The following is a 72,089-nucleotide window of genomic DNA, read 5'->3' as shown; positions in this document are numbered from 1 at the left end:
AGGGCATATCAAGTGGGGTCCCACAGGTATCAGTCCTGGGTCTGGTTCTTTTCAATATCTTCATCATGATTTAGATAATGGCATAGAGAGTACACTTATAATGTGTGTATAATGTGTGGACAATTCCAAGCTGGGAGTGGTTGCAAGTGCTTGGGAGGATAGGATTAAAATTCAAAATGATCTAGACAAACTGGAGAAATGGTCTGAAGTAAATAGGATGAAATTCGTTCAGGACAAATGCAGAGTACTCCACTTAGGAAGGAACAATCAGTTGCACACATACAAAATGGGAAATGACTACCTAGGAAGGAGTACTGTAGAAAGGGATCTGGGGGTCATATTTGATCACAAGTCAACAGCATAACACTATTGCAAAAAAAAAAAAACCCCACAAAACAATCCCATCATTCTGGGATGTATTAGCAGGAGTATTGTAAGCAAGGTACAAGAAATATTTCTTCCGCTCTACTCTGAGCTCAGCTGGAGTATTGTGTTCAGTTCTGGGCACCACATTTCAGGAAAGATGTGGACACATTGGAGAAAGTCCAGAGAAGAGCAACAAAAATGATTAAAGGTCTAGAAAACGTGACCGATGAAGAAAGACTGAAAAAAATGGGTTTGTTTAGTCTGGAGAAGAGAAGACTGACGGGGGGACATGATAACAGTTTTCAAGTACATAAAAGGTTCATAGATATTCATAGAATATCAGGGTTGAAAGGGACCTCAGGAGGTCATCTAGTCCAACCCCCTGCTCAAAGCAGGACCAATCCCCATTTTTTGCTATGGATCCCTAAATGGCACCCTCTAGGATTGAACTCATACCCCTGTGTTTAGCAGGCCAATGCTCAAGCCACTGAGCTATCCCTTCCCCAAGGAGGAAGGAGAAAAATTGTTCTCATTAACTTTTAATCCCAGATCCCATCTCAGAACCAAGATGAGTGGAGGGGGGAAATATGAAGGATGAAGGGATACAACTAATGACCACAGTTTAATATTTAAAGTGGCCAGTGAACTGCATCATCCCTTCACAGAATCTCTCTCACTCCCCAAGGCTTAGGCTTCCCCAAGACTCAGGCATGATGTTTCATAGAGTTGCATGTGATTTTAGTCACACAACTTACAGTAAAGCCACTGGAAAGACTGAAGCTAATTTCTTGAATTCAGCTTTGAAAACTTAAAGGCTACTGTTTATCCCCATATCTAAGAACAAGAGCACTTTTAACAGTCCCAGGAACAAACATTGTCTCATGTGATCAATATGTACATTATATGAATTAAATTATATTAATTAATGTGCTGCATTACTATAAGCCTAAAAGATTTATATTCCTTGGGTCAAGAATCCCTTTATAGACATGTGAAGAGGGATATATAGGAATATTATTCAGATCACTTATTACAGAAGCCAAAAAATCCAATCATTATGCAGCTGGCAGATAAAAGGGGTGCAGTAGCAGCTAAAGCTATAAGACATTAGATAAAAGAGGTTTTGAGACAGCCATGACCTTTATATTTTATTATTCACTGAACCTGCTAATATTCATGGCAAGTAGACAGAAGCTATACTTTTAGATCACATAAAGGTGTTATACCAATAAAATAAAAACCAGCAGGATCTTATTAAAGGGGAAAAGGCAAAATACAACATTTATTATGAATACAGAAAGAATCATAGTAAGCAGTTAGTTACAGCTATAACATTCCATTCAATCTCATATTTATTCACACACACACACACACACACACACACACACACACACACATAGGTTCTGCAAGGTTGTTGTCATAGTTACCAGCCTTAGAGTTGCTCATGCCAAGCCACTGGCCAGGTGGCCTGGACATGAGGCGGGAGCAGGGCCTTGTCAGATGCACATCTGATGCTCCTGGAAGTTGGTTTGCAGAATCAGACCCCAAAGTTCTCACTTTCTAGAGTCCATTTTTATAGGAATTTCTTCCTATGCCAGTCTATGGGAATTGCTTCATCATACTGTTGCTGAATCAATCAGCAGATGGTACATTCCTGACAGCTCCGTGCTGCCAGATGTTATCTTGTTCTTTGGTTCTCCCATTCTTGAGGCTGTTGGGTGGTTTCTAGTCTGCCGTCCGGGGGTCCTCTGGTAATTTCCACTTGACGCCTTCTTCAGCCGATGGACACTGGATTCTTAGGCTGGCACCTCCCTGATCGTTCAGTTATTACCCACACCAAGCATTCATCCACATAATCCTCTATCTCTATTTTAATCACAATTGTTAACAAAGTGAGATGAATACAACAAAAGGGTGGAGAGTCTCTGAGTGCTGTTTCTGTTGTTACAGAGTATAGCTTTGAGTCTCTCTCTCTCTGTGAGTAGTTGTTGTTACAAAGAATTGCTTTGAAAACAGACTCTGTCTTAGAATGTACTAACACAATTAGCAGCTTGCAAGTTTCACACATAGAGGGAGAGAAACAGTACCAAAGACCACGAGACCTCTTAACCAGTAATACCCTGGAATACAAACCATGGGGAATCAAACTCTTTTGTGACTTTAATACAGAACTTCTTTAATATGATCCAACATAATTCCCCTTTTGATAATATGATATTATCAACTTCTTTAATATGATCCAACATAATTCCCATAAGATTTATAATCGTTAGTGTCACTTTCTATGTAGCCTATTCAAGAGAAGGTACTGTGAGGCAATTTGAGTTTGTGATTCTAATTCATCCCACATACATGATCCTAGTGATGTATCTTTATTACAAGGTTCTGGGGCAACAGGCAAGGTGAGGCACTCCCACTTTTGAGAAGTCCATTCAGTACAACCTCTAGTGTCCTATAGCTTCCCTCCCTCCCCAGCCCACTGGCTCGAGGTCCAGGGTAGCCAGAAGGATCCCATGTGTAATATGGGGAGTGGGCTAACCTTCAATACCTTTGCCTCTAGGGACTGTTGGTGTGCAATTTTGACAACAATTTCTCCCATTAAGAAGTCTGGTTTTACAATATGGAAATGTATTGCATCCATTCATATTGATAAGTGTCAAACGATGATCTCTTCCTTTGTTTTAACAAATGCATCAAACCCTTAATATTTCCCAATATGACCCAGAACATTTCGTGTTCCAAAATAGCTAGGGCAAGTATCTGCATTTCAGTGCATCCCATAGCTATGGCTGTGTATTTTCCTATTTCTAAATTTTTTCTTATGCATAAGCCATGTGGTAATATTAAGCCATTGCCAAAGATTCCATTGGGCTTTTAGGTTACCCAGACCAATTTGGACAAAGTCTACATTGACATGTACTTGTTTTTATATCAGGCTGTCCTGTAGCTGGGACAGAGTAGCAGCTGTGTTAGTCTGTATTCGCAAAAAGAAAAGGAGTACTTGTGGCACCTTAGAGACTAACAAATTTATTAGAGCATAAGCTTTCGTGAGCTACAGCTCACTTCATCGGATGCATCCGATGAAGTGAGCTGTAGCTCACGAAAGCTTATGCTCTAATAAATTTGTTAGTCTCTAAGGTGCCACAAGTACTCCTTTTCTTGTAGCTGGGACAGAGAGCTTAATTTATTTTTAATTACCTGCAGGTCTTCAGTATTTTTTTTAAACACACAACAGTGCTAGCAACAAGACAAAACACAAGACAAAACATAGAACACAAAACACAATTTCTATTGTGACAGTAGATTCATGATATTGGATTGCTCTTCAGCGGGCATCAGCTTTTCCTGATTTTCTGAAAGACAAAAACAACATGGTTCTACCCCCTTTGGGGTGGCAGATTATTGCTTAAAATATTTCTTTTACAAATACCCTTGCTGATTGCAGGCAAAACAGAGGAATTACCCCCACATTTTCCTGTTTTTGTTCTATAGGCAGGCCAGGTTCCAATGGCTTGTCTTTTAAGGGTTATGGGGAAATGATCCCTCTGTTTAGTCATTAAATCCATGTGGTGGGGTACCTCAGTTTTCCTTCTTATACAGCAGACCAAGTTTATAACATTTTTCCTGCTGTGTCAAGCTTTAAGTTTATTTACAGGTAATAGCTGAGAAGCATCATTACCATATGACCTTAAAGGATTTTTCCAAAAATCATACACACTATACATTGTTATAGGGGTACTTATTATCATTAAATTTATTAAAATTATCTTGTTATACCATGCTTTTTATTTAGACAATTTGTTTGCTGACCGGGTATGTCCTTTATCTGTAGCTCCTTTGTGCTGCTAGTTCTTTTCTTCCTTTATCATTTAGGTAATTTGCATTTTCACAGACGCTTCCTGCTTTTGGATTTAAAGCTATCAGCAGCTCAGAGACTCTATCTTAAAAGGGACACAATCAACTTTCACCAGAGTTTTGATCACTTTTTTTTAACTTCTGCTTCCAAAACACACAGCAATCTAAAAAGGAAAACCCAGCCTATTGTGGCTCCCTTTGGAGCCCTAATAGCATTTTATTAAGTAGCATGGTATGTTTGCATTTCTTTTGCCCCTTCTACAATATACCCTGCACATGTTCTGGGGCAAATGCACATTCCTTCCATAGTTTAACTTCTATTATCCATATAAATTTTTACATAAGGTGTAACTATTTCTTTTTTTTTTTTTGCTTACAGAGTTTTCATGTACCTTTATCAAAGTAAGTCTGATTACTCAGAGCCATTTTAAGACTCAGTGTTTCTAACATTGCTTCTTTTTGTTTTGTGCACCTCACCCCTGCTGTAGCTTCAGAGGGGCGCTATCTTTTTAAATTTCTTCTTATTTATTTATTTACTACAGCTCTCATCTATTTTGTTACAAAACCAAACAAACAAACAAACAAAAAAATCCAGAATTTTTTTCCTTCTATTCTCCTGATTTTGACTGCCCTGCTGCAACCACAACTTAAAAATATTTTAAATTTTGTAAAGCATTGAGTTACCTTTTAAGGATTAAATGCCAAATCCCAAAGCCAAACAACACTAATTACCTGTGTCTAGCAAAAAGGTCTGTCATTTTTTCAACTTTGAATTAAAGAGTCAAATGGATTTTTAGTGGCATTATTTAAAACAAAAACAAAACCAATTGGTCCTTAGAACTTTACATATTTACACACACACAGATAGATACATATGCATTTTCTTTATCTTAACATCCCTTCCACACTGCTCTGTTTTTTACATCTTACATTCCCTCTATACATTTGAGGCAGTTAAGTTCCAATAGACCCTCTTATGTTCTTTTAGCAAATTTGACTAAATTGTCCATAGTCAAATGATTTTAATCAGATACTTTATTTTTGCCTGGCTAATTTACAGACATTCCTTTGGAAAAGGGCCCATTTTTCTTCAGAATGACTGCAAAGAAACCAAGAATGCTCTTTCTCTAACACTTTTTCTTTTTAACATTTTCACAAAGTTTAGCTGCTTAATTCCCTCCAGCCTCTGCAGAGTTAACTTTTTCACTCTCTTTTCTCTTTGTAATTATGCCTGGGGGTGCCCTACACAGGACCTTCTCCCCCTTCACCTGCTGTAACGGCTGCTACCTGTTTAGAGGCAAAGCCCAATTTTTGTCTCAGACTCTTAATTAGTGATTCACAGCTACTATGATTTGCAGGTGCTCTGCCCTGCTTCAAGGTTGATTTCTTTACCATACCTTGGAGCACATGATTCTCTCTTTCAATTTTCTCAGAGGCTTTAGCTTGGTCTGCCAGGAATCTTTCTCTCTTTTTGCATTCCTGGAGTGCCTCTTCCACGATTTTCAGCTGACTTTGGGTATTAATAGCCAGCACCTTCCAATTGTCTGCTCCCTTTTCCGTTTGTGCCTTTTCCTCTTTACGTGAAGACAAGCGGAGGTAAGAACCCTTACATGCATCCCACAACAACCAAATTGCTGCTGCATCTCTTTTGGCAGCACTAGAAGGTTTGTATATGAGGATATACTGAGCCTATCCTCTAGGTCCAAAATAGTGCAGACATCAGCTAGGGCTTGTTTAGTGCAAGGACTGTGCCCAAATTTTTGAAGGATTTGTTTAAAAGTTGTAATTTCTTTAACAAAAGGTGAGGTTGGAGTTCCTTCTGACTCCATTCCTCCCTCTGGTACTGGCTTACCCTGTTTTCTTTTAAACATCTTAACATTGATATTTCAATTTCTTTGTCACTATTGGTATTACTTAGCAAGTGACACAGCCTACATTCTGAAATCATAGCTTATCAAATTTCCTCGTCACACCTAACACAGGTCAGTGAGTGACACAGCTTAGATTTTCTGAACCTGCTACTCCTTATTCCAGCAAGTAGCTTAGCCTGGCCCTTAGGCCTTCTTGCTGCCCCGATATCTCAGTGAACAATAGGACTTAGATTTAGTAATCGTAGCTTAATCTATACACTTTCCCCTGCTACCTTCCCGGAGGCCAGCAGGTCCCCTGCTACCTTCTCAGAGGCCAGCAGGTCTGGTTAACTTGTTCTTCCCTGCTACCTTCTCAGAGGCCAGGAGGTCTGGTTAACCTGTTCTTCCCTGCTACCTTCTCGGAGGCCAGCAGGTCTGGTTAACCTGATCGTTTTTAATAATCTTAGCTTAATTTATACATTTTCCCCTGCTACCTTCCCGGAGGCCAGCAGGTCCCCTGCTACCTTCCCAGAGGCCAGCAGGTCTGGTTAACCAGTTTTTCCCTGCTACCTTCCTGGAGGCCAGCAGGTCTGGTTAACCCAATAGAAATGCCTAGCTCAATATAGCTGGTGGTGTATACACCAATATTTACAATAACTAAGGTTTTTTACCAATATTCCCCCTTTCGCAATTTTCCACCAAAATGTTATACCAATAAAATAAAAACCAGCAGGATCTTATTAAAGGGGAAAAGGCAAAATACCACATTTATTGTGAATACAGAAAGAATCATAGTAAGCAGTTAGTTACAGCTATAACATTCCATTCAATCTCATATTTATTCACACACACACACACACACACACACACATAGGTTCTGCAAGGTTGTTGTCATAGTTACCAGCCTTAGAGTTGCTCATGCCAAGCCACTGGCCAGGTGGCCTGGACATGAGGAGGGAGCAGGGCCTTGTCAGATGCACATCTGATGCTCCTGGAAGTTGGTTTGCAGAATCAGACCCCAAAGTTCTCACTTTCTAGAGTCCATTTTTATAGGAATTTCTTCCTATGCCAGTCTATGGGAATTGCTTCATCATGCTGTTGCTGAATCAATTAGCAGATAGTACATTCCTGATGGCTCCGTGCTGCCAGATGTAATCTTGTTCTTTGGTTCTCCCATTCTTGAGGCTGTTGGGTGGATTCCAGTCTGCCCTCCGGGGGTCCTCTGGTAATTTCCACTTGACGCCTTCTTCAGCCGATGGACACTGGATTCTTAGGCTGGCACCTCCCTGATCATTCAGTTATTATCCACACCAAGCATCCATCCACATACATCCTCTATCTCTATTTTAATCACAATTGTTAACAAAGTGAGATGAATACAACAAAAGCGTGGGGAGTCTCTGGGTGCTGTTTCTGTTGTTACAGAGTAATGCTTTGAGTCTCTACTCTGTGTGAGTAGTTATTACAAAGAATTGCTTTGAGAACAGACTCTGTCTTAGAATGTAATAACATAATTAGCAGCTTGCAAGTTTCACACATAGAGGGAGAGAAACAGTACCAAAGACCAAGAGGCCTCTTAACCAGTAATACCCTGGAATTCAAACCATGGGAAAACAAACTCATTTGTGACTTTAATACAGAACTTCTTTAATATGATCCAAGAAAGGTATAAGCATTTTTATTGAAAGAAAAACAGCCAGCTTGACTAGAGGTTTATATATTGTTTAAAATACACAAATCACTCCCTAATTCAGCAGTCTTTGGTGAAAAAGAGACAGTTAAAGGATCAGCCTATAGAATTGTGGAGAAGAATTTTACCACACACTTTGTTATGAGATATGCCCTATTACTGTTGATCTTCTAACCGATTCCTCAATTAGGGGGAGGTTGGGACAGAACACTGTACTGGCTGAGACCTTTCTGTTCATAAAGCCTAACACCCAAGAGGTCCCTAATCCAGCAAGGTGCTAAGTGCCCTCATCTCTGTCTTTTTAAAGCCAACAATTTGATGTCATAGAGAGTGAAGGTGCTGAAAATACTCTTAAGAATGGCTACTCCACCTTCCATTTTAACCCACCACAAAGCCAATCCTGCTCTTTCATAGATTCATAGATACTAAGGTCAGAAGGGACCATTCTGATCATCTAGTCCGACCTCCTGCACAACGCAGGTCACAGAATCTCACCCACCCACTCCTACGAAAAACGTTACCTATGTCTGAGTTATTGAAGTCCTCAAATCGTGGTTTAAAGACTTCAAGGAGCAGAGAATCCTCCCTCAAGTGACCCATGCCCCATGCTACAGAGGAAGGTGAAAAACCTCCAGGGCCTCTTCCAATCTGCCCTGGAGGAAAATTCCTTCCCGACCCCAAACATGGAGATCAGCTAAACCCTCAGCATATGGGCAAGATTCACCAGCCAGATACTACAGAAAATTCTTTCCCGGGTAACTCAGATCCCATCCATCTAATATCCCATCTCAGGGGATTAGTCCTATTTACTCTGAATATTTAAAGATCAATTACTTACCAAAATCACATTATCCCATCATACTATCTCCTCCATAAACTTATCGAGTAGAATCTTAAAGCCAGATAGATCTTTTGCCCCCACTGCTTCCCTTGGAAGGCTATTCCAAAACTTCACTCCTCTGATGGTTAAAAACCTTCGTCTGATTTCAAGTCTAAACTTCCTGGTGGCCAGTTTATACCCATTTGTTCTTGTGTCCACATTGGTGCTGAGCTTAAATAATTCCTCTCCCTTTCCTGCATTTATCCCTCTGATATATTTATAGAGAGCAATCATATCTCCCCTAAACCTTCTTTTAGTTAGGCTAAACAAGCCAAGCTCCTTAAGTCTCCTTTCATAAGGCAAGTTTTCCATTCCTCGGCTCATCCTAGTAGCCCTTCTCTGTACCTGCTCCAGATTGAATTCATCCTTTTTAAACATGGGAGACCAGAACTGCACACAGTATTCCAGGTGAGGTCTCACTAGTGCCTTGTATAATGGTACTAAAACCTCCTTATCCCTACTGGAAATACCTTTCCTGATGCATCCCAAAACTGCATGAGCTTTTTTCACAGCCATATCACACTGGCAGCTCATAGTCATCCTATGATCAACCAATACTCCAAGGTCCTTCTCCTCTTCCATTACTTCTAATTGATGCGTCCCCAGCTTATAACTAAAATTCTTGTTATTAATCCCTAAATGCATAACCTTACACTTCTCACTATTAAATTTCATCCTATTACTATTACTCCAGTTTACAAGGTCATCCAGATCCTCCTGTATAATATCCCAATCCTTCTCTGAATTGGCAATACCTCCCAGCTTTGTATCATCTGCAAACTTTATTAGCACACTCCCACTTTTTGTGCCGAGGTCAGTAATAAAAAGATTAAATAAGATTGGTCCCAAAACTGATCCACTGGTAACCTCCCTCCAGCCTGACAGTTCGCCTTTCAGTAGGACCTGTTGTAGTCTCCCCTTTAACTAATTCCTTATCCACCTTTTGATGTTCATATTGATCCCCATCTTTTCCAATTTAACTAATAATTCCCCATGTGGCACGGTATCAAATGCCTTATTGAAATCTAGGTAAATTAGATCCACTGTGTTTCCTTTGTCTAAAAAATCTGTTACTTTCTCAAAGAAGGAGATCAGGTTGGTTTGGCATGATCTACCTTCTGAAAAACCATGTTGTATTTTGTCCCATTTACCACTTACTTCAATGTCCTAAACTAATTTCTCCTTCAAAATTTTTTCCAGGACCTTGCATACTACAGATGTCAAACTAACTGGCCTGTAATTACTTGGATCACTTTTTTTTCCTTTCTTAAAAATAGGAATTATATTAGCAATTCTCCAATCATTCGGTCAACTCCTGAGTTTACAGATGCATTAAAAATTCTTGCTAATGGGCTTGCAATTTCAGGTTCCAATTCCTTTAATATTCTTGGATGAAGATTATCTGGGCCCCCAGATTTAGTCCCATTAAGCTGTTTCAGTTTCGCTTCTACCTCAGATATGGTAATATCTACCTCCATATCCTCATTCCCATTTGTCATGCTACCATTATCCCTAAGCTCCTCTTTAGCCTTATTAAAGACTGAGGCAAAGTATTTGTTTAGATATTAGGCCATGCCTAGATTATCTTTAACCTCCACTCCATCCTCAGTGTTTAGTGGCCCCACTTCTTCTTTCTTAGTTTTCTTCTTATTTATATGGCTATAGAACCTTTTACTATTGGTTTTAATTCCCTTTGCAAGGTCCAACTCTACTCGACTTTTAGCCTGTCTCACTTTATCCCTATGAGTTCTGATCTCAATAAGGTAGCTTTCCTGGCTGATCCCTCTGATCTTCCACTCCCTGTATGCTTTCTGCTTCTTCTTAATCACCTCTCTAAAATGCTTGCTCATCCAGCTTGGTCTACAACTCCTGCGTATGAATTTTTTCCCCTTTCTTGGGACACAGGCTTCCGATAGCTTCTGCAGCTTTGATTTAAAGTAATCCCAGGCCTCCTCTACCTTTAGATCCATAAATTCTTCAGTCCAATCCACTGCCCTAATTTCCTTAATTTTTGAAAGTCAGCCCTTTTGAAATCAAAAACCCTAGTTGCAGATTTATTTTTGTTAATCCTTCTGTTCAGTTTGAACTGAATTAGCTCATGATCACTTAAACCAAGATTATCCCCTACAACCATTTCTTCTATGAGGTCCTCACTACTCACCAAAACCAAATCTGAAATGGCATCCCCTCTAGTCGGTTCAGCAACTACTTGATGAAGGAATCTATCAGCTATCGCATCTAGGAAAATCTGAGCCCTATTATTATTATTAGCACTGGTCCTCCAGTCTATATCTGGGAAGTTAAAGTCTCCCTTGATCATGCAGTTTCCATTAGTATTTACTTTATTAAAAACATTAAAAAGGGTTCTATCCATATCCAAATTAGATCCCGGTGGTCTATAGCACACCCCAAGCACTATTTTAGGAGAGGCTCTACTAGTTATCTTTCCCAATGTAATTTTTGCCCAGACGGACTCTGTCTTATCCATTGCATCGCTTCTTATTTCTTTACATTCTACCTCATCATTGATATACAATGCTACTCCACCACCTTTACCTTTATTTCTGTCTTTCCTAAACAGCACATACTCTTCAATACCTGTAGTCCAGTCATGACTACTATTCCCCCAGGTTTCTGTTATCCCTATAATATCTGGTTTCACTTCCTGTACCAGTAGCTCTAGTTCCTCCATTTTGTTATCTAGGCCTCTCGCATTGGTGTACAAACATCTTAATTTTTGCTGTTTGGCCTCGCTCACATTTTGTACCATATTAGGCACAGTCATTCTACAGCCAGTATAACCTATTAGACTGGTATCTACACTGCCCTCGCTCCTTATATACATTCTCCTACCCACGACTGTATCCTTTCTTACTTCATCTTCTTCCCTCTCAATGCTAAAATCTGGCGTGGAGATCACCTGGACATCTCCCAACCATCTCCCCCAAATTCCTAGTTTATAGCTCTCTTTATCAGTTGTGCCAGCCACCATCCTAGAAGTCTATTTCCTTCCCTACTCAGATGAAATCCATCCCGAGAGAACTGTCCTCTCTCCATGAATGCCTCCCAGTGGCCATACATCCCAAAGCCCTCCTTATAGCACCACTGCCTAAGCCATTTGTTGACAGTCATAATCTTGTCACACCTTTGTTGCCTTTCTCTAGGAATAGGCAGAATCCCACTAAAGATCACCTGAGCCTCGATTTCCTTAAGCATCTTCCCCAGCCTAGCATAGTCTCCCTTAATACTTTCCAGCGAGAATCTAGCCATATCATTTGTTCCCACATGAAGGATAAATACGGGCTTCTTTCCCGCTCCCTTTAGGATCCTTTTCAACCTCAGGTCTACATCCTGTATCTTAGCACCCAGAAGACAGCACACCCTTCTATTCTCTGGATCAGCTCTAGTTACAGGCCCATCTATTCTTCTCAGTAAAGAGTCCCCGATCACATAGACCTGCCTTTTCCTGGTGACGGTGCTATTCTTCAGTCTCTCCCCTGTTCCCTCTGGCTGCAAGTTCTTCCCATTCCTGTTTTCCCTTATAATCCTCTTCAACCCATCCTGTATCCTCCTGGGGCTCATATTTGGTGTAGTCTCCCTTGACTCTTCCCCTTTCCCTATAGGACTAACCTCTCTTCTCTTCTTCCTTGCCCTTCCACCTTCAGCAACTACCTGCTGAGCCCCTTCTTCATTTTCCAACTCTGCAAACCTGTTCCTGAGCTCTATTTCTCCTTCAGTAGCCCGTCTTTTCCTCTGCCTGGTTCTTTTAGTCACATGCTTCCACTGACCACTTTCCTCACTCAGTCTCCCCTCAAAATTCCCCAGCCCTGCTTCCATCTGTAAGTCTCAGCCTTTCCCTTCAGATACCTCATGTCTTTGCTCCATCATCTGCTCAAACCCCTTCCTAAACTCAACCAGACTTTCCACCTGCATCTCCAAACCTCGGATCTTTTCCTCCATCAGCTCTATCAGATGGCATTTCATGCAGAAAAAACTCTTACCAGGTCCCCCCTTCAGGATCATGTACATACTACAGCTTCCACATCCAGTCATCCTCATTGAGTCTTCCACTACACGAGTCACTCCCACAGCTGCCTCCCTATCTGTCATAGCCTTCCCATCTAAGTCCTGTTAATCTGGGAAACACAAGCCACACCAAAAGACCACCCCACACAGCAAAAACAAACCCCAAACAAGCACCACAATACAAACTCCCACTCAAACTCCCCGGTTTACAGCTCTGTTCACTAGCTCCTGTGTCGCTGCAGCTCTCTGTATCAGAGTCAGGAACACAGCATCATTAATAACAATAGTGGCAAAGCTCACTCTGAACAGTCAAAATAAATGGGAAAATAATTTCACATACAGTTTATCTTTGTTGTAGTTGTACACAATTTTTACTCTCTAATGAACAGTGTGGAATACTGGCGTCTCTCATGACAGCTTTAAGAAACTACTTTAGATAGAAGAATCTGCAGTGTAAGCAGATTCTTTTTTGCACACTTAAGTAGTGCCAAACACATGCATTTAAAAATCACATGTCAGATCCCAAAACACTATGAGGCTGAATTAAAAATCACATTTAAAAAAAATAATCAATTTTGGGTCCTTTATATTGAACTTTTGGGTTATGAAGCCTTTAGGGTATACTTGCTTCATGTTTTCAAACTTTTCTCACAACTATGTGGGCTAAAAACACAGTTTATTATTATTTTTACAATGGAAGTGGAGATTCTCGCTAGGGCTGTCAGGTGATTAAAAATATTAATTGTGATTAATCGCAAGATTAAAAAAATCTCTGTTAAAACAAAGCACTGCTAAACAATATTATAATATTTATTTAAATATTTTTGGAGGTTTTCTATATTTTCAAATATAAGGTCAGGGCTGCGGGCTCTAGGCGCCGCTGCTCTTGGGGCTTCAGCCATCTTGGGGATCAGGGAATAGGACTCCAGCACCCCCCACCACCCGGGAAGCTGTGGGCTGAGGCTTCTCTAGCCGCCCCCCCCATGAGAAGCTGTGGGCTGGGGCTGCTTCAGCCCCTCCACCACCTCTGGAGCTGTGGCCTGGGGCTTCAGCCTTCCACCCCCCCCAGTGATGTCTCAAGTCCCAGCCACAGGTATGCGATTAATGCATTAAAAAAATTAATGTGTTAATTTTGCTTTCAGTTAAGCATAGGCGTTAACTGTGATTAATTGACAGCCCCAATTCTCACATAATCACTTGCCTGGAAGAGGCAGGCTTTTAAGAAAAAAATAGCTACCTAGATACTCATAAGAATTTTGTGAGAATTGTCTACAATGGGTTACATTATATTGTTCCCCACAGGCAACTATGGCAAACTGCTCATTTACTTATTACTGATTTTTTTGTAATATTCAAGATTTGGAGCATTTTACATTTCCAAATATGGAAAATACATTTCCACCATGTTAAGTGCCATATTCTGGTCTCAGTTACCTCAGTGAAAAACTGAGAACAGACTTTGGCCCTAAGTCTTTAAGGTCAAGTCACCTCTCTGGCCTCAAATTAGGAAAGCATTCGCAGTTCAAATGGCCAAGTTAAACAAAACACAGTTAGGATGACATTCTTCCTCCCCTTACTCTTTTCAGATGTAGGTTTATAGACCCTAGAAGAGATGTCAGCTAGACCCTATTTTTGTCATTTTACTTGACTATTAAAATGTCCATCCTGTCGGATCTGGGATATGGTTATGTACATGCTCCCAGTTACACAGGTGCAAGTTTGGTTTCATTGAGTTCCATGAGCATGACTGAGATCAGCATATGTCCCATAGGCACTTAAATAATAGTGTTAGTTATTAAATAGTTAAATAATAGTTAGCTCTTCACTCATTTATGCTAGTGGAAATCAAAACCTACTTGTGACTATTTGCAAAGTAGTTCAATTCAATAAGAAGTTGAAATATCAACTTCTCCTCCCTTCCAAACCACATTAAAATTATGCATGAATGATAGATAGTGTTAGACTATAGATATATAGGCCTGCCTGTAAAGGCCTATATTTTAAGAATTTAGGTGTATTTTTTATCACTTAGCTAGTTATAGAGGTATAAAACAAAGAATCAAAATCACAGTTCTCCTGTGTACGGGCCTTTTCTCACTAGGATAGTCTGAGGCCTTGTTCTTAGGCTAAGGCCTTTGGTTAAGCAGCAGAGGCAGCCATAAGCTGGGAAGTGAATGGTTACATCCTCACATTCCAAACCAGCCACATTGAAAGAAGGTGCTATTGGGCTGTTAGGAAGACAATCCTGTCCTGATAGTGCCTATCACCACCAGATAAAGATGGTTAAAGAAAACTTAGTTTGATATCATCCTGTCTGGCAAGAAATCACTTATCAATGGTTGTGGCTGTGAAACCCTCATTTCTGAGTGTTTTATCTTTATGGCCCCCACTTTTCTATTGTTAATCTGTCTGGTTCTCTAATTGTTTCTATCTGCTGTATAATTAATTTTGCTAGGTGTAAGTTAATTAGGGTAGTGGGACATGTTACAATATGTTAGGATTGGTTAGTTAAATTTCAGTAAAATGATTGGTTAAGGTATAGCTGAGAATATTACCATATAAACTGGGGTCAAACAGGAAGTTTAGGGAACGGGAAACTGGAATCATGCTTGCTAAGCGGGGACGGGAGGGGGAATGGGAACAGGGAATAGGGAACAGGGACAACAGCAAGGCTCTGCGACGTCAGAGCTGGGAAGGGGGACACGGGGTAAATGCTCTGCAGCGTCAGAGCTGGGAATAGAACACTGGGGAACAGGCTCTATTGGAATATAGAGATAAGCCCGACTGATGTTAAGGGCTTCCGAATATGCTTGCTTGGAAACTAACCCCAATAAACATTGCATTGTCTGCAATTTGGACTTCTGGTCTTCTACTGCTTGCTGTCTGCGTGACAAGAACCAAGGAAGTGGGAGGGTTGAGGGAAAGCCCTCTAATAGATAGCTCATACACACATATAAACCAGCCCCTTGGAGAAAAAAATTGGACCCAACAATAATATCCTGCAACAGTTCTAGAATCATTTCAGTTGGAACTTGGGACTTCTGCTGCTCTAATCATTTGGTCATTACAAACACCATCTTAATCTAGCATCCTAGGTTTCATATACATAGATATCACCTGATGGTGTTGTGACATTCCCCTCTGGTGTTATCCGGGCCAGTGATCTGCTAGGTCACCCCAATCCTTGACTCTGGGAGCCAGCCTTACCCTCCTTTGCTGTGAGAACCCCAACACCTGGGCTGTTCACGCATAGCCTCTGGCAGTAAGCTGCTCCCAGATACTTGCAACTGAATGACACTAGCCAATATCTCTGGTTCCAGACACAACCCTAGGAACCTCCATCTTGCAGTGTCCAGTTATACCCGCTGGATGCTGCAAGCTTATATGAGTTCGTAAATTTAACAAAGAAATTAATATGTACCAGGCTTGTTATCCCAAGGGGAGCCTCTGACACACTGCCCGGGCATTGGTTACTTTCCTTACTGTTGCCTCTGAGGAGCTAATATCTGGCTCATTCCCCAACTTACAGCATGCTTTAGTGATCACCATACAACACAATTCTCATAACTTCATATGCATTAATGATACACATATATGGATAGAGAAATGACTTTCAGCAGATCATAACCATTCCACTGATAACTTATAAGGCATGCTTTATATGTGAGATCACAATTATATGAAAATGAAGAATATGGGGATTACAATATGTTCCCCCAAGGTATAGAATGTCACAGGTATGACAAAGAACCAAATCAATGATATGCTGGAGATTCTTTGTCCACTGGATGTTCACTTTCCAAAGCACAGGCTTTGGATCAGACCTGCTAGCTTCTAACATAAAATTAAAACTTAAATAGATAAGACATTTGACAGGTCCACTGCATCTGGACTTGTTCATAATCAATGAGAATTACATGACTTCTGTCTAGAATAGGTTTGTGGCACAGTCAGAGGTGAAAGAAGAGAACAACCTGAACTAACTTTGGAATAAGATGAAAACTATCATACTTGAAGTCACCAAAGCACACACTGTGAAAAGTGAGTAACAGACCACACCATGGTTAATGGAAAAGGTGCTTGAGCTGGCCTGAAATAAAATAAAAAGGCAGAGTGAAAGAATGTGGCTTGGAGACTGAAGAACATAGGAGAAAATACAGGGAATTGAGCAGATATTTTCTAAGAAAGAATATATAAGACAAGAATGAATAAATCAGGGCAAAATGCAAGGAATCTGAGAATTGTAAAGAGTAATATTACAAAAGGTATGTTCACAATGGTCAGACTTCTTACTAAAAAGTTTTCCCTGTGACCACACATCATAAAAAATCATGATGGCAGAATTCTCACTAAAGGCGATATCAAACTCAGGTGGTAAACCTATTGTGCCAGTCTGCAATCTTCATCTGAGCCACTTACAATACAGGAAGCCTGAAAGAAAAGTACAGAGTCAGAGTCATCAATTCTGTAAGAAGATGTGGTGTGTGCTATTATGAAAATGAAGCCTGGGAAAGCATCAGGAGTAGATAACGTACCAGCAGATTTGCTAAAAGCAAGTGGTGGCCATGGTATTGATCTCATGTGGAAAATTTGCAATGATATATGGATGATTAGAAATTAACTGGAGTCTTTCACCCTTAGCAAAGAAAGGGGATATCACAGAGTGCAGTAATTATTGTACCATCTCCATGGTATCACATGAAAGTAAAGTGCTGCATTATATAATTCAGAATTACATGAAGTGAATGCTGGAAGCAGAACTACTGCCACAACAAGCTGGCTTCAGAGAGGAATGAGGCACACATGATCAAATAGGGAATATCTGTCCTATCATTGAAAAATGCAGGGACTGTAATCACCCATTGATTATGTGTTTCATCGACTGCTCATTTGATACCATCCAACATACCATCTTTTGAGGATACTGGCAGACATGAGGATTCCAGAGTCTTTCATTGAACTCACCACAAGTCTTTACTGTCAACAACTGACCACAGTGTAAAGAGCAGTGGGTGAGGGAAAGGTAGGGTGTGAGACAAGAATGTATTCTGTCCCCAAGTCTTGTCAACATGTTTGCAGAATTTCAAGTCCTAGAAGGTTTTGAAAAAAGTGAAAAGAGCTGGGATTTTCATTTTCACCTTATAACTGACCTCAGAAATGCTGATGATTTGATGCTCTTTGCTGCAACCATCATATGCAATGCAATGAATGTTGGAATCCATAAAAGTGGTTAAGAATATGGACTATTTTTGAATGTGGCAAAACCAAAATACATGTACACAGACATGATCAATAACAACAGGATGCAAGTGGACATCCCAATCAATGGTTAAATTGTAGAGGCAGTAGATGAATTTAATTATCTGGGATCATACATATCCAACCAAGGAGGCTGCTCAAAAGAAACTGGAAGACTAGGGATGGCTTGTCCAGACATGGACTTCCTTATGAAAGTGTGGAAGAAACATGGTTTGACTGGTGAAAAACTTAATTTTTTCCATAGCGACTTCTGTATGTGAATCCTGAAAAACTAATGCTGTTGACAAGAGAAAAATTGAAGCCTTTGAGATGTGGTGCTGGTAAAGACTCTTCTGTATCTCTGGGATAGAAAAGAAAACAAGTGTTTATGTTAGAAATATTATTGGAAAGAAACAGACTCTGTTGTCAGAAATCAACAGGAGCAAATTTATGTACTTGAGTCACTTTAGTAGTAGAGATGGAAATAACCTCAAGAAAGTTATAATGGAAGGAACGGTGGTGGGTCATTGAAGTAGGAGATGATTAGCAAGGAGATGGAGAGATGGTATGCAGCAGATCACTTGGAGGTCAGCTACTGAGTGTGCAAAGTTAGTGATGGATTTAGAAGGTTTCTGAAAATTTTGCTATATGTTACCATTATTGAGACATGAATAATTGGACTTTACATTACATCGTGAATCTTTTGACTCAATCTAGATCCAACTGTAGGGGGAGAAAACTTTGTACTCTTTACCAATAATTTTTAACTAGATGTGAATGAATAATTCTCAGCAATTAATTTATCTGATGAATCTAGCCTCTTTCTCCATCTATCAGTAGTTGGGGAGGAATGGAGGCTGGGGATGGCACAACCATACGATAGATTTTTCAGTCTTCATTTTTTCTGCTTACAGATCCAAATATGCTCAAATTTACTGGACAACTATGAGAGTTTTTTAATTGTATTTATTTATTTATTTATTCACTGTAAAGTAGGGTATGTTTTACAGGCTGCAGCTAGCACATCTACATAATATTAAAGCATCGGCAGCTACTGGTGCCTGATCTACTCAAGGACTGCTCTCAGCAGAGCTGCTGCACTGGTGTTAGTGGAACACCAACAGCCCCGGTTGTTGGAACTTCTGGAGCTAAATGTATGAGCCTCTACTGCATGAGCTAAAAGCCACATGCCCATTAGCTAAGGCTATAGAGCAAACTCATTAATATCACTCTCTCTCTAAGCAGTCTCGGTGCCACTAGATGGGACAGAACACCAAACCCAGGAGGTGTCTGGGTTACATTAGCAATATAGCCCTGAATCTCAAATGTTAATGTAATATGAATGAAGTGGTATAAAGTGGCCTCCTTATTTAATTTAGGAAATCTTGGTTTTCATGTTGAGTGAACTGGATCAGATGGGAAGCTGGCTCTACCAGGACTCTCAGATGGATAGGAGCTCTGCAAATAGGGTTCAGAGAAGAGTCATGAGTATGATTAAAGGATTAGAAAACATGCTTAAAGAGCTCAATCTATTTAATTTTAAAAAAGAAGTTAAGGGTGGTCTTGATTATAGTGTGTAAGTACCTACACAGGGAACGAATATGTAATAATGAGCTCTTCAGTCTAGCAGAGAAAGGTATAACAAGATCTAGTGGCTGAAAATTGAAGCTAGATTAATTTAGACTAGGAATAAGGTGTAAATTTTTAACTGTGAGAATAATTAACCTTTGGAACAATTTTCCAAGGGTCATGGTAGATTTTCCATCACTGAGAATTTCAAAATAAAAAAGGTCTGCTCTAGGAATTATTTCAGGGAGGTACTATGGCCTGTGTTATAAAGGAGGTCAGACTAGAATCTGAGATGTACAGAAAATGGTGAAATTTTCAGGAAAATGCCATATTATCCACTGTTCCTTCTGCACACCTGTGTGAGGATTTTTGTTTGTTTGTTTGTTTGTTTTCCTTTATTTACTGTTGTCATAAATATAAAGGGAAGGGTAAACACCTTTAAAATCCCTCCTGGCCAGAGGAAAAATCCTTTCACCTGTAAAGGGTTAAGAAGCTAGGATAACCTTGCTGGCACCTGACCAATGAGGAGACAAGATACTTTCAAAGCTGGAGGGAAGGAGAAACAAAGGGTCTGTGTATGTGATGCTTTTGCCGGGGACAGAACAGGAATGGAGTCTTAGAACTTAGCAAGTAATCTAGTTAGATACGCGTTAGATTATGATTTCTTTAAATGGCTGAGAAATTAGACTGTGCTGAATAGAATGAATATTCTTATCTTTGTGTCTTCCTTGTAACTTAAGGTTTTGCCTAGAGGGATTCTCTATGTTTTGAATCTAATTACCCTGTAAGGTATTAACCATCCTGATTTTACAAAGGTGATTCTTTTTACCTTTTCTTATATTAAAATTCTTCTTGTAAGAAATGGAATGCTTTTTTCATTGTTCTTAAGATCCAAGGGTTTGGGTCTGTGGTCACCTATGCAAATTGGTGAGGACTTTTATCAAGCCTTCCTCAGGCAGGGGGGTGCAAGGTTTTGGTGAGGATTTTGGGGGGAAAGATGTTTCCAAACAACTGTTTCTCAAAAAATAAACCCGGACGTTTGGTGGTGGCAGTGGAAGTCCAAGGGCAAAGGGTAAAATAGTTTGTACCTTGGGGAAGTTTTAACCTAAGATGGTAAAAGTAATCTTAGGAGGTTTTCATGTAGGTCCCCATATCTGTACCCTAGAGTTCAGAGTGGGGAAGGAACCCTGACAACTGTCTTGTCTCTTGGTCTTTTGTTTGTTTAAATTGTTTTGCTTTACAGAATAGACAAGAGCATTGTATGGTATATTGCTTGCTACTTTAACTTGGCTCCCTGAGTAATTCTGTGCTGTGTAATCTCAATGGTTGCCTTTCTGTAATTTATGTACACTCTGATAATATATAAAATGTAATAATAATAGTGTAACTAATAAGCAATTTTCTTCCTTGAAGAACGAAAAAAAAAGATAAAATTAAAGTTGCAAATATGTATTTACAAGCAAATCCTGTCCCCGAACGCCAAGGCTGAGTATATGGCTGAAGCACGGGTACTCTGCAGAGACTGGATGGAAAGAATCCTCACCCCAGGACATGGAGTGACAGTGGGGTTATTCATTTGCCTTCTCCTATTGGTAGGAGGTGGTGCATTTGCATAGTCAAATCCATTACATTGCATTGCCATTGCCTTTCTTAGAGCCCCTGCAGAGCACAAGCATGTGTAAGCAAAGTCAGGATGAGCTCTACTCTGACATCTGGTGGCGAGTCATGGTGAGTTGTGGAAAAGAATTTCAGGGGCTGATCTCATTTGCATAGGCACACCCACCCCGCCTAGATGGTCACTTTGGCTGCTGTAGGAGCCCCAGTTTCTCTGTTATTGGGGTAGGAATAAACTGTTATTATCCTGATTATGTGAATCAAGGACAGTGGAACTGTACTTGGTCTTTTGTTATGATGGAGGGAGTCACCATCAACTAAGCAGTACTTGCTAGGCAAGGGTCATGGGTTCCAAAACCCAGTGATGGGAGAGAGGCTGTAGATGGGTATTAATATCTGGGGGTATGGGTCCCCTGATAAGGGCCTTACATGCTAATTGCACTTTCTCCTCTTTTTACTGTTGAATATCAGAGCTAATTTTGATTCTATTAGCAGTCTAGTTATAGGCTGCTGAGCTGAATTCACTTTGGGCTAATCATGCATCAGCACTGAGGCTCCCCTACTTCAAGCTGAAATCACTAAGTAGTGGGGGAGCCTGAAGATATATTGTGGAGCAGTTCGGGGGATGCTTAGAGTGACTCATGGGACGGTGAGCAGAACAGTTTGCAGGGACGGCTGGCAGAGCGGCGCCCCATGGAGAGGTGGGGCAATCGGCTTTGGATCACGTAAGGTGCCCCTTAAGCCCCCTCCCATCTCCACCCAGGTTGAGAGGTAAAACTCTGCAGATAAACTTTCAAACTCTGGTGCTGCACTGACCAGGGACAGAGACTTTTGGGTTGTTGGACTTTTGGGACTTTGGGTGACTTTGCGGGACTCAAGAACCAAAGGGAAAGGACACGCCCCAATTTGCTTGGGGTGGGTTTTTTGCTCATGGGTTATGTTATGAATCCTGTTGGTGGTCTTTCCCCAACATAACGCCACATTGTTTCTCTCTGTTATTAAAAGGCTTTTGCTACATTCAGACTCTGTGCTTGCGAGAGGGGAAGTATTGCCGCTTGGAGGCACCCAGAGGGGGTGGTATATATTTGTCCCAGGTCACTGGGTGGGGGCTCGAGCCGGTTTTGTATTGTGTTATTGGAATGGAACCCCTAGATACTGAACCCGGCCCTTGTTGCTGCCAACTCTGATGGGCAGAAGGGTTACACATGCAAGGGACGTGAATCCTCTTTGTGGCCTAAAAGCATCCTAATTTTCTTCCCAACTTCATACTTGTGCAATGGAACCATGCTGAGGGCCCTTTCTCTCCAGAAAGGGAATAGGTTTTGCTCCTTAAATCTAAATTAACAACAGGTATCATATGTGCCAGGCAAATAAAAAATACAGTATGAACCTAGTTTTCCAAAGATCTTGGAGGACATGTGAAACCTTTGACTAAACCTATTTCAGATTAACTTGAGAACTCAGCCTTTTCAAAGTCTATTGACTGGCCTCACCACTTTTCAACAGTCAGCTTCAAGAACATTGTCCCAGAGTGCAAAGAAGGTTCCTGATATTCCCTCTACACACTCAGACTTGTCCTCTTTGGGGGATACAACATGGTTGGCAGGGCTAATGGCTCCCCTCCCACTTGGATTCATGGAGCACAAGCAGCTGCATTATGATTGCATGCAAATTAAGCAAGATCAAGACTAGTCAATATTTGGATGAGAGACCTATGAAGAATATGCAAGGTGCTACAGGAAATGATATTGGTGGTTCAGTAGTGTGGCTTGTAAATAAAAGCTAGAGCACAAGGAACTATATCATATATGCTTAATACCTATGCTAACGTCAAAACCTTGTAAAAACCCCCCAAACCCTTCAATGTTTGGCAAAAGGGGAAAAAAGCAAAATATTACAAAAAACCCCCAAAACCCAACAATTTACCCAATAGAATATTGGAAATAATGGAAAGTATAAAACAAAAAAACCCAACAACAAACTCCCCCCCGCCCATTAAAATTACTTGATTTTCTCCTATAAAGAATGATAAAAACCCCACAAAGTTTTGAATATTTGCTTATGATATAACTTTAACATAGGAGTGGCACATATTCCCTAATATCTATATTTCCCATATTCCTCCTAATCAGTAGTTCTTTATAATTTAAAAAGTATTTAATAGGTTGAAGAACAGAAAATAAATCATAAATGATTCAATAAGTAACATTAATAAAGGATTTATAAATTGTTTGCACACTGTGCAGATGAATGACTAAGAGGTGTGAAATGTATCACAGTATCTGGCATTTTGTTTTAATGTTTAAATTATAGGGAACTCAGATTAAGCAATCATTTCAAAGATAAATTATGTTAGAGATTTTAATAACATGCACATGACAGCTTTGGTTCTTATGAACATAAAATAATTGCTTATAGTTTTTATTGATGAGTATTGGAATATAAGGCATCAATTTCAAAACAATAGCTTTACATCATTAACTTTCTTTGAGGTCAGTTTTTCAGTGGCTCTGCCCTCTTGTTCTTGGGTGCCATTTGTGCCTGCAGTTCGTTCACTTGCAAAAAATAGAGTGCACTTACATATCTAACTACCTGATTGTGGTGCAAAAAAAGGTATAGGCACTAAGCAGAGGAAGCATGGAGACTGGATACCAGCAGCAGCAGCAGTGAATGGAGTCTTGTCTAAACAGCAACAGCAAGAGTGGGGGAAGAATGTGGAGGAAGCACAGCAACTGCTGTTGAAAAGCTTTAGTAGGGGTAGAGTGGCAACAGCAGTAGAGGGAAGATTAGCAGAAGGATAACTGCAGTAGCTGGATGTAGAAACCTGCAACTGCCATGCCCTGCTCATGTTTCTGATTTTATAGTTTTTTAGACAGCAACATACCTATGGAAGTCTTGAGACTTGCCTGGTTGGAGTCCTTTGAAATCTCTGGTTGAGAATAAATGTCTGTTATAAAATATATGGAGAAAAAAAGACACTTCCTTCAAGAAAAAAAGAGGAATGGTATATAAAACAATAAGGCAGGGAGTTGTGAAAAAAGATGAAAATATATGCACTTCATGATGAATCTTTTGAGTGGGATTTTCCTATGGGAATTGGATGACCAAGTCTTTTAGGTGGTTTTGAAATCTCAGCCTTTAAGGATTAGCATGAGTTTTTGTAGATTCAAGACTTAGGTTTCCTGAAGTAAGTCTTCATCTGACATGAACCTAAAAATAATGGAAAAAAAAAAGGAATAAACATTTTCACTTAGACTCCCAAGCAGAATGCAGGATCTAGATCTTGTTCATCCCCTAAATTGGGAAACCAGGCATCACAGGAAGTCTGCCTCAAATATGATGTCAGCATTCTCATTTTTCTTCTTAGCAGAGCTTAGGAGTCTCTGGTGATCCATTTAAGTTAAGAAAAAACTGGCAGTAACCTGCCCAGTGGTGTCCTTCTCTGAAAAAACTTCCCAGATGGAGATGTGGACCTGATTTTCCTCTCAGTTATACTGGTCTAAATTAAGAGTAACTCCACTGATATTTATGCAGCATCCCCCATGTAAAACGAGTACAAGTAATAATAATAAATAATAATAAAACTTCTATCTTGTATAGTATTTTGCATCTATAGATCTCAAAGCACTTAAGAGGAGATGGAGCATTTTCACTGCTTTTGTAGCAACTAGATGTGTAGGACCAAAAAATACTATCTCTGAAACTGAAATCAGCAGTCAGGGCCTGACTACTAATACTATTTGTAGGTCAACTTGATAGTGTAATTTATAGAAAAAAGATACAGGCACCCACTAGGGAAATTTCCTAGCAGGGACATTTTTTTGTGTAGCAGCTGCCATTGGAGAGGCTGTACCATTGCTGGAATTGCTGAAGAGCCACTAATGGGATAATGAACAGTCACAACACTACCACCACCACATTCTTCACCTATTTTTGATAGAAAGTACATATAAATATTATAATAAAAGTAATATTTGATCATTTGCATGCCATCTGGTCATTTCTTTATCTATTCTGTGAAGTGTCTAGGGATTTAGATTAGTGCTTGATGAACTGGAATAAATTGAGAAAAATTAAATATACTCAAAGAATTATATAAAATTCACAGTATAAGCAGTACCTCCCAAAGAGAAAGGGGTTATTTTATATCAGTTGTCTTTTGCTATCACAGAGAATCCCCTTTATGGCACATTGCGTAAGTTTGTTGTGGCTATCCTTCTAGAGGCATCACAAAGGGCATGTCTTCACTCAAATATTAGGTCATGTTAGAACACATGTTAACCAATGCAATGTCAAATGTGACTTTGTAGTCAGTGCAGACCAGGGCAAGTCAATTTTAAAATCATGTCAGCTGGTCATGGTTATCCAGATCCAGATCCTGTGATTCTTAGTGACTAGTTAGTGTAGGGGCTAGTGGGTATATTGCAGTAACTTTTGGCTTCCAAATCAAGCTCTGCAAATGCTGAGATGAAGAAAACATTGGAATGGCTCCACAGCAAATTCCATGGGAAGAATCATTTTTCTTACACAGAAATCACGCAACTAGCAATTGAACAGTTAAACAAGCACAGTGTACGACAGAATAAAGGATTATGGTTTTACTGGCGAACTATTAAGTTTCTATGAATATCAATTCCATCTTATAAATTGCTAATGAATAAAGGCTAGATCATGAATCTTAGCATTTTAAAATTTTAATGAATTTTGTAGAGCAGAAAGTTGTAGAGGTAAAGATTTTTTTTATTTTAATATGTAGTTTTTGCAATACAGGCAATACAAATATTTAAATTCAATTTTAAACTTTAATAATAAAGCACATTCATTTTCCCCAAACTTAACAGGGATACTATTAAAAACACAGTAACATTTCATGCTTCCTTCTGCATGAAGAGAAATCTCTGCAACTCAGTAGGAGTCCAGAGAGCTCACACTCTCAGGTCCTAGACCATGGCAACTGTTCTTCCAGCTCAGGCAGACTGGATAAGATTTCATTCAGAACTTTCCCAAGCTGCTCCTTGGCCATCTGGAGGACTCTGTATGAAACGTTTACCTCCCCCTTATAAAAAATAGTGTGAAATTTACCCCTGTGAAGACAGCCCTGTATTAGGCCTACATTCACCACTTAGATCCCATGTAAGCCCCCAAGCCACGGACTCTGTCAAAAAGGCTTAAATGGTGCACAGGCCTTGTGAGAGGTCTCAAATTCAGGTCAACTGCACCTGCATTCTCCCTCTGTGGCCCCTCAAAGGCATCATCTCTCTTGGGCAGAGACCTTTATCTCTCTGCTTCTTGACCAAGATTTTTCTAGGTTGCACAGACTACACTGTGATATGCCCAGGAATACTCCTGGGAGAATTCTGCACCAAATCATTAAAAATTTTGCACACAATATTTTTAAATTCCGCAAATTTTATTTGACAAAATTTCATGACATAATCACACCAGTTTCAATTATTTTGGCAATTTAATTCAAAATACCTGTCAGCAAGTATATTTCCCCAGGAGTAAAGAGTTAAAGAGAGTTATGACAACCCAGTTCCCGAGTTATGACAACTCTGTCCCTTCCCCCCACCAGAGTGCAGCCAGGGTGGGGGGATGGGGCAGACACTCACAACCCCTCCCATCCAGAATCCAGCCATGTCCCCCCCTCCAGCCAGATACCTGCACCTCCCACAGAACCCAACCACAGGGCCCCCGTAGCCCAGACACTCCCCCATTACCCCCCCCCCCCCAGAGCCCAGCCGTGCCACGCTCAGACTAGACATCTGCCCCCTACCTCTCAGAGCCCAGGGATCCAGAGGGAGAAACAGCCTGATGCTCAGTCCCAGGTTTGTGTGGGTGTGCGGGTAACTACATCTGCAGGGAACCGTCTAGCTCCCTTCCCCACCTCCCAGCAGTGTCTTCTATGTGCGAGCTGGGCTCTGCTGGGTCCAGCAGTCCTAGTGCTGGCCAGCAGCACTGCAGGCCCTTTCTGTGGGGGAAAGGAAATTCTGCATGCACAACATTAATATCTGCAAAATTCTGCATTGTGCAATGATGCAGAATTCCCCCAGGAGTACAGCAAGTCAGACTGCTTAAACAGGTCTGCATCTACACTTTCCTTTCTCTTGAAAGGCTGTAAACAATGTAATTGCCAGCAGTTATCAGTTACCACACAATTCTTTCTAAGCATGAAGCATTATAGAGAAAACATAAAAAGAATAATAAAAATTCCTATAAGCATGCTAAAAGATTACCACAGGTCATCCATCAGTCTTATGGGGACTCACTAAGCTAAAGTCCTTCCAACCCTTCCCAGGAAGGATTATGGCTTCCCCTTGGTTAGAAAGTCCTGTCCATTTGCTGCATCAGAATGAAGGCCCTTAGTCAATTTAAGTTCAGGCTATTTATCCAAGTCTTTTCTTTGTTGGTTCAAACTGGATCCTTCAGAGACCCGTATATGCAAGCCTCTCCAGGTGTTGGTTTCTCTCTGGAGGTGTCATAAACTGAGTGAATTTGCCTAATCATCCTCCACTGTTCTTAATTCCTGGAGGAACTGTGGTTCCCTCCCACACAGAATTACATATAATTCCTGGCCCACAATGATACATAAACTTAATACAGTAAGATTTCTCAAATACATTGTAGAAAAATGCCATATCTGACACAAGAGGTTCTCTTTTATATAATTGCACAGGCCTGAATTTCACCAGCAATTCCATTGCATGACAACCCAAGGAGTAAAATCAGTCCCTGCCAACAAAGAAAGAAAGTGGGATGTACGTAAGGCATTGTTAAAAAAGTGAACACATGTGGAAATCCAGACCTCACCTTTGCAGCTTCAGAAGTTCCCCTGGCAGCAGAGCAGGGGTGGTAACACTGCTCAAAAGGAGAGGGATTTGGGAGCAGGGGCAGGACAGGGCCAGTGCAGAACCTTGTGCAGGACAGTGCACTCAGGGGAAAGCTGAGCATAGGGCTAAACAGCTTGCCTCTGAACAGATCCTCTTGGCATCCCACCCATGGTGAAACTCCACTGGGATACTTCATTTGCTTCAGTGAAGCTGCTTCATGACAAAAGGGAGTGAATTCCTTTTGGCACTTGTGCATATTTGCCTTGAGCAGGATTTGGCTGTCACTGCAGTACAATGTAACTGTCTTGCTGATCTATACATTCTTAATATAGGAAACACTGGGAAAACAAGAACAGCCAAACTGGGTCCATCTAGCCCAGTATCCTCCTGTCTTCCAACAGTGGCCAATGCCAGAGAGAATGGACAGAACTGGCAATCACTAATTGATCCATCCCCTGTCATCCATGCCCAGCTTCACACAAACAGAGGCTAGGGACATTCAGAGCATGGTGTTGCATCTCTGTCCATTCTGGCTAATAGCCATTGATGTACCTATGCTCCAGGAACTGATCTAGTTCTTTTTTGAATCAGTCATTTATTTTTAATAGTGCCCAATGTAATATGTGAGAACAGAAAGATCAGGTGAGCTTGATACTTCCCTATCTTTTCATTTCACTGATTTATATGGGTGCCCTCGTAAAAGTGCTTTGTTGCAAGGCAATTTTATGACTTTAAAGATGGGAAAGTTAAATAGCAAAAGCAGCATCTCTTCAGAGTGCCTTATCCGCTAAAATGATAATTCTTGAATAATAGCTATTTCACTGCATTTTATTTAAAGCTATTATTTTCTTGACAGCTGTCAGCTGGAGCACACAAACTAAAGCATTATACAATATTACAAAATGAAATTTAAGAACTGTGTTCAACGGAAAGTGTTATTTTAAAGGATTGGATAGTCTATTAGAAGGACAGTCAGAACACTGTAAGTCAAAGTCCATTTCTTCATTAATTCTCTCAGTTCACCCTTTCTGTGGGGACAACTTGTTTCGAAATGGAGTCCATTTAAGGTCTTTTCCCCAGTACTGTTAAATATCAGCTTCAATTTTGTAATGATTACTCGGATTTAGTGTGTCCATTGCTCTAATACCCAAATTCCACAATTAATGCAGCTGACAGCTTTGCAGTATGCATCATTTGAGCTATTCAACTTCCATTTTGTTTAAATGAATTCTCTACAGGTCTCAAATGAACAGCTGAATCTGATCTTTTTACCAGTGATTCTCTATATAAGACTAATTCCTTCAGTGCATTCAATATCGTAATTTTGTTTCAAGAGAAGCAATCCAAGGATCTGATTCCCAGAACCAGAAAGAAAATGGAAAAGACCATTAGGAGAGCTAATTTGTTCATTTCATAGAAGAACCACTGGCATTTCTGTTGAAACAGTAACAAATTTTAATAATTCCAACAAATGTTTAAAAAAAATTGTAAAGGGGCACTAACCCTAAATTCATGTGAAAGCAGGTTTTGACAAAACCTAAGATCAACAGAAGTATTTCCATGAGTCAGTATATAAATTCCAGTGTTTATTTATAAATAAACTTTCCAAATACTGTATTCCCCTGATTAGAAACTGTCAGACCTAGAAATGGACTACTTTCCTTTTTTTTTTTTTTTGTCAGAGTTGGGGGAGAGGGAATTTGAGGGAGGAGAGAAGAACAAATGGTGAACAAACATAAAGAGGGAAAATATATTAGGAATTCTTTCAGTTTTCATTATCCATAATGTTGTGAGTAACATAGGCAAGGAAATTAATGAATACCGTATGCTATATTTGTCATGATCCACATTAGAGGCTTTTGCTTCAATCTCTGAGCCAGATTCTCAGCTAGTGTAATCAGCATAGTTCCACTGAAATTAATTTACATAATCTAAGAATCTTACCCTTCTCCTCTTTTCCCCTCCCCAGATACCTGAACAGGAAAACAAATAGTATTTGTGGGAGAGGCTGGAGGACGCTGACGTACATATGAGAATGGTTGACCCCTCACATCCCACTGAAATTGTGGCACTACTAGCAATAGAAAGCAGTGATCATGTTTGAGGGAATGGGCCTTTAGTAAACTCAGTGGGACAGACACAATCCCATCTCTTCCTTTACGGTTTCGAGCACAGTCTAAACACCTAAATAAACAACCAACCACCCACCAATAATTTCCTTTTCCTGTTAGGCAAGTATCAATGCCATGCCATCCATGTATATAAAAAATATGGTAAAAATGCTCACTACCTCCAAAAGTGCTGTCATGAACTAAAATAAATGTTTAAATGTGTGGATCTGGAATGGAAGGAATTCCTATGCTATTCTAAGGCAAGGTTGCTTCTCTCCTGCCTGCAGTCAGAAGACTGTTGGAATGCCAACAGTCAAGGGAAAGAATTCTGCAATTCTATAAACTAGAGAGGTATATCAGCTGGTAATAAAATAGATACACTGCAGGAGACAACCTCTGAGAATCAGAATGTCTTCTGCATTTCTTCCACTCTGGGCACTTTCCATAAATCCAATCTGGAAAATAATACTTACACAGTAACAACAATTCTATGAGAAAATGAATGCTTCTCCTAAGGGAAGCATGGAAAAGGAGACTTAATGAATAATTATTTGGCTATAGAATTCATGCAGCAATAGGGATATGCAGAAAGAACAGATAAAGACTGTGGCTAAGTCTTCTGCCAAACCATTGTGGGGCAAATTTTGCTTTATGTTATACCAGAGCAGCTCTATCATTTGACTGCATACAGATTTCACCAGTTTACCTGAGAAAAGAATTAGGCTCTGAGCTGTGGATCCCACCACATCTCACAAGCTAAGCAGGGCCAGGCAAGCACTTTACTGTAGCACTTGAAATTAAGGTGTAAATGGATGCACATAGGGTGGAGCTCACGAGCCCCACAGACAGGGGCTGTGGCACATTCAGAGGCTCACAGACCCATTTCCTGTACCTCAGCAGTCATCTTCCCCTTACCCCAGTACACAGTGGGATGCACACTGCACTGGGGACACATATAAAAGATGAGGGGTGATGGGCTCTTACTGTGCAGTGCTACTTAAATAAGTTGTTTAAATTACATTGAACAGACACAGATGTATCAAAATGTGCTAACTTTAAGCAAATAAATAATCCCATGGGAGTCAATGTGCTCAAAAAGAAAAGGAGTACTTGTGGCACCTTAGAGACTAACAAATTTCTTTTTGCGAATACAGACTAACACGGCTGCTACTCTGAAACCTGTCAATGTGCTCAAAGTTAGGTAGGTGCTTAAGTTCTTTGCTTGATCAGATCCTTAGTTACTATTTTTATGGGTTCAGTCAGAGACGATGCATTCAGGGGGCATCCCTCAGCCCCCTCCCTCCCCCAAAGTTGCTGCTTGGCTTGTACTGAGCAGGCACCCATGGACTGAGCATGCTCAGTAAAATCTGCTGAAGCTGCTGCCCTTACTCTCCCCACCCCCCCATTTTCCACAGGTATGCGTCAGTTTTACAAATACAGTTTTAATTCCACTTATAAAAACAATATCTAAAATCAGTTAAATTGAATTGTAACTCTGAATTAAGCATGATGATTACACACTATGAAACCAGGTTACTGAGTAGCTGTCAGCAGGCATATAGTCAGCAAAGTTTTGTATTGTACCATCCACTCACAATATTCTCCTCTTCTGATGTTGAGACAGCTAGAGGACCTTGCATAAATTCCAATTAAACATTAGCCTTAGAATTCCTTTTCACCCTAATAAACAAAACAGAAAAATCTATGGACAAGTGTGACAAGGGTGGGTGAGGTAATATCTTACATTGGACCAACTTCTGTTGGTGAGAGAAACAAGCTCAGAGCACTAGTAGCACCTTGGTCACGTAGGGAATTTAATAACAGAGAAGATTACAAGCTTCATTGGAATCAATTAACCTGTCATAGTGGGGATTGTTGACACTTGGGAGCAATGGTTGGACCTAATGAGTTAATTAGCTCAGTCAGAGAAAGATATATGATTGGTTGGAAAAGGAAGTAAGGGGGATACTTGGAGCATGAGCTGGGAGTAGTGGAGATAGTTAAGTGGAAGGTGCCTCCTGACAATGCCTGTGCTATGTTCTGCCATGCTGGAATCCAACGATTAAAGGTACACATGGGGAAAGAAAGAACTGTGTGTATGTTGTGAATAAGAGACCATGCAAACGGGTAGCTGAGCAAGCACTGAATTCTGATAGATCTCTGAAGTCTTTTTATGGGGGGAAAGCAGAAATAATCAAATGCTTCAACATTAATGAGTGACACAAGCACTCAGAATTACAATCTGGTGCTACACTTTGTTCTTGCAATGTGCTTTTCCTTTCAAATTTCTGTCTATGTGCTTCAACAACATATTGTTGTTATAATGCCCAATAAAGGTTTTACCTCTAAGGAGTCTAACAATAGATTCTATTCCAGAATAAAAATGTTTCATTGCATAACAAAAACCTTTTGTGGGGAACAAAAAGTTGAGCAAAACAGTTTTATGCTCAGTTCTCTTTTGTTTTCAGGCAGTCAGCTAGAAATGTGCATTTGTCAGTTTACTACTTTAACACTATTCCAGAAAATTGCAATGACACATGAAGGTTTGCTTTTTATCGTTCATCATCTGCCCTGGATTTCTGGGAAAAGAACCTTATAGAAACTCTGTTCAAACTAACCTTTACTGTAGTTGCACCTATAAATACTGGGTGCAATTTTATCACAAGGCAGTTACCATTTCTCATAGTGACTTGAACCAGAATGTGCTGGAGATGGACAAGGAGGAAGAGCTCACTCATCAGGTAAGACATTGATTGTGAATGGTTTCCACGCAGACCTGTTGATACAAAATATTTTCTTATTTCTGGTTTTCAAGAGCTGTAAGTGGAACAACATCTCATCCTACTTTTAGTGCAAAGCTTTTCATCTATACACAAGGGACATGTGTTCTGAATTAACAGTGGGTCAGAGAGACACAGGAGAGGGAACAGAGTCTCTAGTACCAGGCAATAACCCCCCAAAAACTTGCTTTTTGAAATTCAATCTGTTTATTCTAGCATCTGACACCTTCCATTCTTTATCAGAAGCCCCTGAATCAGAAGGCCAAACTCTTATCCCATTTACATGTGTAATTTCAGAGTGACACCACTGATGTCATGAAGTTACTACATGTCCTGGGCCAAGAACTGACCTTAGTTCCATCAGTGATAATCTGGAGCACTTCTGTTGACATCAGTGGAGTTGCTCTGGATTTATACTGGTGTATTTGAAAGCAGAATATGACCCAGGAACTGCAGTATGTGCTTTCAGCGGAGCAATATATATATTACATGTTATTTTGAATAGATTATAGGAAATCTTGTTATGAAAATGTGAAAAAGGTTGCGTCTCAGTAAGATATTGAGAAACAGTTAAAGTGGCTTGGATGTCATGGTGGATCCAGCCTTCCCATGGCTGCTGGACTCTTATCAGATACTCAATATTGCCAGAGACGCACCTTGTCTGAGTCACTGACTTTCTCTGTGACCATATATTAAATGAGTCATAGAAGTTAGATAGAAAGAACTATTAGATCATTAAGTCCATCCCCCTGACTTCCAATGATAGACTTGGAGCCTGGTTTGGCTCTCACTTACACTAGTGTAAGTTGGAAGTAACTGTAGCAAAACAACATTATACTGGTGTAAAAACCACTGTTAAGGCAGGATTGGGTCCTTCATTTGGAAATCATACCGCCACAGAGCACTTTCCTCATGGTATAGGTGGCAATATACAAATGGAAGTGTTTGCAAGAAATCGTGCACTGCTGCCAGCTTTTCAAGGACAAGCCTGCTGCATGGGAGCAGTTTCAGAATTAAAAGCCTTAGAAGCTAATCAGATAATTGCATGTTTAATGCGAAGCTTTAGTATGGGAGTAAGACTATGGCAATGAGGTATGTGAAAATAAACAGACTGAAGATGTGAATTACATTAATTGCCAGGCCTTTTCACATGAAGTAAAGTAACAATCCTGGTGTCCAAGGTGGTGCATCCCCTTGGTATGAGAGTGACCTCCCTCTCATCCCCAATGACCCTCTCTGGCTCTAGGTGTCACTGTGGCACTGAGTTGGAGTGCAATCTTTCAGCTGCAATCTTAGGGATATGTTTCCCCCCTCATGGGTATGACTGCAGTCTGAAATAAAAGAAAAGGCAAACAAAATAATCCTGCAGCCCACAGTCTGGGCTCATTCCACTGTTCCTTGGAGAGTACAAAGGTAAATCATCTCTGTGAAGGGGGCTGGGTTCTAACCCCCTGAATGTCTGAGAGGCTCAGGCTGGGTGTCTTGGGCTCTAATGAAAAACAAAGCAAAGTAAAAGTGGTCTCTCCACCTCTCATGAGGGTCCAGGTGGCAGCAGCTCTTTATCAACTAATGGGTAAGTAGCCCCTGCTTTGTGAGGCCAAGGAGTTCTAGCTCTGCTTCCCTCTGAATGCCACCCTCTGCTGGGGTTGGATCCTCCCTTTTAAGGAGATGTTCCTCTCCACATTTGACAGACCTAACAGCTGCACCAGGCTGGGACTGATTATGCCCAGCAGAGCTATTTAACTCTTTCCTGACTGGGGTGGTCATGACAGAACTCTGGATCTCCCATCAGATCCCAATTCTCTTATTTCCTATGTAAAGAAGTCCATAATGCTGTGTTTTGCTCTGACATGATGCTGTACTCTAGAACAATTAGATTGGAGAGCTAAATACCATAGCATAATGTGAGGGTTCCTCTCAATCATGGTTTTAGCCACTAGAGGGGTGTGTGGTCTATAATGAGGGAAAGGGATTACCTAGTAAATAATATCTAAGGAGGCTCTATGGATTATACCCATGACTGCTGGTGCCTCCTTTTCAATCATGGAGTAGGCCTTCTCATGGGGAAACAGCTTCCTATTTAAGTACAGAATGGGGTGCTCCTCAACATTCACCTCCTGTGACGTACAGAACCCAGGCCTACATCTGAGTTGTTTGTCTGCAAAATGATTTATTGAGAAATGCAGAGTGAAGAGGACTGGTTTCTAGCACAACCCATTTTTCAAGGTGTTAAGGGCCTTTTCACAGTTGTCACTCCAGTGGATCTTCTTCGGACTACGACTTTTTCTTAAGTCCATCAGAGGGACCACGATGGTTGTGAAACCAGGAATAAACGGCCTGTAATAGCCAGCTAGCTCAAGGAAGCATCTTACCTGTTTCTTTGTTCAAGGAATAGGACAAGCCACCAATGCCTGCACTTGGCTAACTAGTCTCCTAAATTGTCCTCCCATGTTATAACCCAATTAGTGACGTCTTTATTCACCAGTTTGCATTAGGCTGGATTGGCCATGAGACCCGCTTTAGCCAGTGATTGGAGAAGAGCTCATATTTGTTGCAAGGGCTCATCCCAGTCTGAGCCCCAGATCCATTAAATGTTGAAATTTTGCAGCTTCATCATGTAAGCTGAAGGGCATTATTCTGAAGTGCAAGAGCCTGAAGAGTGTTGAAAAGACTGTTTTTTTTTTCTTGCAATGCAGGTGAGAAGGGGATCTGATAAAACCCTTTTGTAAGATCTAAAGTACTGATAAACCTGATAGGCCCTAGACATACCAATAGCTGATCTATTTAAGGCACTGGATACACATCAGACTTCAAGATCACATTCACTTTTCAGAAGTCTATGCAGAAGTGCATTGGGTTTTGAGAAAATAATGATTGAACTTTGCCAGTCACTTTGGGATCTTTGACTACGCCTAGGTCCAGCATAGCTTGCAACTCCTCCGAGATGGTCTCCCACATTGTCCGAGGTAAGGGCTGAGGGTTCTCCTTAATTTGCTGTTGCAGGACTTTCTCAGTGTGGTGGTGTATCAGCCGGATCCTGACAGGTGCAGAGGAGAATACATGGGGGAAGGCTTCAAGGTGTAAAACCTGAGCTTTTTGTTCAGGTAGGAGTTACAGGCTCCCATCTTTACTTGCATTGGCTCTTGGGGAATTGGCGCTTGAGGCTCCAGCTCTGGCTCAGATGGATAAGCAGTTAACACCATTCTGTGGTTTTCCATGCTTATGCAGGTTCACAAAGTAGAGCCTAGTTTCTGCTTGCCTCCTGAGCAGATGGAAATCGTTGTTCAAAAGGATGACCAACAAACCACTTGAAAAAGTCCTTGCCCGCTAGCTAGTAACTTGGATTTCATGCTGGGAAGCAATAAAATAGTATATGGTCCTCAGGTTGGAAGGTCCATAGGTGTGCACCCTGCTTCTATGTTTGTTGTTGCACTTGCTAGTCCTGCAACAGGTTTTCATGAGCAAAAACTCCCCACTTCTTGAGGTGCTCTCTGCGTTGGATAGCATACTGGACTGTATTGGTCATCTTTGGGTCTTTCTCTTTCCAGACCTCCCATAAGAGGTCTAGTTTTCCTTAGGACTATTGCCCATATAACAGTTTAAAGGGAGAGAATATGGTGGAAACCTGCCTTATAGCAAACAAAAGGGGTAGAAGTAGCTGGCCCCAATGCCTGGCATTGGAGGCATCTCCTTCAGGTTTTGTTGAACCTCTCAACTAACCCATCTTATCTGCAGATCATAGAGGTTATAGTGACATGATCCTCAACAGGGAGCATAGCTCCTGCATTACCTGGGATGTAAAGTTATTCCCCTAATCAGTCAATATTTTGGGGGGGAATCCCTAAATAATAAGACTTTAATGAGTTCCAGCAGGACTGCTGTTACCTTTGCATGAAGGCCTCTGCGTACTAGGTGGTGTGGTTTACAATTACAAGAATGTATTTGTATCCTACCAGCTTTTCTCCAAGGAACCCACCATAGCCATCCCAATTTGCTTGAAGGGAGTTTTGATCAGGGTAGTGGAATGAAGGGGGCCTTCGGGGATGCACTTTGTGGTAGTTAATTTGCATTCAGAACAAGAGGCATAGCATTCTCTGACCTCTTGGTGGATGCCAGGCCACTAAAAATGAGCGAATACACAGGACAAGGTCTTCTCCCAGCCTAAGTTCCCAGCACAAGGGATGTCATGTTCTAGCTGCAGGAGTGCCTGGAAATACAACCAGGATAGCAATAATAGGGTCCTCACTTCCCAGTTTGTTTATCATGGTCAACGCAGTACAGGCATTCTGTCCAGAGTATAAAATGGGGGACCTGCCTCAGGTGTTGGGCATTCTACCACCTCATCATTCACAGCAGCAGTTTGATTGTAGACCCTGCTCAGCATAGAGCCCTCCTTTTTGTTAGTAGACAAAATCTGTGCCACAAATCAGGGCTTCTAAATCCAGCAATACAATTTTCTGGCTACTGTTCCTGTTTGTGACCTGGATGCATATCTTGGGGACCTTGAATTCCCCCTGAAAAGAGTCAGCTGGTTCTACTAATCCTTCGAGTCCCATTGGTCCCAGACCTGCCACTGCCTCCAGTTTTTGTAGCTTGCAGATTTCTTACTTGAAATTACTTGATTTCTTACTTGAAACTAGATTACTTTCTTGAAAGTATCACCAGTGCCAACCAATAAGCACAGCATTGGCCAATGTCAAGAACAGAGACACTGGGAGGGAATTCATATGCTGTTCCACTGTTATTGGAGATGTCTACTGTGGTAGTCCTTCTCATCCCCGTGAATACACTGGAAGAAGATTGTCTCACTTGGGGCTGCCTCTGCCCTGGCCAAGGGAGTCTGCACCAAAATCTTACTACATCTGAAGTCCAACAGATTTACATCCCATTGATCCCTTAGGTTTCCTACAGACCCTTCCTGGCCTGTCACTGTGGCTTGCCCAGAGGCAGGGATGGGGGCTGTCATCCTAACTGTTAGAAGGCTGAAGATGAGGGTACTTGTTCCTGACCAGCAAAAGGTGCTCTCCCCTGACTGGGCTTTACATCAGGCTGGGTGAGCTTCTTAGCATTCGATTGTTCCTTTCCCTTCCCATCTCGGGGATTCCTTAGTTGACATAACATTTTCCATCAACTGGAATGCATCAGTTAAAGTCTCTGAATATTCCCTCTCATCCCCAAGTGTGGAGTATTTGTTTGAACTGCTCCATCAGTATGAATTTGGTTCTATTAATTTAAACTCTACTCTGCTCCACCAGCCATAACTACCACCAGCAATGGTCCTTTGGTTTTTGGGTCACCACATGTTGTTGAGCTTCCTGGTGATAAGTTTCTGTCTGGAAGTGGAAGCAGAGCATCTCCTCACTGATATCAAGAAAGTCCAGGATGGCAGCCTTAACCAGTGTGTAATCCCATGCAGCCACAGGATCAAGCCCTTGGTAGGGTGTCTGGGTTGGGCCTATCAGGAAGGGGGCCAGCACAAAGACCCAGTGCTCTCAAGGCCACTGGAAGGCACCTGCCACCTGCTCAAAAGTGGTTGAGAAAGGTTCAGGGTCATCATCAGGTTCCATTTTAGTCAGCTTCAGGGGTGCTGGTGGAAGCACAGGCCCTGGGCTCATGACCCCCCTGCTGGACCTGTGGCTGCTGTTGCGAATTATACCTGATAGGTCACGCACAGTTCGAGTCTAGGCTGAGGCACACGGACAAAGTCCACAACTGCAGAGTTCCCAAAGATATTAAGTTTATTACGCTCGAGCATGGTGCCCCCCTGCTAGTCAGAAGGGGACCCTGAATGCAGGTTATACAAAAATTATATACCTTTTAGCAAAGCATGTCGCCCTCATGCATCAACAGAGAAAAAGCAGCAGTGGAAACCTTAGCCAATAGACAAACCCTTTCCTTATCTACCACCTATCCTTGCTAGGTACATTCCCCGTGCTAAACTATTACTTCAACTACACAACATGGTCCTAAAGCAATGCATCAGTAACTTTTCTTATCAGGATGGGAGGCCCACAAGGCCAGGAGGCAGGGAGTTAGGAACAGACAAAGAACAGAAACCGGGAGTCGAGACAGGCTGGAAACAAGGGGGAGGGTTTTCACAGGAATGCAAAAAGAAAAGGAGTACCGGTGGCACCGTAGAGACTAACAAATTTATTAGAGCATAAGCTTTCATGAGCTACAGCTCACTTCATCGGATGCATTTGGTGGAAAAAAAAAACAACCTTTTTTTTCCACCAAATGCATCCGATGAAGTGAGCTGTAGCTCACGAAAGCTTATGCTCTAATAAATTTGTTAGTCTCTACGGTGCCACCGGTACTCCTTTTCTTTTTGCGAATACAGACTAACACGGCTGCTACTCTGAAACACAGGAATGCAGTATCTAAGGAACTCTCCTCCTGGTGCATGATGTACTTGCTTTTAGACAATGGTGGGCCCCAAACCAAAATGGAGTCACATATACTAACTTTCCCTTAACACTGCCCTGGCAGGCTGCAGCTCTATCAGTAACTGTGGTACCAGGTTTTGTTACTGGGTTTCCTGTTGGGCCACTGTCTGTAACTGTTATTGAGCAGCCCACTGCCACAACGGTTGCTACTAGAATTGCAGTTGCTGGATTGCCTGCTGTTGTTGGCTCTCCATCAGCCGCTCACACTGCTGCTTTGGATTCATGCTGTTTGGGTTCTGTTTCTTGTGCATGGGCTTCCAAGCTCCCTCTAATTTTATCCTTGGGTCAGGGTTGGAAAGCAAATGCCCAAGTTGTTCCACCACTCATCATAGACTGTACCTCTAGAGAACCCCCATGTGGTGTGGGTGGGCATCTATCGCATCCAAGATGTCCCTTCTGGCTGTAGGTTTCACTATAGTGCTGGTTTGGAGTGTGGGGCATGGTCTCCCAGCTACAAACCATAGGGATGCATCCGATGAAGTGAGCTGTAGCTCACGAAAGCTTATGCTCTAATAAATTTGTTAGTCTCTAATTTAACTAGCCACAAGTACTCCTTTTCTTTTTGCGAATACAGACTAACACGGCTGCTACTCTGAAACCTTAGGGAGGCACTCTTCCCTTCTGGGTATGCCTGCAATCTAAAACAAAGGAAAAGGCAGCCTACATAACAGCTAAATAATCCGGCAGCCTACAAAACAGTTCAGGCTCTCCCCACTGTTCTGCACAAAGAAAATAGGTAAATAGTGTATGTGAAGGGGACTGGATTCCTAACTCCTGAGTGTCTGAGGGGCCCATGCTGAGCATCCTGGGGGCTAATGAAAAGCAAAGCTAAGAAGGCTAAGGAGTTCTGTATTCTAGCTCTGCTTCCCTCTGAGTGCCACCTTCCACTGGGCTTGGGTTCTCCTCTTCCCCCTGCTTCCCACGACTGTGCACAAACCTGATTGGCTGGGTGGGATGTGCCCTCCAAAGCTAGGACACAGAACTAACTACAGATCACCTGGGAAGGTCTGAGTCAATGTGCAGTTGCAGGGACATGCGTGGGAAGATGTGTGCAGGGAGAAGAAAGGAAAAGTAGCAGTGGAAACAGTACTGTTGAGCTGGGGCAGGGAGACACCAAAGTGCAGAAGTGCAGAGTCTGAACAAGGAGCTGTTTGGAGGAGAGCCAACTGACTCACTGCTGCTTGCAAAAGAGGATGGTTAGAGAGGCCCAGCCTGGAGCTGATATAACAGCTCAGTCCACAAAGCAAGAGGCTCGAGTTTGAGCTCACTATACATGCCAGTGTCAGAGTGCATCGACTAGTTTGGACTGACCCAGTGCGGGTCTGCTTTGGCATGGGGAAGAGTCTGTGTATGTGTAGCTCGGTGTTGGGGCAGGGAGAGAACTGTGTGCTGTATGCTGTGCTGGGAGCAAGGGAGTTTGCATATTAAACTCCTGCTAAAGACCCTGACCTGGACCTACTCCTGGACCTACTCCTACTCTTTGCCTGACTTAGATAAAAGTATTGTTCTATTGGTAAGTGTGGTACTTACAGTGTTACAGAGGTTAGCTCTGACCCCTAGAAAGGGGGGTTGCTGTTTGTGTAGACACACACGGCTGGGACCCATTCTCCACCCTGGGATGCCCCCCTCCCCATCTGACACACCTTTTAAGGAGCCGCCCATCTCCAGGTTTGCCAGCCCTCACTGGTGTACCAGGGTGGGGCTGACTGAGCTCTTTAACCTCTTCTTCACTTGGGTGGGAATCTCTCCCACTGCACCTGGATATTTTAAAGAGGCAGAATGGTCTTGTGGTCAAGGCACATGCCTGGGAGCCAGAAGACATGTAGTCTGTTCCCAGCCTTGCCAAAGACTGTGTGACCTAGGGCAAGTTTGTGCCTCAGTTGCTCTAGCTGAAAGTGATAAGACTTGAGGCTCAGTTATTATTTATGAAGCTCTGAGATCCTCTGTTGGAAGATGTATTATTATAACTCGGTGTGATATTCAATCCTGAAGAACTGAAAAATCACTTCAGTTCGGTCAAAGAGAGAAGCAAACTATTCAGAGTAAGGTCTTGACACTGTACTGTCATCTGTGACATTAGTACATAGCTATCTATAATGCACCCAAATTGCCAAGTGCCTTCCCTGTCATGGGAACCCTTCACTCAGGGGAATGTTTTGTGGATTTCTGCAACTTCATTTGCCACAATGTGCAAAAATCTCTCCTGGTATAAATTTGTTCATCTCCATTGACTTTAGTGGAGCCTCTCAGTGTACATTAGCTGAGAAAATTTGTTTTAATATCCACCCCATGCCTCTCTTTCTTAATCACTGGGTGGAAGTGCTGGGGGTTTCTACTTGTCTTGGCTGCTTCCTGGGACAGGGAAGGATCTTGAAGACTTTGATGTATTTGCTCATCACTACTTGGACCACTTTGCATGGTCCTAGGGAGCATCCTTATTATCAGGACTCATTCTTCTTTTTGAGAACATCTAGAGCAAGAAGAGCTTTGATAAAACTGATGGACTTCATGAGAGCTACATGAAAGGTCACCGACAGCTGGCTTGCAGCTACAGAGGGTACAAGACCAAGAACGAGAGCTGGTCAGAGAAACTTTGACAGAAATCATATTCCATGGGCACATAGAATCATAGAATATCAGGGTTGTAAGGGACCTCAGGAGGTCATCTAGTCCAACCCCTTGTTCAGAGCAGGACCCAATCCCCAACTAAATCATCCCAGCCAGGGCTTTGTCAAGCCTGACCTTAAAAACCTATAAGGAAGGAGATTCCACCACCTCCTTAGATAAACCATTCCAGTGCTTCACCACCGTCCTAGTGAAAAAGTTTTTCCTAATATCCAACCTAAACCTTCCCCGCTGCAACTTGAGATCTTTGCTCCTTGTTCTGTAATCTGCCACCACTGAGAACAGTCTAGGTCCATCCTCATTGGAACCCCTTTTCAGGCAGTTGAAAGCAGCTATCAAATCCCCCCTCATTCTTTCAATGGAATACAGTTCCATTGAAATTGAAACACTTTGCAAAATGGCAAAACATCCCATTTAAACATTTTTGGGACAGTACGCTTTGATTTTTCATTCCGAAACAACTTTACTTCAAATTTTTTACATTTTGTATTATAATAATACAAAATAAAGATTTTGATTTCGTTGAAATGAAATGTTCTGATTGGCCCAAAACAAACATTTTTTTCAGACTTGCCCTTTGCGGAGAATTTTGAACTTTTCAGTTTTCATTCCAATTCAGAATGAAGCCAAATGTCAAAAAAAAAAAATCTCAAAATCCATCACAAAACAGAACTGCCATCCTCTGCACAGGTCTAATAACAACTGTATAAGGACTTCACAATTTGCTAATTTATTTCTTAGCAAAATTAACAACTGAAACAATTTCATTATGTGGAAGAAAAGAGGGACCAAGAGTGACCGAGACAAACTGGAATTGGTCAAAACTGCATTTGACTAAGTGTATGCTAGTGGTGAGTCTTCATCTTTTTTGTTGTTGTTGTGGATAGTCCAGTAGAAGGTGAATTAGATTACCCCTGTTAATTAGACATATGATCATTCCTGCTAGAGCTACAGCATTGCCACTGTCCCCTTTCATAGAATCATAGAATATCAGGGTTGGAAGGGACCTCAGGAGGTCATCTAGTCCAACCCCCAGCTCAAAGCAGGACCAATCCCCAACTAAATCATCCCAGACAGGGCTTTGTCAAGCCTGACCTTAAAAACTTCTAAGGAGATTCCACCATTGATTCCATTGAACACTACCCGTTGAGCCCGACAATCTAGCCAACTTTCTATCCACCTTATAGTCCATTCATCCAGCTCATACTTCTTTAACTTGCTGGCAAGAATATTGTGGGAGATTGTGTCAAAAGCTTTGCTAAAGTCAAGAAATAACACATCCACTGCTTTCCCCTTATCCACAGAGCCAGTTATCTCGTCATAGAAGGCAATTCAATTAGTTAGGCATTACTTGCCCTTGGTGAAACCATGCTGACTGTTCCTGATCACTTTCCTCTCCTCTAAGTGCTTCAGAATTGATTCCTTGAGGACCTGCTCCATGATTTTTCGAGGGACTGAGGTGAGGCTGACTAACCTGTAGTTCCCAGAATCCTCCTCCTTCCCTTTTTTAAAGATGGGCACTACATTAGCCTTTTTCCAGTTGTCCGGGACTTCCCCCAATCGCCATGAGTTTTCAAAGATAATGGCCAATGGCTCTGAAATCACATCCGCCAACTCCTTTAGCACTCTCGGATGCAGTGCATCCGGCCCCATGGACTTGTGCTTGTCCAGCTTCTCTAAATAGTCCTGAACCACTTCTTTCTCCACAGAGGGCTGGTCACCTCCTCCCCATGCTGTGCTGCCCAGTGCAGTAGTCTGGGAGCTGACCTTGTTCGTGAAGACAGAGGCAAAAAAAGCATTGAGTGCATTAGCTTTTTCCACATCCTCTGTCACTAGATTGCCTCCCTCATACAGTAAGAGGCCCATGCTTTCCTTGACTTTCTTCTTGTTGCTAACATACCTGAAGAAACCATTCTTGTTACTCTTAACATCTCTTGCTAGCTGCAACTCCAGGTGTGATTTGGCCTTCCTGATTTCACTCCTGCATATCCGAGCAATATTTTTATACTCTTCCCTGGTCATTTGTCCAATCTTCCACTTCTTGTAAACTTCTTTTTTGTGTTTAAGATCAGCAAGGATTTCACTGTTAAGCCAAGCTGGTCACCTGACATATTTACTATTCTTTCTACACATTGGGATGGTTTGTCCCTGTAACCTCAATAAGGATTCTTTAAAATACAGCCAGCTCTCCTGGACTCCTTTCCCCCTCATGTTATTCTCCCATGGGATCCTGCCCATCAGCTCCCCGAGGGAGTCAAAGTCTGCTTTTCTGAAGTCCAGGGTCTGTATTCTGCTGCTCTCCTTTCTTCCCTGTGTCAGGATCCTGAACTCGACCATCTCATGGTCACTGCCTCCCAGGATCCCATCCACTTTTGCTTCCTCTACTAATTCTTCCCGGTTTGTGAGCAGCAGGTCAAGAAGAGCTCTACCCCTAGTTGGTTCCTCCAGCACTTGCACCAGGAAATTGTCCCCTACACTTTCCAGAAACTTCCTGGCTTGTCTGTGCTCCACTGTATTGCTCTCCCAGCAGATATCAGGGTGATTGAAGTCTCCCAGGAGAACCAGGGCCTGCGATCTAGTAACTTCTGTGAGTTGCCGGAAGAAAGCCTCGTCCACCTCATCCCGCTGGTCTGGTGGTCTATAGCAGACTCCCACCATGACATCACCTCTGTTGCTCACACTTCTAAACTTAATCCAGAGACTCTCAGGTTTTTCTGCAGTTTCATACTTGAGCTCTGAGCAGTCATACTGCTCCCTTACATACAATGCAACTCCCCCACTTTTTCTGTCCTGCCTGTCCTTCCTGAACAGTTTATATCCATCCATGACAGTACTCCAGTCATGTGAGTTATCCCACTGAGTCTCTGTTATTGCAATCACATCATAATTCCTTGACTGTGCCAGGACTTCCAGTTCTCCCTGCTTGTTTCTTGCATTTGTGTATAGGCACTTGAGATAACTCGCTGATCATCCCTCTTTCTCAGTATGAGGCAGGAGCACTCCTGCTCATGCTTCCTCCCGGTATCCCACTTCCCCACTTACCTCAGGGCTTTGGTCTCCTTCCCCCAGTGAACCTAGTTTAAAGCCCTCCTCACTAGGTTAGCCAGCCTGCTTGCGAAGATGATACACCATGATACACCGAAGATGATTTCACCATGATACAGGACTGTCAAGGTTCCTTCCCCACTCTGAACTCTATGGTACAGATGTGGGGGCATGCATAAAAGACCCCCTAAGCTTATTTCTACCAGCTTAGGTTAAAACTTCCCCAAGGCACAAAGTCCTTTCCCTTAGATTAGGTAAAACACTGCCACCACCAAGTGTTTTAGGCAAAGAACAGGGAAAAGTACACTTGGAGTTCCTATTTTCCCAAAATATCCCCCCAAGCCCTTACACCCCTTTTCCTGGGGAGGCTTGAGAATAAACAAGATGAGCACAAACCCCTTGGATTTTTAAGACCCAAAAAACCCAATCAGATTCTTAAAAATCAGAACTTTATTAGAATAACAACAACAAAAAAAGATAAGAGAACAACTGTAAGATCAGAATGGAAATAATCTTACAGGCAGTCAGATTCAAAACATAGAGAATCCCTCTAGGCAAAACCTTAAGTTAGAAAAAGACACAAAAACAGGAATACACATTTCCTCCAGCACAGTGAATTTCACAAGCCAAAACAAAGAAAACACAATGCATTTTCTAGCTAGATTACTTACTAACTTTACAGGAGTTGGAGGGCTTGCATCCTTGATCTGTTCCCGGCAAAGGTATCACACAGACAGACAGACAAAAGCCTTTTTCCCCCTCTCCAGATCTGAAAGTATCTTGTTCCCTCCTTGGTCATTTTGGGCCAGGTACCAGCGAGGTTACCTGAGCTTCTTAACCCTTTACAGGTAAAAGGATTTTGCCTCTGTCCAGGAGGGATTTTATAGCACTGTATACAGAAAGGTGCTTACCCTTCCCTTTATATTTATGACAAGAACCCTTTTACAATTGTTCATCCATAACTGCTGAGGAATCTTCTTAAACTATTTTATTTTCCCTCCCCACCTTCTTCCTCTCAAATGCTACAGTAGAAGCTCATATATATATATTTGCCAATGCATTTTGATGGAATTTTATTTAAATCCTATGGTTGACTAAGAGACTTACATCAGGTCACAAACAAACGGAAAGCAGGAGAAAAATACAAGCTTCCTTCCTTTCTTCCAGCCATTAAATCTGTCTTGTATAAAATTGCAGACATATTGTTAAACTGCTGTAGATGTTTCTTAGGGCAAAAGTTCAAGAATTTACTTGAATTTTCACCTGCCTAACACATAATACAATTCTCAGCATTTGGTGTCTCCCCCTTCCAATCCCTGCCCCAAAAGGCAATTCCAAATGTTTTCAGACTGATGGATGCAGTTTGTGGATTGCCTTTTTTGCAGTGCTGTATATTATAATACAGTTAATCCCTATTTCAGAGCTTTTATAATGTTTAAAGAATAACCTACATTGATTAAGAAAATTTCCTTTCGATTTAAGTGCCTTACCTTACTGCATAACATAAAGTGTGTGTCAGTTGTTGGAGCTTGATGGTATGCTAGAATTGGCATGCAAGTGAACTGCCCAGGGTAGAGGTGGCAATTTCACAAGCTCTACTGTTAAAAATTGTGTTTGATGACACTTTCTGCACTCATCACCACTTCCTATATGTTCCTGCAACAAGAGCAATGAAAGGCAGCACAGGAGAATGCTAGCTATTCAGATGCTACCCTACAAGTATGCAGCAATATATCTATTTGAGGGAAGCAATTGGGGATTTGCATTGAGGATTTAGCCTTGATTGCAGCCATTGGTATCCAGCCAATAGAATAACTGCACAGGAGGAAACCTATAGTGTAGATGGGCAAAGGTCCTGTTTACACAGATGAAGCTTACCTCTGCTTGAAACTGGAGTAAGTGCCACAAGTGTCAATATCAACTATACACTAGGGGTTGCAGAGGTGCAGCTATAACAAAAGCTGTAATTGGGGCTAATCTTTAGGGTAGACATGCCCTGGTCTGGAATTTGGCCTCATGTAGAAGGAGTATAGCTTTTCCCTGGGCAGCTAAACTCTCTCATAGCCCTAGAGTCATAAATACAAATGAACATTTCAATTTTTAATAAGAAAAATAGGTCCATTTATTTCATTGCAGAAATCTAAAGTTTCAAAATTTTTCCAAATGAACTTCCATATTTTATGTATAGATAGTGGAAATACATACATCTTTGAGTTTATTCATAGGGGGTGACATTCATCCCAGTGCAAAGAGACAAGAGAAGGTACCCCTGGAGCCACATGTTAGAGACCTGAATAGTGCTAGGTCTTGTGTTTTAGCATCATAGAAAATTTCACCCTTTGAGTGGGGTATTTTCTTTAAAAAAAGATGTGCCACTTTGAGGGAAATGGGTACAGTTTCCCTTCAAAGACTGGTAAATATCTGTCCCAAGGTCCCAGTTTATTTTATGGAATAAAAATCCTTGACAGGATTTTTCCCTCTGCCAGGGAAAGGTCTAACGTTTCAGTAAATTCTTTAAAAATACAGTCATGTCAAGAGCATTTCTTAGCTTGATCTCTTTTCTCTTTTTTGTTTCAAAGAAAATTTTTATATTTGTAGAATCCCCTTAGAAAGTTGGAAGAAATCTTTTTATTTCCTATTGATTTTGTGCCTTTTCCCATTTGGCAAACATTGTCCCCCATATTCCCCAGTCAATCTCCTCTATTGCTAATGGGGAAGTTTAAATGTATGTGGCTTTTTAGTTTGCTTCCTTGTTTCCAGCAGCTGCAATGTTGGCACAGCTCTAAGAACTGGGCCTGTTTATTATTGGGGGTCAAATGAGCAAAAAATATAGTAGCTTTTTGACAGACAGATGCATTAAAGGAGAACAGTATATTTTAAATGAAAATTGAGGTAAGCAAAACTTCTGTGCTGAATGCTTCCACTAAAGACTTTTAATTGCACCTGGACATCATAAGGAAGCCAGTGTAGAGATCTGAGCACAGGTGTTATGTGCTTCTAGTGGCTTGTCCTACTTAGAAGGTTGACAGCCAGCTATATACTATAGTAGCAGAAGCTTCTGGGTGGCATTTATAGGTAGTACTAAATAGAGCACACTACAGTAGTCTAAAGTGAGCATGAGAGAAGTTTGAAAGACTATTATGAGGTCTGTTTTAGGAGAGGACAAGTCACACCATCTTGGCCAGATAGTGCTGGACAAAGGTACAATGGGCCATCACTGCTAATCAAACAGTAGTGAGGGATCCTAGATAAAAGCAAGCCATTAATCATGTTGGCAGAAGATGGGCAAATGTTACTGACAATATGTGCTACAGACACCACTGTCTATTGTTCTAAATGTTTTCCATCTGCCAATAAACAACTTGTTTGTCTTATCTAGACTAATATCCAATTTGCTTTCATCCAGGCCCCTATTTCTTTCAGACACCACAGAAAACAATGAAAGTGCAGAATATAAATTTGGAGAGTTTGATGGCATAGATCTGAATGTCTTCAGTATATTGTTAAAACTCAAACTCAGAACATTTAATGATTTCCCAGTAGCTTTTTATCTATACATTCATGGCTGATTCAAGCAAACCAAGGGGACCTTGGCTAAGTCATTTAGTCCCATATATACATTTAAAGTAAAAGTTGCTATTGTGTCATATTTGTTGTTATTTGTTATAATAGTGTGGTTTTATTTTGGGATGTTCCTAATTTCCAGCTGGCTTCCCCCCTCCCCCACTGAATGCTATGTATTTCTGCAGACTTGAATGTCAGGTGTGGTGTTGCATGTATAAAATCCTCTGTATATTGTTAATGCTATTTAAAAAAAGCAAGCTAGCTGTTCGAACTGTTGGCTTTAACTTTGTTATTGCTGCTTGTTGCGGCTCTACCCTCATTTTCTGCTACGACATCCCTAAAGTTTCTTGCTCCCCAGATGGCATCTTTAGAGAAGGGAAAATTACATGCCTGGTAATTCTGTTTCTTTGAAGATATCATCTTGCAGGATCGGATGCACCCGATGAAGTGAGCTGTAGCTCACGAAAGCTTATGCTCTAATAAATTTGTTAGTCTCTAAGGTGCCACAAGTACTCCTTTTCTTTTTGCGAATACAGACTAACACGGCTGCTACTATGAAACCTGTTACTTTTCATGCGGCTTTTCTCTCACACCTTTTTTTGTCTTTCCCTGAGGCACATTTTTTGATCATTTCAAATTTGTGTTTCATTCTGGGTGATTTGCCCGTGGTAAGTAGGAGAAACTGAACAGAACATAGATTTCATAGAATTTAAGGCCAGAAGGGACTATTATTTCATCTAGTCTGACCTCTTATATGTCACAGGTTATTAAATTGTGCCTAATTACCTCTGTATTGAGCCCAGTATCATAACTTGTATTTGGCCAAGGCATATTCTCCAGAAGGGCACCCACTCCTGATTTGAAGACATCAAGAGATGGATCACTTCCCTTGGTAGTTTGTTCCAGTGGTTGGTCACCCTTAAAAATGTATGCCTTATTTCCAATTTGAATTTATCTGGCTTTAGCTTCAAATCACTGGTTCTTGTTATGCCTTTCTCAGCTAGATTAAAGAGCCCTTTAAACCTGGTATTTTCTCCCTTTGCAGTTACTCACACACTAATCTAGTCACCTTTCAATCTTCTTTTCAATAAACTAAACAGGTTGAGCTTTTTAAGTCTGTCACTGCAAGGTATTTTCTCCAGCCCTCAAATAATTTGTGGGGCTCTTTTCTGAACCCACTCCAGTTTTTCCACATCCTTTTTAATATGAGGACACCAGAATTGTACAGTATTCCCAAACTGATCTCACCAATGCCATATACAGAGGTAATATCACCTCTCTACTCCCCTGTATATACATATCCAAGGATCACATTTGCCCATTTGCCACAGCATCACACTGGGAGCTCATGTTCAGTTGCTTGTCCAGTTTGACTCCTAAATCCTTTTCAAAGTTACTTCTTTCCCAGACACAGTTCCCCATTGTGTAGTTATGGTCTGCATTCATTGTTCCTAGATGTATTAATTTAACATTTGGCTGTATTAAAAACACATTTTGTTCACATTTAAAGGACATTTATGCTTGGCAAGGGGTGGCACATACTAGGCAGCAGGGAATCCAGCTTGCACTGTACCCTGTTAAACCTGCCCTCAATGGTCAAAATACCTGAAGAATAGGGACCTGAACCAGTCTTGCTCTAAAGGAGCTAAAACCCCAAAATAAGAATCCTTCAAGAGGATATCGTCAGAGAAACTGAATTATATGAAAATTATACAGAAATTATATGGAAATTATAAGTAATTTCCCCCATAGAACTCCTTTTCAGCAAGAAATAACAGAAGTCCCATGTGATAATAAAATGCAGTTGTTGGTGTTACTTCCTGTCTTGTGTTACTCTACCCTTGTTTCATTCATGCATATTATTTGGCTATATATTTTGTTGATGATTACAGAACACAGTTGGAAATGATGAAGCTGATGGCGGAAGTATATGTGGTTTAAAAAGGACAAGAGGAGTTAAAGTCACTGCAAAATACATTCTCCCATTAGAATGTGAGAAAATGGAGATCTCCCACCCTACAAACACCCCAGATCATTCTTATCTGCAAAGAGCAACTGGTCATGTTGAACTACCTGCAAGTCCATCCCTTCAAAAACCATCTAATTTCCCTAACACACAAGATCAAAAGAGGGGCAGAAATTGGAACTTCCCTATAGAAGTCACTGTGAAAGACAACATACTGAGGAAAACAGAAGTCCACAAAGATGATGAAGGTGGGAGAAGAGTGGTAGAAAGAAAGGTGGAGACACCTGAGGGAATACAGACATCAAGCAAAGGGAATCAGCCTTTGGGAACGGAGCCTGAAAGCAAAGAAGAAAAATCTGAGGGTTCAGATATAGCAAACAGAGAAGATAAATCTGGGGTGACAGAGACAGCAAGTAATGAGGACAAATGTGGGGGAACAGAAGATGAAGAGGAGGATGCAACAGAGAAAGAGAATAAAGGTAATAATTTAGCAACCCAGGAAAAAAGCACTGAAGCATCTTTCATGCTGGAGTCTCGAGTTTCCAAACAAACATTGCAAGAGTTGAAAAATCTACTCAGAAACAGTTCTCTGCTTGGTAACAGGGCCAAATACACTGGCAAGGCCAGCAGAACTTCTTCCCATATACATCTGCAAAAACCTAATGAAAAAGCAGTTGACAAACAGGGTAGATCCTTTGAGTCTCTTTCTCTTAATTTTGGAGGGAAGGATCGAAAGCTCCACTGTATAGACAATTATGTAGCAGGGCTGCCAAATAAGCCCCTCTTGGTTCACAGCTCTGCTGGGTCTGATCAGCAACAATCAGAAGGCAGCAACATGGAGCATCCCAGTAGGAGACAACCACCATTTTATAAAAACACAGGCAGCATGCCAGGAATTAAATTCGACCCTTCTCCTGACCAGACTGGTAAGAAGTTAAACTATCACCTACTGTACCTCTCAAGAATGCAGTTAAATTGTCTAGAAAAACCCTAAATCTCTTGTCAGCATTCATGTTAGACAATTGGCAATAGCAGTTACTGTACATGTGACTGGACTTGATCAAAATGTTTACAGTACTTCCAGACTGCTTCTTCTATAGCAAGGTGCTTACAAAGCCTGACTGCCTGCCAGAAACGGCTAGGCAGAAGTGGTCATGTCTTGTTCACTAAAAATTTAAATATTTTCTCATTTACATTGGACATAGGCAACATTTTTCCATAGGTCTGCTAGTCACCGGAAAGCCTTGAAATCTTCTGAGTTTCTTGAAATTTCCTTTTTGTTACTATTTCCAGCAGTGAAAATTGCTTCCATGTAAGGATGATGTTTTCAATTATTAGTCCTAAGAGGACTGGAATTCCAAAACATCTAATAGGAAGAACAGGGTAAGAAAAGCAAATTAAACAGAAAGTGTACACATATCTTCATGCTGTTCAATAAGACAATTTGGAAAGTGTGTTTCTAAAGCCAATTAATTGCTACTAACAGACTGTGGTTTCTTTGAACTAATAAAAATGAAACCACTGGGCTAGCAGGATCAGTAAACGGAAAGTTATTATTAGCTATAATGAGTTTGAGCAGGTTAGTTGTTATTCTGGGAAGTGGTCAACAGCACAAACAATATTGTTAGTGGGCACTGTTAGGTCACAGGCTAATAAGAATGTAGGAGGATGGTACTCAGATTGCTTTACTAGCTTATAAGACAGGGCAAATAATTTCCAACTATGATATACTTTTACCAATGTTAGAAAACATTATTACCCTTGTCAATAGTTGATATAACTAGATCCATGATTTAGTATCATGTGACTCATTATAAAGCTACCTAACATTTAAAAAAATCTGCTTTCTGAAGTGTAGAGGATTTGCTAAAGATGCTCTGACAAACAGGCAATTTTGCAGATGCCAAACAATTCAAGCCACAGGAAGAATTTTTGTAATCACCCAAATTAAGTTTTGAGCAGGACATGTGGATGCATAAATAGTTGTGCATTGCTATTCTTAATTGAGTGAATTAAATCCTAAAAGGTAATCTTTTAAAGAGAGGATGCTTCAGAAGTATAGAACAATGAAAATATATATTGTGGCCAGCTTTCACTGTGATCATGTTTAATGTATGAGATCAGTAGACAGCCAAGAGGATTTTTTCTGCATAGACTATTTCCTCTTTCCCTTCTAGATTATTTTATGTATTTGCATTAATGAAAGGCCAGTGGAATTCATTACCAAATCCTTCAGATTGCCACTATTTTCCCCTTAGTTCATAAAGCCAATTCCTAAATTGCAAAATGAGAATAGGAATAATTTCTTCAGCATTCCAAAGTCCTTTTTGCTTCATAAATATGTGCTGTTTTAAACTCCAACTGCATCATCGAATGCAATGTTGTTGTAGGTGCATTGGTCCCAGGATATTAGATAAACAAGGTTTGGGAGGTAATATCTTATCTTGGACCAACTTCTGTTCGTCAGAGAGACAAGCTTTTGAGCTTACGCAGATCAGGTCTGAAGAACAACTCTATGTAAGATTGAAAGCTTGTCCAATAAAACATATTACCTCACCCACCTTGTCTCAGCTGCATCATTGACCATTATGCGAATTATAGTTCAAAACCTAGGTAAGGAAACTATAAGGAAAGGAAGAGTTTGTTTTGCCAAATGTAGAACTCACCTGGATTTAAAAACACAACTCAGAACTCTTGTAAACCCAGGTTCCATTTGCCTTTGGTGAAGCAGAAGTTCTAAGTTCCTGCATATTTTTTGTACATTTGCACTGATACTACTGTCCCAGAAATAGGGTAAGACTTATTTAAAACATAAAGCATAACAGTGGTTTCCATTTAGTTAGATATATGTAGTTTGACATTTGATTTTCACTGAAAAACTGCAGCTTAAATTAAGGGAGAAAAGTTTTACAATACCAGAAAAAATTAAACGAAATCCAAAATATTGCAGTTGACCTACTCTCACAACATATTCATAACGGACTAAATCCTGCAGTCTTTACTCAGTTCCTAACCAATATTCTACTGACACCAGCAGCAGTGTTGTTAGTTTAAAGAGTATTAGATTATCCCAAAATGTTTTCTTTTATAATTAAATTATTATTCATTTGATTTTATTTAGCTAACAGCCTGAGCCAAAACCTCAGATCTGAACCCAAATTAGAGGGGGTGGAGGGTTGTCTTGAAATGCAAATCCTTATTCAAATCCATATTTTGCAAATGCTTCATATACTTAAAGTGGGTCAAATCAAAAGCTTTCTTCCAAAACCTTCCCAAAGTTTGGGGTGCCAAAATCTAGATATGGAACCAAAGTATCTCTTCTATCCACCTCTAATTTTTTAATGTGGAGTCAAACACGTTAGATAATTTAAATACTATAACATATCCATCGCCTTCTAGGAACTGATTTGTTACTATGCTGGACACAACACACTTCAGAACTTCATGACAAGAGCAAGGAGAGAACTCAGATTTTACTGTTCTAAAAGCAGAGGGTTCTATCACTTGAATAAAGGAGAACCTCCTTCGGCAATCAAAATTCTTATTCCATTCAGTAGAGAGGAATGAGATACATCCACACTAGTCACTTCACTACGGGCTTCGCTACACTTGCACATGTAGAGCACTGGGAGTTAAACAAGCCTTCGGAGACCACAGCAGGGAAAATGCTGCCATGTGTTTACACTGTCAGCTGCACATGCACTGGCGTGGCCACATTAGCAGCTCTTGCAACATCACAAAGAGCAGTGCATTGTGGTAGCTACCCCAGTGTGCAAGTGGCTGCAACATGCTTTTCAAATGGCTGGGGGTGGAGTGTGACAGGGAGTGTGTTGTGTGTATGTGGGAGGAGAGACAGTGTGATTTGGGGGGCAGAGAGTGTGTCAGCATGCTGTCTTGTAAGTTCAGACAACAGCAGACCCCCCCTCCCACACACACACACATTCACAACAGCAGCATTCCACACTAATGGTTTGCTTTGTCCTGGAGCAGATAAGCATGCCGGCTGTCAGAAATGGAGCTTTGAAAGGGGCTATCTGCATTCCTACATCCGATTCCAAAACAATGACAAGAGTGGCCACTTGACTTCAGAGGATTATGGGATGTTTCTGGAGGCCAAACACAGTGCAGTAATGCAACACCTCGTCCACACTGACACCTGGGTGTTTTGGCCGGGGCGCAGCAAGCTTTATGTTTCTCGTGGAGGTGGATTACCAGGAGCGCTCCAGCTACAGAGTCCAGGCGCTCTACGTGCCTTGCCAGTGTGGACACCTCAGGAGTTAGGGCACCCGGGGCTGCTTTAATGTGCTCTAACTTGCAAGTGTAGCCAAACCCTAATAACCCTCTAAAAATAACTAGTCTACTCATCCTTCCCTTTAAGATTTTTGCAAATTGCATAATACAGCCAGCCACTGTATATCTCCCCCTCACAGTTATTGTCCTACACACATTCATCAGAGACCCCCTTTTTCCCCCACCGCACAGAAAAAAAATCAGAACTGGGACAACAGAAGAGTGCTGAAATTCATAGTCAATTACAGGGAAAAAATATTTTGACCTAGAAAATGAAGCAAGATGTTTCAGCCAGTTAGAGAAATTATTCTTTGGGTATTGTCAGTTAGACCAGATCTGAAACTATAGCTTCTTAAAAACAGTGCATCACCGTAGAAACATGGAGGGTGTCAAGTGCTGGTAATTATGCAAACATTTTCATTTACATAAGGTTATGCATTTGCATAAGCACTTATATATGATAATAGCATGCACTTATGCAAATAGAGTTCACTCCAAGCTAGACATTAGAAATCAAAAGCCTCTTAGGCTTTTCAGAGACACTAGGGAGATAGGTAGAAAGAGAGGCCTCTGACACTGAAGAGATGAAGTTTATTTAGTATATACAATATAATATAAAACCAGTCCATTGGCAATAGCAGTCTGGAATGTAATATGACTACTTCCTTTCACTTGTCTCACTTTAAAATATTTATTAATAATGACAACTTATGGAAGTCCTTACTCACTTTTTCAATCCTTGTTTGAGCAACACTCCCATTGATCTCAGATACATACATATCAAAAATGAAGAAAGGGAAAAAACAGTGTGGTCTGCAATTCCTTTTCAGAGAAATGTCCTGTCCTTTTGTGTGAACCCTTTATAAGAACTGGATGGAGGTTGATAGGCCACTTGGGTAAAGTGTGTTTTAAGGAGGAACAATTGGTGGAAGCATTAGAGTTGAAGTACCAAGACTCAAAAGCAAGAGTGGATAAGGACATAAAGCAGACAGATATGTGGCTTTAGGGCAGGGTGAAGCACGTGAGGGTAGAATGGAAAGAAATGAGCATAGAGAGATACTGTGGGCAGAAGCAAGGTTGGAAGCAAGGACATGATGGATAAATTTGACCTGGAAGATGCAAGGGGAAGCATTTGTTTGGAATACTCATAGATTTATATTTAATATTTTAAATTTTATATTTATATTTCTATAGCAACTTACATGCCTCAAGATTCTAAAGAACTTAATAAATTGTAGATTTAGGCTGGAAGTGGAAATGCAGCCCTATAGCAGATACAAATGGATATTTCACTAATACTGCAAAGGCATATAATGGATTCAAAACCCATTGGACTAAGTGAATATTGATGCTACTTAAGTGAGAGATCTTCATCACATCCAAATTTCCAGGTAGCTTAATCAGTGTGGTTCTGCTATATGCAGGATATAGGAAGAGGCAGAACAAAGGAAGCCCATGCAAGGGGTCTGAACTTCATATGCCATGAAGGACAGCTCTGTGGGGACTCCCTATGTCCCAGTAGTGAGGGGTCTTAAGGATAGGGCATGACAGAGTCAGTGATTACTATGTAGACCCAACATAAGAGAGTCAGAGGAATCAGTGCAATAGCCACTGAGGACATACTCTGGTGCCACTTCACAGCTCATCCCTCCCAACATTTCAAGTGGCTAAAGCAGGACACAACTGGTCACTGACCTGCTGCAGCCGATGGCCTCAGCATCTCACCCATCAAATCTGTGCCACTTTGCAGCCTGGCCTTCCCAGATGCTGTGTCACTCACTATCCCTAAGCTCCCCTGTAGCCAGTAAGCATGCCCAGGAGCTGCTGAAGCTCTGCCCTCCCTAGCTCTGTCCCGCCAAGGGTGTGCACAGTTTGTAATGTGTGTACAGCTGTTGGTGCCACTAAATGTGGGAAAAGTTCAACCGGGACACGTGGGCCAAAGTAGGCCAGTCCCCTGAAAATGGGGACTGTTGAGAGGTATGACAGCTTGAGGGAGAATCCCATCCTTCTGGTCACCATGGACCTCTCCACCATGCAGCCTGTTTTAGGTGGGTAGTGTGCTAGGAGCAGGCTTTAGCCCTATATACCAAACTTCCCACATAGTCCTCGGTCAGGCCAAAATCTCATTCAAATCAGTGATATTTTGCATGACTGCAGACTGTGGGACTGGGTCTGTGGAACATGGGCAGTTAGTGCATAGGTCCCAATTAACAGGACCAGGTTTCTTGACCATACTGTGCCTTTACAGACACGCCAATGAGAATGTGGTACTGTGTGCGTGACCAATACCCAATTGTTAGCAGTTTGGGACATTCTTAAAGGAACAGAGTGCTATTCTTCAGATCAATTCCATGCATTCTTAAAAACCCACTTACTTCAGTGGGAATTTGGGGTGCACAAGGAAAGGAGGATTGAGCCCTTCATACAATTATGTAAAATGCCTAAAAATAGTGTCCTAAGAAATTAAAAAATGCTTAAATTTACTAAAAGTTCCTCTGCAAAGTTCTCATTTCAATGAAAATTATGTAAAATGGATGAATACATGAATTATTAAAGTATGGAGTCTGTCAGTTCTGCAAGCGTTTTTTCTCCCTTAATAAATGACCTTATATTAAGTCATTTATTACTATGTATGAAACTAAGTAACAAATCACTCACAAACCCTATCTAGTACTTAAATTAAAGATTGAAGTATGAAAAGTATTCAGCATCTAGGACTTACTCCCGTTGATGTTAAGGAGTTATGCCATTGACTTCAATTGAAGCTGGAGCTTGCTGTTGGTTACAAAAGTTCTGCCCAGCCCTGCATTCATATAAAGCTTGAAAAGCACTGATAATAATGGTTCTGCCATGCATGCTTGGGCAGCCACAGAGAGGTTGTTCCGGAGACTTTATATGACCTAGCTCTCTTGCCATTATTTTAGCGTATCTCCTTCTTACTGTGGGGGTTCCTCAGGACTATGTTCTTGGCCTACTCTTCTTCTCTCTCCATCCTGTGTCATCTGATCTGTTCACATGACTTCCCTGTGTTGATGATTTAAAAATCCTACTGTTGGATTGCTAACATGTCTCCCTTCAACCAATCTATATCTTAGCCTGTTTCTCTGACATCTCTTCCTCAGTATCTTGTTGTCGTCTTTAACTTACATGGTCAAAACTCAGCTCCTGTTTGTTGAGAAAGCCATTATACTCCTTGTTACTTAGGCTCTTCTCCTTGTCCCTCCTGTTCAGGCCGCATACAAATTCTGACACTTCTTCCTTCACACTATCTGTAAGGTTTGAGCCTGTTTTTCAGTTTAGACAGCAAAAACTCTGATCAAGACCTTATCTTCCTTCTTGTTCACTATATGGTACTATGCTATACTGTAATCTCTTGGTTCTCCATGATACTATCACCTTCCAGAGGGGCAGGGAATTTTTTGCTGATACATTCTAATAATGACTTAATATTTTCAATATGTTCATTCTTTGTCGTCTAATATTTTGTTTTCATTTTTGACTGCTGCTGCACATGGAACAAAGATTTTCACTGCATTGTTCACTATGAGGTTCAGACTTTTTCTTGAATTTTGTTGTTAATTTAGAACCCATCGAGGTGTCAGAACAGTGTTTACTTCAGAGAGGGAGTTAGATGTTATGTGGTTTAATTAGCAATCATGGGATAGAAATTCCTTTGAACAACCAGAGAATGACTCACTGACACTGGATGTGGGCATTGTCTTCTGGCAAGGTGCTTCCTGATCACTGAAAAAACCAAATCCAACACCAACTCCATGCACATGTGCAACTGATATGTTCAAATCCTTTCATCCTACTTGATGTCCAGTACTAATGATTTGGATAAGATAGGCAAGTCTTTCTTGATGTTAACAGATTAGGCACTAGAATTTTCTTAGAAATATTTTGTAGTGATTCAAAGCCAATAGTAGGGGGGCTGAGGTTGCATATTTAATAGGCCAAATTACGAAGTCCCTACTCTGTTTTCTCTTCAGTGGGAGATGGAGTTTTGCCTGAGCAAGGACTAGGTAAAAACTAAGTAGTGAATGCTTTTCTATATGCTACTGTTTTATTATAAACATGTGGAAAAATGTGGTTTTGCTTCATAAAAATTGTCCTATATGACTCATTTGCTTTTTAAGGAATCAAATTTACAAGGGAAATCCAAAGTTCCTTTAATTATTATATTTCTTGATAATTTGCCAAGAACATGATAGGCATGAATAATTTGCATATAAATTTACATAAATAGATTTTACAAAATGGATTTGAATTGGAAACTGAAAAACTCAGTTCGACTCCAGATTTTATCACTCAGGTTCCTTTATTTGGCATACAGCAAAGCTATACTGAGTTGATCAGGCTCAAGCGTCGTGGGTGAGTATAGGACATACCACACATCCAAACTTACACAGAAAACCTCTTCCTTTATATACATTTACACATTATATTGCATTTAATATACATTGCATTACATGTTTCAGGATTAGCTCTTTACATTCCAGGTTTATCTTGTCCATTATCCCTAGCATCAGTGTGTTCTCCCTAGCATCCGGGTGTTCTTGTTTATCTTAGCTAGCACAGACATCCTGACTCCTGCATACTGTTTAGTAAGCCCCTATTTACAACTTAACCTTCCATTCACCTTCCCAGTCATGCCCACTGAGAAATGAGGCAAATGATGTCAAACTAGGCCTATCAAAATGATGCCCATTATTTCTTACATATAGCGAAAAGTGAAAATTGTACATGTTCTTTTACAAAATACACAGAAAGACAATATGCTTTGGGAGAAGGAGGATTATTGTTATTCATTATTTATTAATTATTCAAAAACAAAAAAAGTCCTTCAATTTAAAATCCAATTAAGATCACTAAACAATAACAATGTTCTTACGTATCATATCATGTATAATATCCAAGCAATTCAAAGAAAGAAAATGAATAGTTACATAATAAAAGATATAAATATAAATAAAAAGACATAATAAAAGATAAACTGATCATATGAGGTTTGATCCAAACCCACTTAAGTCAGTGGGAAACTTCAGTTACATATAATTATCAGTAAATATTGGTGGTGAAGAACTTTTAGGTCTTGTTTTTGAGCTCCATTATGTTATATTCAATTGGTAAAGTGTCTAAGTGTTGATTTATGGTAAAATTACACATGTATGAGGCTTTGCATTTAAAGCTGTTTTATATGTCAGTGTACGTACAGTATATCTGTTTCTTTTTTCAGACTGGTTTTGTGTTGTGTTTATATTTTGGGATTACAGAAGAAAGAATAATATTTATTTTGGATCAAAGTTAAGTGTATTGCGTTGTGATGAATTACACATATAGTTATACTTGACAAGTGTTTATTATGTGGGACATACAAGATTTCAGACAGAAGCCATTTTAAAATCTGAATCTCAAAAAGCGTTTACAGAGTTTAAACCAAAAATTCAGAAAACATTCTAATTGTCAGTTAAAGTTTACCTGAAAAATATGAGAGAAAGAGGATTTTTTTATAGTTCATAAAAATGGGGAAAACAGCCTTTTAAGAGAACTATGATTTGAACCCTAACTAGTGAGAACCTACAATGTCTGCAAAATAAAAGCACAGCTATAGAGCTAGAGCTAAAGCCCTGTTCCTACAGCCACAAAAACAAAACAAAACAAAAAACCCAAACCCCCACACACTAAAAACAAACAAACAAACAAACAAACAAACAAACAAACAAAACAAACGGGTTTCTACCACTTGAGCTAAAGGAGAATGTTTTAGCTGTCATGTATAGAAGAACCCTTATGTTCTTTTTAAGTTACAGCCACCCAATATGAAGTAACGATAATAAACACATGGTGTGTGCTGATGCTCACACAGAAGTCAAACCTAGTAATTTTCAGTAAAAATCTAGGTTCCAAGGCAAAATTATAGGATAATAAAATAGGGTTTATAATGGACACTGGTTGTGACCTTAACTATGGAGAGAGTACTGCCTCTCCATAATTATTTTATTATTTATCAAGAATCCAAAAATGTTCTAGGTACCTGTTTGTGACTTTTGCTCTTTAGACAACAAACATGTACAAAGGAACCAGAAATGTGGTGTCAGGGTTCCCTCCCCACTCTGAACTCTAGGGTACAGATGTGGGGACATGCATGAAAGACCCCCTAAGCTTATTTCTGCCAGGTTAGGTTAAAAACTTTCCCAAGGCACAAATTTTTGCCTTGTCCTTGAACAGTATGCTGCCACTACCAAGTGATTTAGACAAAGAACAGGGAAAGGACCACTTTGAGTTCCTATTTCCCCAAAATATCCCCCCAAGCCCTTACACCCTCTTTCCTGTGAAGGCTTGAGAATAAACAAGATGAGCACAAACCCCTTGGATTTTTAAGACCCAAAAAACCCAATCAGATTCTTAAAAATCAGAACTTTATTAGAACAACAACAACAACAACAAAAAGATAAGAGAACTACTCTGTAAGATCAGAATGGAAGATAATCTTACAAGCAGTCAGATTCAAAACATAGAGAGTCCCTGTAGGCAAAACCTTAAGTTAGAAAAAGACACAAAAACAGGAATACACATTTCCTCCAGCACAGTGAATTTCACAAGCCAAAACAAAGAAAACAATGCATTTTCTAGCTAGATTACTTACTAACTTTACAGGAGTTGGAGGGCTTGCATCCTTGATCTGTTCCTGGCAAAGGTATCACACAGACAGACAGACAAAAGCCTTTTTCCCCCTCTCCAGATTTGAAAGTATCTTGTTCCCTCCTTGGTCATTTTGGGCCAGGTGCCAGCGAGGTTACCTGAGCTTCTTAACCCTTTACAGGTGAAAGGACTTTGCCTCTGTCCAGGAGGGATTTTATAGCACTGTATACAAAAAGGTGGTTACCCTTCCCTTTATGTTTATGACATGTGGGGTCCGATTAACTCTTTACTGAAGATACACAACATGCAAGCCTTCCTACATATACACATTTCTGTTCAAGTGAGGTTCTGGTAGCTCCTAAATAGTCGAACATGCTGACTGATGTTAGAGAAGTCACAAATTAATTAAAGAGATACTATCGTATTCTTATTCTCCACAATTCCTAAAAGTCAGAGTAAAGATAAGTCACCTCCTTGAAGAGCTTACAGTTGAAATACACAAAAAACATGAAGACAACATGAGGGGAAAAAGATGGAACATATTTATTACTATTTTTCCTCCCCTTCATTCTTATTATTTTATTTTTTTCTACCATTTTTATTTTGGTTTAACTACCTGCCTATGTTTTTGGTTGCCTTTCTCCCACAATACCCCAATAAAACATATCACCTCCCTCTTAATTTTACTCACCACATGCCCCCAGTACTTATGTCTGGTAATATAGCACCTAGCACAGTGGGGTCCTAGTCCCTCGTGAGGGCTCCTGGCCCTGTGGTAATACAAATAATAATGATACTTGCTGCTTTCCAATCAGAAACTGACCAAAGGTTGATCCACTGATATCTGAGGGCTCGGAGCAGCCTGTGGTTATGATGGCTGCTGCCATCTTTATCTCCCTGTGGGAATTTTGGACTTTCAAAAAATCTCTCCTATGGACAAGCAACACTATTTTCTAACACTACTGAAGTCTTAGCATCAAATTCTGTTCTCAGTTACTCTTTAATTCCAAATGAAGGTCACAGTTTATAGAGTCTAATTAAATACAGAATAATAATAATAGTAATAAATAAAACTTAGAGAGTGTAATTGGAAGCCATTGGCAGGGATGAGGACATCTGTCAGAGTAAGCCGCTAGTCTTGATTCTCTGCTCCACCAGTTACTCATGAGTATAACACCATTAATTTCGATAGGGTTAAAAAGGCACAGAGCAAGTGTAACAGAGGAGAATGAGGCCCAAAACAATCTCCAGGGAAAGGTGGCAAATCGAGAGAGCATGCCTTCACAGTCCTTCTCTCTGTGGAGGGGGAGATTACAGGCCACCTCAGAATCCTGCTGTATTTGGAAGGAGTTAGAAGACAACTGGGGTCTTCTCTCTACAATTCCAGACTTATGCATGATTGTTGGGGTGGGGAGGGCAACAGGTAGGTGATTTTCAAGGTCACAAGTGGAAGTAAAGCACCTAACTTCCATTGACTTTTCAATGGGAATTAGGTATCTGGCTGTCCTTTGTGCCATTGAAAATCTCCCCCATTAGATTAATAGGCTCCTCACTCAGAAGTTCTCTACTGCAGCACATGCTCCCCCCATGACTATCGGCCTATGCACAGAGACCGTGTTAGTGGATTTATAAAACACTTGCAGAAAATAACCATCATAGTACTGGGTCTCTAGGACAAAAATATACATCATTATCTAGACTGTCCTCTTCCAAAATGTTTGCAAGTGGCAAACCTTCTTCCCATTTAGAAAAGGAGTACTTGTGGCACCTTAGAGACTAACAAATTTATTTGAGCATAAGCTTTCGTGAGCTACAGCTCACTTCATCAGATCATCTGTAGCTCATGAAAGCTTATGCTCAAATAAATTTGTTAGTCTCTAAGGTGCCACAAGTACTCCTTTTCTTTTTGCGAATACAGACTAACACAGCTGCTACTCTGAAACCTTCTTCCCATTTGTTTTCCCAGTAGGTAATTCATAATTGAAAGAAAAAAAGTCAAGTTTCTATCAAGGGTTGTCAGTTTTGGTTGGACATATTCCTGAAGATTTAATCACATGACATAATATTTAAATAATTCCTGGAGACTCCAGGCCAATCCTGGAGGGTTGACCACCCTATTATTATATCACATTTTGTCCTTCTAATGCTTTTTAGTGAAACAGTTTGTAATGACAGTATTATTAAGTTTGTCTGACATGAACACTGCTCTTTATTTTAAAGATCACAGCAGAGAACCTGATGTAAACAACCCTGGAAGTCAATCTTCCCTTCGCCTGGTTTCGCTTATTGAACACATTAAACAACAGATGGCCAGAGACAATATTCAGTTTGTTAGATTTGAAGCAACTGACCTGCATGGAGTGTCAAGATCCAAGAGCATTCCTTCTCGTTTTTTTCATGTAAGTTTTTCCACCTCTCATACTCTTATGAGGTCTCATGGCCCTGCCTTTATTGCTGTGATACATTTCCTCATAATTTATGCACCAATTTAAGCCTGCAAAAAATCAAACATTCCTCCCCTCCCCCCATCCCGATTAGTACTTCCCAAGGATTTGGGCTTTTCTCATTACCCTGAAGCATCATTTCTCTGCCCTGCAGATATACAAATCTAATTAAGATGTTAATTTCAGTACTTTCACATCCAATAATCTCCCTCCACGGAATTATCTTTTCACATTTACCACAATTATAAAGATTCTGTTTTATTTGACACAAATAGATTGCAAGACAAGACCCAAGAGAAAATATCAAAACAAACAAAAATGATTAGATGAAAATCATTTCAGTTATGAAGTATTCTCTTTTCAACAATCACATCATATAAGAAAATATTATGGGGTTGCATGATTGCTTAGTAATATTTCCTATACTGATAGAAAAATAATAGTCAAATAAGAATCAAATAAGAGTCAAATTATGAAGCTCTTGATAGCATGTATATATATCACGACCTTTAAGCTTTTTTCCCAGTGATCCTTAATGTGGGTGATTAATGCTGTATTTCCACTCTCATATTACTATGAATATTTCACATTCTACTGCACAATCACAAAAAAGATATCAACACGACAGAAAATTGAATGCTTTTATTTCAAGCACCTTTTGAAGCTAACACCATTTTTTCATTATTTTGCTGTTAGATTTTGCCTCAACCTATTAACTCTAGCACTTAGATGCAATTTACTCTTGATGTCATTTGATGTTATTAGAAATAAACTTTTTTCAGTTAGTTTAATGCTTTTGAGAGGCAGAGGGTAGTAGCACCATCTTTTTCAATCATTAACTCACAATACAGGTGCCCATCTCAACTTATTCAAAGTTATCTGTTGCACTCACATTATTCACTGACCTCCATGTAAATCCTCAAGCATTTTAAAAATAGAAAAAACGTTTAAATTTCAAGAGAAATCATGTAGCTTTTATGAATGGGGCTGTAAAGTGGTCACCCTCAACAGTTTTTCAGTGTTGCCTTTGATAACTAGATAACCTTACCATGATGTTCACCATATTGCTTAGTACAGGTGATGGGATAACACAACATAGTATAGAGACTATATAGGAAATTTTGTGACTACTGTGGTAACATTATCTAGTTATCAAAAAGAAAGGAAAAATATGATTCTCAATGTATATAGTTTGAAATAGAAGAGCTCTATGTAGTTGGAAGACTTGTACATTCCAGTAACAGAGTCCCCAGGTCCAGTAAAAGATATTACCTTACCTACCTTGAATCAGTAATTTTGGTAAGAATTGTTTGCTTAAAATCAAAGCTAATTTTAATATTTGGTAAAGGGAAAAGTTAAGAAACTTCTGTCCACTTCAGGGGAGAAAGTGTTGTATCATTCACTTTAGTCTTGAAATCTCTATTCCAGTCAGTCAATCCACTTAGATAGTGATCCTTTCTCAGGGCAGTGGGAGACGATTCACTAAAAATTTAGGGTTACTTTCAATCCAGAGTATCTGTGGCCTTCCCACAGGCAAACTGTATAAAAACTCTCTCTGGCTTCCACACTGCTAAAAAGGCTCACTTGTTTTTGTGCTTTATCTCTCTCTATAGACATATACATATATAAATAAAAGAACAGGTTCACAAAAATATATTTGTATTGGCCTTGCATGGGTTTCCACAACATAGAACTGTAGCACAGTATTAAGTTAGATTTTCAGATGATGTAACTTGGTATAATTCCAGTGGAACTATACCAGTTTGCACCAGCTGAAGATCTGGCTCTAAGATACTTTCAGGGGGTTCTTCATCAAAGATACAGTTATTATAATTCCCATATCAGTCTTGTCTGCACTTGATTTATGCATTGTCCCCATGCATGTCAATAGGAGCGACCTATGCAAACAAAGGGGTAATTTGTTGATCCAGCTGTCTGCATGATGTTTAAAGAAGGCACTGAGGTGTTAGAATTATTTAACGTCTTGAGGCTGTTTCTTATTTTTTACCGAAACAAAGTCAACCAAGTATAAATCTAAGCTTCAGGTGTGAAAAGTCTATATTCCCTGTAACAAGTTCACATCCTGGCAGAGCTGGTGCAGTTGTTTGTCACCGAAGGTAGACAAAGTGAGTGTAATGGGGTTTCAAGGGAACCCAGCCCCAGATTCTCCAATGCCTTGTGTGGTCACTTACATCTGTGCAAAGTGGATGTAAAATGCCAATATTATCTTAAGAAAATTCTCTTGTGCCAGCCTTTTACATCCAGTTTTGCACTTGCTTTGCCGAGGTGTAAATGATTAGATAAAGGGTAAAACAGTGGAGAATGGGGCCCAAAGTCTTGTCAGTTCTGCACAGACATTATTAATTATTATTATTATTATTTTTTAAACATAGCAGAGATTTGCATACAACCTTGCTCAACACTTTCTCTCCTTACACTTATGCACCAGCTGGTTGCCACCCTCCAGAGGTAGCTACATGATAATGGTGCTCAACATACAATCTATAGTTTCTGGAGCACTTTTTGATTCTTTGAGGAGAAAGATCCTATGTGCCAAATGCTGAAATCTTTACTTAAGATTTTGGCATATTATATTATATATGTAAAATATTATTAAAGTTCAGCTGTCAAAGACTCAGTAATCCATTACTCTCCCCTTGTTTAGGAAAAGGCAATCTATGGTGTGTCCATGCCCAGAGGATACCTCGAACTGACCCTGAATCCTAAGGGCAGTGAAGTGGACCACATAAGTGCAACCAATTTTAATTGTGACATACTCCTGAGCCCTGATTTATCAACATTTAGAGTTCTACCATGGACTGAACAAACGGCTAGAGTAATATGCGATTCCTTCACTATACTGGGAACCCCTCTATTGACCTCACCCAGGCACATTGCCAAACAACAGCTGAGCCAACTTCAGGACAATGGCTTGTCATTGCGCTCTGCCTTCACCTATGAATTTTGTATTTATAGCATTGCTGAGATTGTAAATTCAAAGACAATATCTTTTCCTACAGCAAGCATACTCAATAGTTATGACCAGCCTTTCATTCAGGAACTCATTGAAGGAATGTATCATGCTGGTGCCAACATTGAGAGCTTCTCTTCTTCCACTTGGCCTGGACAGATGGAGATCTCTTTTCATCCAGAGTTTGGCATAGGTGCCGCTGACACTGCCTTCACCTTCAGAACAGGCACTAAAGAAGTGGCAAAAAAGTACAACTACATTGCAAGTTTTTTCACAGAGAATGGGTTCTACAATTCGGGGATTCTGTCACATAGTCTGTGGGATTTCAGTGGCCAAAAGAATTTGTTTTTTGTTGACTGGGGGGTTCAGGCACTCACTGATGTTGGAAAGAATTGGCTAGCTGGGCTCTTGGTACATTCCGGAGCTCTCAGCTGCCTGATGGCTCCTACGGTCAGCTGCCGTAAACGCTATTCCAAATATAGTAAAGAATCAAAAGAATCTGTGACTGCAAAATGGGCATTTAATGATAATAGCTGCGCCTTTAACATTAAATGTCATGGTGGAAAAGGCACTCAGATAGACAACAAGCTAGGTTCCGCTACAGCAAACCCCTACCTGGTGCTTGCTGCTACTATTGCTGCAGGCCTGGACGGAGTAAAGAGAAAACTTAACTTCCAGGATGTGTCAGAAGAGAACCAGAACACTGCTCAGTTGAAACTTGCAGCAATCCCTCTGAAACTAGAAGATGCTCTTGCTGCACTTGAGGAAGATTTGTGCCTTAGGGAAGCACTGGGTGATACCTTTATTCGATACTTTGTTGCCATGAAACATTATGAGTTGGAAACTGAACAAACGGATGCAGAAAGGAATAAATTTTTAGAATATTTTATTTAGAATCAATTAAAGAAAACCCATCTTAATTGTTAGAAAAAATTAAATCTGAAATAATGCTGTGTAAATGCTTAAAGATTAATAGTAAAACATAATTGGAAATTAGAACTATTTATAAATGTTTACTAATGATTTTTCCCCCACCATCTCATTTTTTAATAAAGTAGGTGGTGACTGCATGTTCCTGTATGGGTGGACTCAATAGACTGGAGAAATGGTATTCATGAACTAGTGCTAAGAGGCTTTTAATTTTTATTTTAATTTCTAAGAAAACCTTAACCAAGAATGATCCTGCTGGAGAAAAGATGAGAAGAAGAGGTGAAAGGACAATGGTCAAAATAAGGAAAAGTAATAGGAAGATGAAAGAAAACAGGAATAGCAGGGAGGGAAGATCTTGTTCCTATTTTTCTATTTCCTTCCCCTTCTGCATGGTTATGGGATTTTCCTCAGAAGTATGCAATGTAGCCTGAAAGCTGGAGCTGGAATCAGATGCTGGGTGAATGCCAAAGTGGAGGACTAGAATCATGAACACTTTGGTGGAAAAGCAAAGCAAAGGTGTTATGGGTGGAGGACAGTGTAGAGTAGAAGGAACCAACATCTGAATCAGAGATGTGGAAGTTGAGAGCAAGGAGAAGGGGGCTGAGAGTAATGTATAAATTAGGGGTATTGATTGGCTGGAGATTACAGAAGGGGCAGGTGTATTGATGGGGAATGGGCGGGAGTAAGCAGACTGAGTTAAAGGAGATGAATGGTAGGTAGAAAGAACAAGAGCAGCAGGATCAAGAACAAGGCAGCAGGTTTAAAACCGTACTCAATAAGCATGAGGTTGGAGGAATGCATGGGTGGCGGGTATCACAGGCCGAGGAAGGCTGAGCTTCCCCAAACAGCCCAGGGTGGCCTCACTCATACTTCACCCCCAGGCCACCTCCTGCCTGTTTCCCCACTGTTCTGCTGAGGCTCTGGCTGGGGTGGGCTGGCCTGCAGCTGGGACAAGCGGCGGACCTGGTGCTGGGTGTGGTTGGGGCCACATGACCCACCTGGTGCTCTGGTGCTGGGGGTGTCTGGGAAGCCTGGGGCTGGTGGGGGGCACGATGGCTCCAGTGAGGGTACCCTAGGCTCCAGCAGGGTGGGGAGGCCCTGGGTAGAAGGAGAGGGGCTGGGGACTAACCTCCCCCAACAGGCAATTCGCACGCTACCCATGGAGGAATGGCAATTTTCCTGAGAGAGGAAGTTAATCCAGGACTGAAGATCAAATGAGGAAATGATGGTAATGAGGCAAGAGGATAAAGAGTGGGATTGGACATCAGGGTGAAAGTTGAAGTCACCAAGGATGAAGAGAAGGAAATTGTGAGAAGAGAGAGGGAGAGTCATTGTCAAAACCAGAGATGATAGTCGAAGGAGAGGAGACAGTGGGTAGTAGATAGTGATAACAGAGGAATAGAGTCTGATTGAGGACAAGGAGTGGGAGATGATGTGAGGGAGAAGCAAAGTGCTGGAAATGGCAGAGGTTGGAGTTACTTTTGTTCTTTGTGTTATCTCTCCTGTGCATACCTCTCATGTGTCTCTCGATATCATGGCTGTCCTCTATTTTAAATCCCAGATTGAATTTAGTAAGCTCCTATACGGCACTAATTACCACTTTCTGATGTGCTCTAGTTCAAACACATTTTTCTGCCACAATTGTGGCAGATATTCCCGAATGAAATTTTATGGCCATCTATGGGGATGAACCAAGATTCTGCCAGTGTCTTTCCTGACAGTTTGATTTGAAGGTCGACACATGCATGCCTTTATTTACTACTGGTGGGTTACCCTCTCTCCCTTTCCATCAATAACATTGTACTAGAAGGTTGCAACTGTGTAGTACTAATGACTTTATCAACAAATTTATTAATTATATTGGTTCAAATTTTAAATTACATGTATAATGTGATACAACATTTATATTAAAGTAAATGCGTTAGGCCAATGGTGCTACACTAGGAATGATTTTGCTTCATTTATTTAAGCTCTAAAATGAGAAGTGATCCTAAAAAGTTTAAATGGGAGATAGCTGTGAAGTGAAAACCACACATTTTGGAAGTCTTCAAAATCTGAAGTCAGATCTGGATCTATATCTTGCAAATGATCCTTATCTTTGTAATAGGCTAAACTACTCAGATTAAAAAGCCCATAGATGAATGCAACTTTCTATTAGACCATCTAATGAAACCCTTATAAAATTTGGACCTAGTTGCTCTCTCCATTCCTCTGGTACATAGGTAGCTGTCTGGCCACAACACTGGCCACATTTTTCACTTCAAAGCTGTGCAGAGACTCATTTGGTTTCATTCTCTTTCTTGTCCCTAGCACAACAGTGCTACTCATCACTGGGCCTGCCTCCTAATGTAAGAATTTGGGAAAGTTCAGAACAGAAGTATGGATTTTTCATTCTGGGGGTTCCACATTCAGTACATCATGCCACTAACCACATTAACTTATTATTACCCTGTAATAACTACAAAAAGAAAATTAGTAATGATGCACTTGGTACGTTATAATGGATTTTGCAATAACATAACATTGCATTGAGTATGCGGGCCAAAAACAGAATTCCCAAGAGACAGGATATAATTAATTTAACTTTATATTGCTTCCTTGCCACAATGTTAAAGAGAGAACAGATTCCTGTGACCACAGACACATTGCTTTTATACTTAATTCTCACCATGTAGTAGAATTCAGTTAATAGAAAATATTATTTACATACCCAAAGGAGTTATTACAGTGTATCTTATCTAAAATCTGCATACTAAGGAGTTTCCAAGTTGTCCTCAATGGCATAGTCTATAAAAGAAAAGTCCCTACATATGAATTTACATCAAGCTTTTTAGCTGATGATCCTATTTTCCCTTTTGAAACATAAAGTCCAGAAATGCAGGCTGAAGCAAAAGGGTAACAGCAATATAAACTACTGAATACTTCATAAATTTTGTACATTATGTACAATGTATGAAAAATAATGTGGTGGTTGCTTGTTCTAAACTATTTTAAAAATCTGATATGTTTCTCCGAAATGGAGTCTTATTTGCATTTTAAATTCTTCACCTCTCATGACCAAGTTTTCATGCACATACTACAGAAAGGCAACAAAAATGGCCACACCTGCTTCACCTGAAACGAGTTCTTTATGCAGTGTAGTTGTAGCCATATTGGTCCCAGGTTATTAGAGAAACAAGGTGAGTGAGGTAATATCTTTTATTTGACCAATTTCTGTTGATGAGAGAGACAAGCTTTCAAGCCACACAGAGTTCTTCTTCAGGTCTGGGAAAGGTACTCAGAGTCTCACAGCTAAAAATACAAGGTGGAGCAGATTGTTTAACTTAAGTAGTTAGCACATATTGTAAGGGACCATTACTCTACGTTGAACCCAGAAAGAGATAGGAAAACCTGATGATGGCAGTTCCTCTAGGCAGATCTAACTTTCTCTAAACGAACCATACTTGAAAATCTACCTTTTTTAAAGGACCTTTTAAAATACTTCTGACTGGAAGCATGAGTGCCCAAAGACATGTTGAAATGTTTAAAAGCATCTAAAATAAATACAAAGAATACAGACATTGACCTACTAGAATACATCAGTGAACTGGGGCTTGATTCTGCATCAATAGCAGCTTTACCATTCACTTTAATGGGAACAGATTCCTTTCTTTGACAGTGACAAATGTTGGATGAAACATAGGCTTTTATAATCTGTCCCTAATTGTACAATACTGCAACAAAAGAGCAATAGTCCTGCCTCACCCTGTCATAGGATCATCTTATGCTCTTGCTGCAGCAAGAGTGATGGGGTAATTTGTATTCTTGGTTACATATCTATACATGCTAGGTCCCTGATATTTCTCCTGTTGTGATCAGCAGCAAAGCTCCCACTGCCTTCAATGGCAGTAGAATTTATACCTATATAAACATCAAAACCATTTTTGAACCTTTTTTAGCTGTTTGCCTCACCCTCCCATGGCAGTAGGTCTTTTTTAAAGTGTATTTGAACCCAGGGAGGCAGAGTATATTACTGGTTTTTATTACAGTCGGGGAAGGCAAACTTCGACCTGAAGCTGTATGTACAAGCCATTGACTTAGTCGGAGATCTGACTTAGAAGAGAGAGAGTGACCCACTGGCAGATCTTTGGCAGTTAATGTGAACAGATCTCTCTGTTTGTTGGAGAACACAAAATACTATTTCACTGGCCATGAATCATATCCATGCACTTTCCCTATGTCAGTTTTAAACTGGAGGCTACTTTTTCAAGTCAAAGGGAATGTTTTTCCTATTAGTCAACTCTCCCTCAAGCTGTATTTTACTGCTAATGCCCTTATAGTTAGTTCATATGTATATACTGTATACTTTCAGTGC

The 72,089-nt window shown here is 40.6% G+C and overlaps 1 protein-coding gene and 1 long non-coding RNA gene across 2 annotated transcripts; one reads left to right on the top strand and one right to left on the bottom strand.

The window, feature by feature from the left end:
- Positions 1–6,356: 6,356 nt before the first annotated feature.
- Positions 6,357–6,666, bottom strand: LOC122459262. The gene is made up of 2 exons (XR_006279819.1): positions 6,551–6,666; positions 6,357–6,422 (listed from the first exon to the last, which is right to left on the bottom strand). It is a non-coding gene; the product is annotated as an uncharacterized LOC122459262 (long non-coding RNA).
- A 26,074-nt stretch (positions 6,667–32,740) lies between these two features.
- Positions 32,741–67,699, top strand: LGSN (lengsin, lens protein with glutamine synthetase domain). The gene is made up of 4 exons (XM_043511470.1): positions 32,741–32,770; positions 50,382–51,381; positions 63,611–63,789; positions 66,500–67,699. Exons 1-4 carry the CDS (start codon positions 32,741–32,743, stop codon positions 67,697–67,699), a joined length of 2,409 nt encoding a protein of 802 aa, XP_043367405.1.
- Positions 67,700–72,089: the final 4,390 nt, after the last annotated feature.

Source organism: Dermochelys coriacea, chromosome 3 (assembly GCF_009764565.3).
Source record: "Dermochelys coriacea isolate rDerCor1 chromosome 3, rDerCor1.pri.v4, whole genome shotgun sequence".
Lineage (NCBI taxonomy): Eukaryota > Metazoa > Chordata > Testudines > Dermochelyidae > Dermochelys > Dermochelys coriacea.
Note: the sequence above shows the minus strand (reverse complement) of the source record. Positions and strands in the feature narration are given on the sequence as shown.

Excerpts from the sequence above, each read along its gene's own strand:
- LGSN (XM_043511470.1), top strand. The coding sequence starts at position 32,741 with ATGGACAAGGAGGAAGAGCTCACTCATCAG. Across the intron at positions 32,771-50,381 it reads AGGAAGAGCTCACTCATCAG|AACACAGTTGGAAATGATGA; the intron begins GTAAGACATTGA and ends TGATGATTACAG. Across the intron at positions 63,790-66,499 it reads TTCCTTCTCGTTTTTTTCAT|GAAAAGGCAATCTATGGTGT; the intron begins GTAAGTTTTTCC and ends CCCCTTGTTTAG.